The 58,180-nt window shown below is 36.4% G+C and overlaps 2 protein-coding genes across 2 annotated transcripts; both read right to left on the bottom strand.

Moving 5' to 3' along the window:
* Positions 1 to 27,466: 27,466 nt before the first annotated feature.
* On the bottom strand, positions 27,467 to 29,513 carry LOC110704538. The gene is made up of 2 exons (XM_021882338.1): positions 28,184 to 29,513; positions 27,467 to 27,600 (listed from the first exon to the last, which is right to left on the bottom strand). The coding sequence occupies exons 1-2, from the start codon at positions 29,511 to 29,513 to the stop codon at positions 27,467 to 27,469; spliced, it is 1,464 nt and encodes a 487-aa protein (XP_021738030.1).
* A 1,843-nt stretch (positions 29,514 to 31,356) lies between these two features.
* On the bottom strand, positions 31,357 to 40,292 carry LOC110704564 (phytochromobilin:ferredoxin oxidoreductase, chloroplastic-like). Its single transcript, XM_021882374.1, has 8 exons — positions 39,292 to 40,292; positions 37,646 to 37,765; positions 33,791 to 33,885; positions 33,540 to 33,633; positions 33,308 to 33,439; positions 32,508 to 32,612; positions 32,104 to 32,154; positions 31,357 to 32,001 (listed from the first exon to the last, which is right to left on the bottom strand). Exons 1-8 carry the CDS (start codon positions 39,487 to 39,489, stop codon positions 31,822 to 31,824), a joined length of 975 nt encoding a protein of 324 aa, XP_021738066.1. The 5' UTR covers positions 39,490 to 40,292; the 3' UTR covers positions 31,357 to 31,821.
* Between the last annotated feature and the right edge of the window lie 17,888 nt (positions 40,293 to 58,180).

Here is a 58,180-nt window from a genome sequence, read left to right on the forward strand (position 1 = left end):
TGGATCTAAAATCCAAAAATAACTCCCGTGGTAAGTCTTTCGTGAAAATGTCCGTAAACTGATATCTAGAAGGAACATGTAGAACCCGAACTTCACCCAAAGCAACCTTCTCTCGAACAAAATGAATATCCAACTCCACATGTTTGGTGCGTTGGTGTTGAACCGGGTTGCCAGAAAGATAGATAGCACTGACATTATCACAATAGACAATAGTAGCCTGTCGAAAAGGGCAATGTAACTCAAGTAAGAGATTACGGAGCCAACATGCCTTAGAGACAACATTAGCGACGCCTCGATATTCTGCTTCTACACTCAATTTAGACATGGTATACTGACGCTTAGATGACCAAGAGACGAGGTTGTCCCCAAGAAAGCAACAATAACCCGATGTGGAACGACGGGTATCGGGACAACCTCCCTAGTCAGCGTCAGTGTAAGTAATCAAACGATGAGAAGCAGTCTAAATGTAAGCCATGATCAATGGTACCCTGAACATAACGCAAAATGCATTTCAATGCATCATAATGATCGAGATTCCCGGGGATCATGCATAAAAAGACACATCTGTTGTACCACGTAGGCTATATCTGGCATAGTGAAGCTGAGATATTGAAGAGTACCTGCTAAACTGCGATACAAAGTAGGATCATGAAAAGGTGGTCCTACATCTGCAGTAAGTTTGGACTTAGTGTCAACTGGAGTAGCTGCAGGGTTTACAAGAGCCCATACCTGCATGCTCCAAAATCTCTTGTGCATACTTTTCCTGTGAAAGTAGCAAATAAGTGAGAGTACAGGTGACTGTAATTCCTAAAAAATAGCTCAATGGACCCAAATCGGTCATTAGGAACTCAGTTTGCAACTAAGATATAATCCCTACACGCAACCTATCAGATGAGGTAGCTAAAATAATATCATCAACATATAGAAGTAAATATGTCATGTCATCACCCTTACGGAAGCTAAAGAGAGAGGTGTCACTTTTGGTAATGACAAAACCCAATTTGATCAGAAAGTTCGCAAACCGTTGGTACCAAGCTTTAGGAGCTTGTTTCAAACCATATAGAGCTTTCCGGAGCCGACAAACATAAGTAGGGGCACGACGATCCACGAACCCTGGGGGTTGATGCATATAAACAGTTTCCTATAAGTCACCATGTAAGAAGGCATTTTTGACATCTAATTGATGAATCGACCACTTTTTAGCCATGCTAAACTGAGTACTGTACGAATAGTGGCCGGTTTAACCATCGGACTGAATGTCTCATCACAATCCACACCAATTTCCTGCGACCTGCCATCACATACAAGACGAGCTTTGTGCCTTTCAAGGTCACCGTTAGACTTGTATTTATGCTTAAAGAGCCACATACAATTAACAATATTCACCCCCGCAGGCTTAGGAACCAGCTCCCATGTCCCTGTTTTAATTAAAGCAATATACTCATCATTCATCGCCGCATTCCAATTATGGTCATTCAAAGCTTGTTTGTAAGATTTTAGAAGAGGTGGTTTTAGGTGAGTTGGACCCGAAAGTTGAATGGTGAGGTTACAGTATTTTGGGTTTGGCTTAAAAATACCTCGTTAACTACGAGTGATGCGGGGAGAAGGGGGAGGCGGCCTAGTTGGCTGAATGGGAGGAATGCCCCAAAATGGTGGCGGGGTGTATGTGGGTTGTGGTGAGAGTGGACTGTCCGACCGCAGGGAGAGGGGCAGTGTAGGCCGCGGGGGGGTCGCGATTGGGGAGGTGCTGCCGCAAGCAGGCTGCGGTGTGGACTGTGCGTGAGGTGGAGTGGAACGTGAATTGTGTGGACTTGAGGGAGGAGAAGGTGAGTGGGCTTGAGTGTGAATGGGCCTGGTGTAACGCATGAGAGCATGTGTTAGGAGGGGGGAAGCATCATCACTAACCAAGAATTTATAATCCTCCAACTTATACTTATGCAAATTCAAGTATGGGAAAGTATTTTCGTCAAAGGTCACATGACGTGAAATAAAGATTTTGTTTGACGAAATATCAAGACACCTACAACCTCTATGGTTTGGGGGGTACCCTAAAAACACACAAGGAGTGGTACGAGGAGCTAGTTTATGAGGAGCGGTGGACGAGAGATTAGGGAAGCAAAGACAACCGAACACCCTTAGATGATCATAAGTAGGTTAATTGTTTTCAAAACAACGCATGGGTAGGGGTTATGTTGTTGAGAGCTTTTGTCGGTAAAATTTAAAAGATAAGTAGGAGTCTTAAGAGCATAGACCCAAAAGTTAGGTGGAAGTGAGGCATGAAAGAGAAGTGTGCGTTTGACATTATTAATAGTGCGGATCATGCAAGGTGTGAGGACATGAAAACCTGAAAACCATACCATTCTCTAAGCATTGCTTTTTAAATGGGTCATTATCAAATTCACGGTCGTGATCACTTTAAAAAGCTTTGATTGGTCTGTCGAATTGTGTTTGTACATAATTTCAAAAGTTTACAAACATCGAAAAGGCTTGAGACTTATAAGAAATGGCAATAGTCCAAACAAAATGAGTAAACTCATCAATTAGAACTAAATAGTATTTATGACCATTGACACTCTGAATAGGAGAAGTAAACAAATCGGCATGAATAATATCAAAAGCACATAGAGTATGACTAGTAGAGTCAGAAAAAGGTTTTTTAGCATGTTTCCCTAATTGACAAGAAGTGCAAAAATCGGAGGCATGCTCCTTATTAGTATCAATGTAATTTTTGCTCTTTAGAAAATTCAAAGAACTAGCACCGGGGTGTCCCAAACGATTATGCCAAGTTGTTGGAGAAGTGACCATGAGTGTTGATGCAAGACATGAGGATGGTGAAGTGTTGGTGGTGACTGGGTAAAGGTCTCCCGAACTATTACATCTCGTGATTATCCTTCCCGTTTGAAGGTCCTACACAGAAAAACCATAAGGGTCAAATTCAATGGAAACTAAATTATCAGAGGTAAATTTACGAGCTGAAATTAAGTTTTTAATGATTTGGGGGACTAATAAGACATCACGAAGGGCTAATTTTTTGTTAGGGAGAGTAGTGTGACCATAACCCGTGACCGGAATGCGGCGACCACTACCTACTAAAATGTTATTATTAGTGCTCAAATTAAACAGAGGCATGAGAGTACCTGAGTTTTGAGTCAAGTGCGATGTGGCACCCGAGTCCATATACCATCCGTTGTCCGAGTTTGAAAGTGTCATGGACGAGTAAGCAAAGCCTAATTCAGTAGGAGTATATAGTTGCCCGTATTGAGGTGGCTGAGCCATGAGGGCTTGCCGAGATGGGCTACGAGTGGGCTGGTTTGGAGTTGAAACCGACCTGGGCTGCCCAATCGGTCCCTGGGCCGTAGGGTATGGGCAGGGGGGTACGGCCCAATATCTAGGCCACTATTGAGGTGGTTGATTTGGGCACATAGGTGGGCTGGCCCACTGAGAATTATGAGGCTGTTGGGACGAGGCTTGTTGTTGCTGCTGGGATGTGTTTGCGGGCTTGGTGGAGTTGTTGACTCGTCCTTGGCCACGCCCCTTTCCACCGCCGACCTTGCCACCTGGACGTCCTCCACGGCTGCCACCTAAGCCACGACCACCTGAGCCGCGACCACCAGTCAAAGGGAGTTGTTGTGTTTGACCGTTGGAGGCCAAATCTTGATGGGCAATGAAAGAAGATTGCTGCGATTGGCCATGATCATTGGCTCGACGAGATTCTTCGAGAAGAAGTCGAGACCTAGTAGTGTTAAAGGTGGGCAAGGGATCGAAGTCTGTGTTGGTGAGACCGGACACAAGACGAATCACCATCTTTTGCTCCGAAACGGGTTGGTCAATATTGTCTAATTGATCGGATATGCTCTTGAACTATTGACAATATGCAGTAACATTAGGAAAATTGCTAAGATAAAGCTTTTCAAGATAAACGGCCCTAGTGTTTTTGTTATCTTAAAAAATCTCTTTAATACGATCCCAAATTTCTTGAGCAGTCGATGATCGAGACAAAATCGTTTCAAGGAGGTTAGTGGAGATAGTGCCATATATCCACTACTTGACAATTGCATCAAGACGCTGCCATAGGGAGTCCGAGACATCCGAAGGACGGGAAACGGTGGAGTCAATGTGATCTAACACATTGTAGGCGCAAGCATGGTTCTCAAAAAGCTCAACCCAATTAGATTATTTGACCTTCTCATAATCAAGAACAAGAGGAATTGCATTTTTTATATTGTTCACTGCCAAGGCGCGGTGAAACTCCGACGTGGGTGGGGGAGGAGTGGTGTCATCATCCTTGGCCATGACATGGTAATAAGATGGTAGGGAACGAAAAAATAAAAGAAAGGAAAGGAACTAAAATCAGCTTGAAAGGATAAACAGAGGACAAGATGATGTACGGAAGCTCGATGAAGGCAAGGTCCCAAAAAAAAAAAAAAAAAAAAAAATAAATAAATAAATTGGAAAAAAAAAATTGAGATCTAAAACCTAAGCTGTGATACCATGTTAGTTTTCGGGAAAACTCCTCAATCTGGAGTGTGTACCATTGATCAATACATATAGAGTTTTACAAATATCGTAATCCTAATACGATAAGGATACAAAATATATACAATAATTATCCTAATCTGCAACAAATATTATCATAACTATAATATCTATCATTTACATTATATTGAATTCTTCAATTTAATTTGAAATAGGTTCTTTGCAAGTCATATCCATCAGAGTTCACATCATACTTCCATTATTGTCTATCTTTGCGATTTGAGGATAAGCCTGATAATTCATACTTAAAAAGACTATTTCGAGACTTGTTTATTCGAGAAGGTGCCCTTGCATACTTGTTTATATGTAAATTTTTCCTTAAGGATATCTTATAGTATTTGATAATTGTCGTTGGCATGGCTTACATGTAGGCTATCAGTTTGACTATGTTTTTTATTGGACCATATTGAAGTACCCTCAGTTCGAGATCAAAGGTTAGATGAGGTGTATGTCTGTTAATAATTATGTAGTCAATACCTTTACCATTTTCTTATTTCTGGGACTACTGAAATAGACACGGACATTTGTAGGTACCTGCTGGAAAGACGGGTGGACATAGTGGAGTTGGGCCATCTGCTGAAAGAGCCAATAAACATTCAGGTATAACAATGTTTTTAGAAACCTTTGTTAAATTCTTAACATGTCCTCCTTTTACTTTATATATATTCCTTTGCATTTCTTTTTATCTCTAGTAACCTACAAGGCTAAAACATTGCTCTAGGTTGCATTACGCTATACTTTAATTATTTAATTAAATTAATGAAAATGTTGTTTTTTTTTTCTTTTGCAGCCTAATTCTGTTAGAGGCAAACCATACATCAACTCGGCCCAGCAGCACATCAAGGAGGATTGTTGCATCTACCAATAAGGCTTGTTCTTCTAATGGAACTAGCGAGCGATCCAGGCGCTTAGTCTCAAGAAGTGGGCGCCTATCCACCAGTCAAAGATTGAAATTTGGGTCTAAACCTAGTATATTAAGAACCCCAACTTCTAATAAAGGAGAGAAAATGACAAGTTGTCATTTTTTGACAGGCTAAGAGCTGATTCTAAAGAGTTTAGTTTCCTTACTAAATTCTTGGATTAAAATCTCATCATTCCCTATGGAATTTGAATTTAATATCATGTTGTGAGTTTAGTTTTCAACAAAGATTCAACGAGTTATAGATTAATTCAAAAGTTGGAGGGGCGATACAATGGGGGCTCCATGTTGTGGCATGTAGTAATTTGTGCTCTTTTAAGCTTTGACTGCAACCTTGGCTTCATTTTCCCCATATCCTTACTAAGGCTCTTATCACTTTTTTGTATCATTTTATGTAAATGTAAATTCTATCAAATGGTTGTATTTTTATTAATTACTAATTCGTATAAAAAATCAAAAGAAAAAAAATGTAGGTAGTAACACTTCTTCCAGATTTTATTTGACGAGTTTCTATTGTAAAGTCTTCTTTTGTAGCAAATGTCAATTGCTGGTATGGTGTTGGCACTTTTGTTTAAATCTCTTTGTATCAGGTCCTTTCCACTTTATCTTAATCCCACACGTCCCTCTTACTTTTAAAATATACTTACTTTTTTCCATGATTAAATTTTGTACACGTTTGTCTAATTCATACATTAATCTAGAATATCGAATAATCCATATTTTATTAAAATTATGAAAGTCTAACTGGCTAATACAAGAGGGGGGGTGAATTGTATTTGAGGTGAAATCTAAAAACTTTTTGCGGAATTTAACTAAATGAAATAGTGACGAGAGAAGATATAGGCTTTTCTAAATTTCCACTAAGTAATCAAACTCTTTACAAGTGAAGATTCAAACCCGTTAACAAGTTCCACAAATTAGGAACTTGTTCCCAACTCTCACAGAAGACTTCAGCAACGAAGCTTCCTTGACCTCACTTTACAAACTCACAATCCCAACCCCTAAGTACTTGAATACAATCTGTGATTACAAATACCTATTGCACTCAAGAATATATGAAGAAAAATAACTCTCTTTATGTTATTAGATGGCTACTGGAATTTTTATGCTCAAGAGTTATGTTTTTTTGAGATAGTTTGCATGAGTATTTATAGAGAAGGCTTAGTCATTAACCTCCACCATAATCACGTCCACATGTCAACAACCCACTAACAACTTGTGGAGTTATCTTGACAGATTGTGATCATGAAGAGGTTTCCTAGCCTTATCTAATTAAACCACTATCCTAACAACTTGATAACCATTAGCCGTATAAAAGATTTTCTCACAGAAAAACCACTTGCTAACTTTATCAAATATTTATTTAAAAGATTATCAAAAGTTTGTTTAAAAAGATTTTATTTGAAAAGATAAATTTATTATTTATTAAAACAACTAGATAATTATCTTCGATAATTATCTTTATTAAAACTTTTACAAATTATCTTTTCTTTAAGAAATTATCTTTTAAAACTAACTTTTATTCCAGTAGTCTTTAACATAAGTCATTGAGTTCCTTTCCGACTTTATATTATTGAGTGCTCACAATTAAAACTAGAACGTGAGATTTGCACGAGGCTTTTTAAAGAATGCTACTCCGCATCCAAGTTCCTACTCCGGAACGAACTTTGCTTGAACCCTTTATTCACCAAAGACTCAAAACATTCATTAGTCGAGTTTGTCAATTTGTCCATCAAAATCAAAAGGCTCAACAAATTCCCCCTTTTTGATGATGACAAACATTGACAAACTTAAGTAAATAAAATCATCCAGGCATGCAACAGAAATTTAAAGTAAGACATGAAAACAAAAAAAAACAGAGTAATTAAAGAACTTAAAAAAAAACTAAAAAGTATTTATTTTAAAAAGACTGAGCAAAAGAGAAAAAATTAACAAAGACTTTAAAATCTTAGAAAAAGGTTAAAAACTTAGATTACTAGGACTTTATTAACTTAGAAAAGTTTGTACCTTCGATGTGTGAGTTCCTTGGTAAACACTTTAGCCGCCATGAAGTTTGTCTTTTCCCCCTTTTGGCATTATCAAAAGATTGAAAAAAAACATTTTGCTATACTCCCACTAGACTACGTAGGGAATAGTGAGCTCAAATAATGCAAGGCAAAAATAAGTTAGGTACTAAATCATCAGCAACCTCACACAATCATATGAAAAATACGAGCCAAGTTCCGATTTAGGAAATAGAAGAGGAACATAGAGAATGTAGCAAAGGATAAAGGCGTACAAACCAAAGTTCAGAGAGATTAAACAAGACCAAAATAAAATTGTTCAACAAAATAAAAGGCTGCATTGGTAGGATCAAGGGTTGGATTTGTGGGATCAATAGAGTCTTCCTCGACTTCCTCAAAGGCTACTCTGTTGATAGTTTCCAAGATCTCCTTGTTGCCTTCACTAAACTTGCCTTCAGCCTGTGCAAGCTTTGCCTCTACGCCTGCAAATCCGGTTGCTTGAGAATCTGCCAGAGCCTGCACCTGGCCTTTAAGAGAAAGCAGTTCCGAGGCCATTTCCTCCAGTTTCTTGCTCACCAGAGTAGTCAACTTCTCCATATCTGCTTGAACCTGTTGAAAATCATAAACAGACACACGAGTTCCAGAGAAAGCAGCAAAGCCAGTAGGCTGAAATGGAGGAGGAGAAGGTGAATGAGAAGGCTGCCTAGTAGGTGAGACAGGAATAGAAGAGGGTTCAGTGGAAGAGGGAACTTGGGTAGGTTTGAAGGTGGAATCAGATTTGTCTGAGGAGCTGATGGTTTCTACAGTCACAGGGTGTGTAGTAGAAAGGGCAGGCTTGACCACATTCCTCTTACTCCTTCTAAGGCCCCCTGTAAACACAGGAATGACAGGTGGTCCAGCTGTGCTCTCAGAGTCTGTGGTATGTTCCCTCTCACTTTGATCAGTTCCCTGCCCCTCATGTAAGTCAGATTGTCGAGCTTCCCCCTCAGAAACTTCCATATGTTCCCCCTCAGAATCTTCCTGTTTTTCTCCTTGCACATCTCCCTCAAGTATTTTTTCTTTGTTTTTCTCTCCGTTAGAACTTTTTTCTTCTTCCTTATCTCCCTCAGAATCACTGGAGGTGGTAGCACCCTCACTAGCCTCCTCACTACCCTGGTCACTGCTTGCATCACATTCTTCCTTAGCTTCTTTCCCTTTCCCTTTCTTTTTCTCCCCTCCTTTCCGAGGCACAAAACATACTTTGCCATTTGTAAGCCTAAGACTCAGTCTAAGTAATGATTGTTCAGAGAGGATATTATCGGGTTTGAGATATGTTGGGGATTCACATTCAACATCAATACCAAAAGATTTGAACAACACAGTAAGGAAAGAGCCATATGGAATTGTGGTCTTTTGAGCATAAAAATTCAAGTGTTCAATCATTAGAGCAGGGAAATTAATCTGTATTTTGCATGCAAGACAGAATATGAGGGAGGCATCCAAGAGTGATACGGTACTCCGTTTTTGTAAACGGGGTACTATACCCTTCCAGGTGAAGGTAAACAGTAGCTTATGAAGGGGTGTTAGGGCATGATGGTGAGTAGTTTTCACTTTCGGATTTCCTCCAATAAATTGAAGGATTTTGCATTCATCATTATGGCCAATGTTTACAGATTGTTTGTGCTTTAAATAAGAACAATAGCCTTTAACAGGAACTTGAAATAGATTTCCAAGATAATTGGCATCAAACGAAATTGGAATATCATTAACTACGGCCGAGCACACACCATTATCACATTGAAAGGTATTTTTGAACTCATAAATAAATTTAGGAAAAACAGGGTAATGAGAACAATTCTGGAACAAGTGAGTCCATTTTTGATAATCAATTAAAGAAGTAAATTCAGTGAACTTACTCGCCACACACCAATCATAGTTGATGTGATATCCGAGAGTGTAATTCCATGATGGGAATTTGGTGGTTGCGCGCCGTTTCCTGTCGCCGCCCTTCACAGCCTTAGCCTTCCTCTTTGGCTGAGCAGATGGATGCACCACCGCAATTGGCACCGGTTGTGGAGACCCCGTGTTTGAGGAGGGTTTGAATGGTGGTGATCGGGTTTTTGGGGTGGTGTTTCGGTTGGTTTTCATGGTGTTGAAGATAAAATGAAGGGAAGGAGAAGATGAATAGTGTGAATAGGAAGGAGAGAGAGTGAGGCCGGTTATGGGAGTGTATGGGGAATTTAATTGATTTGATAGGTGAAGGTGGAGTGAAAAGAAGAAAAAGAGTTTAATGGGGAGGAGTGAGAAAGAAAAGTGACGGTTTAAACTGTGAGGTAGTGGGGTAGTTTTAGAGGTAGTAGGATTTAATTTGGTGAAATAATTGCACTCATCTAATTCAATGTTGATAAAATAAAATCGTAAGTTAAGAAGTTGATATACATGCTTCTTATCTTACGTAGCAAATAAGATCTTTTTGTATTTTTGAATTCTATGAGGAATAGAAAAATTCATCATGAAAAAATAAGGAAGGAAAAAGATAAGAATAAAAAATAAGATAGAAATAAAAGATAAGAAAGAAAATAACAAGAAGAAAAATAAAAAAAACGAAAAAGATAAATGAGAGCAGATTGATTGTAAATTATGATGATAATTTACGTGATCATGATACAGAGAGTAAAGAATGATGAAAAAGGAACTTGAAACAACATGGCTCAATACTTTTAACATATTAAAAGTATGTATAAGTGACTTTTCAATACTTCACAAATCTTTCCCCTGGGTAATTTCAGCTGTGTTATTCACACAAGATTGAGCGTAGCATTGTTAGTTACATCCGATTTTACCTTAGGGGTTCCAAACAAAAATCACTTGAGCCGTAGCATCCCCAATTCCACACGCATCTTTTCAAACTTGTCTCTGCTTAAAGGCTTAGTTAAAATGTCAGCAATTTGAAATTCAGTAGAAATAAAATCTAGCTTAATTAAGCCCTTTTCAACATTATCTTTCAAAAAGTGATGCCTTATATGTATATGCTTAACTTTAGAGTGTTGTACTGGATCTTTAGAAATGCAAATGGCACTTGTGTTATCACAATGAATAGGAACGCACTCTAAAATAATGCCATAGTCACGCAACTGTTGTTTTATCCATAGCAATTGAGAGCAACATGCAGCAGCAGCCACATATTCTGCTTCGGCAGTGGATAGAGCAACAGTGTTTTGTTTCTTGGAACTCCAAGAAACCATGCAAGAGCCTAAGAATTGGACTATACCTGATGTGCTTTTACGATTGACCAAATCTCCTGCATAGTCAGCATCAGCATATCCTTTTAGGTCAAACGAGTCACTTTTTGGATAAAACAGACACAAGTCTTCCGTCCCTTTCAAGTATCGTAGAATTCTTTTGACGGCTGTTAGATGCGATTCCTTTGGATCCGATTGAAATCTAGCACAAAGACCTACACTAAACGAAATGTCAGGTCTGCTGGCAGTTAAATATAACAAGGAACCAATCATACCTCTGTATTTTGTTTGATCCACACGAGTTCCCTTGGGGTCTTGGTCCAACCTTGTGGTTGTTCCCATGGGAGTGTGGTTTATCTTTGTGCTTTCCATACCGTATTTTTTTTAATAACTCCTTCACATATTTCTGCTGATGGATCATTATTCCTTCGTTAGTTTGCTTAATTTGGAGCCCAAGGAAGAAGTTGAGTTCCCCCATCATGCTCATCTCAAACTCACTGCTCATTAAATCAGCAAAGTACTTGCACAAGGATTCATTAGTTGCACCAAAAATAATATCATCAACATAAATTTGTACAATTAATAAATGAGTTCCTTTTGATTTTAAGAACAAAGTTTTGTCAACTTTTCCTCTTTTAAAATCATTTTGTAAAAGGAATTTTGAAAGTCTTTCATACCATGCTCTTGGAGCTTGTTTTAATCCATACAGTGCTTTATCAAGTTTAAAAATATGGTTAGGAAAGTTTGGATCCTCAAATCCAGGTGGTTGTTCAACATAGACGTCTTCCTTTAAAAAACCATTTAAAAAAGCACATTTGACGTCCATTTGATAAAGTTTAAAACCCATAAATGCAGCAAATGCAATTAAAATACGAATTGCTTCTAATCTAGCTACAGGAGCAAAAGTCTCCTCAAAATCGATACCTTCCTGCTGATTGTAGCCTTTAACAACTAATCTTGCCTTGTTCCTTACAATTGTGCCATGTTCATCTAGCTTATTCCTGTATACCCATTTGAGACCAATAACCTTTTGATTTGTTGGTTTGGGTTCAAGGTGCCACACTTTGTTTCTTTCGAATTCATTTAATTCCTCTTGCATGGCAACAATCCAATCAGCATCTTCCAAGGCTTCTTTGTGATTTCGAGGTTCCAGTGTTGATAAGAAGGCGTTGAATGCACAGAAGTTTCTCAGTTGGGATCTCGTCTGAGTTCCCTTGCTTAGGTCACTTATAATTTTATCCAGGGGGTGTGACCTTTGATGTTTCCATGGCTTTGGTTGGAATGATTGAGCTGGTATAAAAGTGTTATTTTGAGTTGCTCTTTCTTCCATTTCTTCATGGTGTTCTGCTTCTGCATTTGCTTCGCCTTCTGTATTTTCTGTTTCTTCTGTATTTTGATCAGAGGCTTCAGTATTATTTGGAACTTCAGTAGGTTCCTTATTAGTATTTTCAGTAATTCGAACATGCTGCTTTCTGGGAATTAATTCTTCATCTTGGTCTGTTGAACGAGTGAGACCAATTTCAAAATCTCCATCTTCATATTCCTGTATACAACCATAATTATTAGTTTCATCAAAAATCACATGTATACTTTCTTCTACACACATAGTCCTCTTATTGTAAACTCTATAAGCTTTACTATTAGATGCATATCCTAAAAAGACTGCTTCATCACTCCTTTCATCAAATTTTCCAAGATTTCTTTTATCATTATTGTGAACAAAACATTTGCATCCAAAAGCTCTTAAATGAGCAATATTAGGTTTTCTCCCTTTTAACAGTTCATAAGGTGTCTTGTCCAACATTGGTCTGAGCATGGCTCGGTTGACGATATAGCATGCTGTGTTGACGGCTTCTGCCCAAAAATTTCTTGGAAGCCCACTTGCTATTAGCATTGTTCTTGCCATGTCTTCCAATGTTCGGTTCTTCCTCTCAACCACACCATTTTGTTGTGGTGTTCTTGGCGCTGAGAAATTGTGACTTATTCCCTGTTCTCTGCAAAATTCATCAAACTTGGAATTTTCGAATTCCGTACCATGGTCAGTTCTCATATGAATAAGTTGATTACCTATTGATTTTTGTGTCTTTTTCAAGAAAGTCATAAACATATCAAAAGTTTCATCTTTACTATGTAAGAATATGACCCATGTAAATCTAGAATAATCATCCACAAGAACTAAGACATATCTTTTTCCACTTCTACTTTGAATTCTAACGGGGCCACACAAATCCATATGAATGAGTTCCAATGGTTTTGTGGTGCTTACCATTTTCTTTGATTTAAATGATGATCGAACATGCTTTCCTTTGATGCAGGCTTCACAAATTTTGTCATTTAGGAATTTGATAGAAGGTAATCCGATTACCAAGTCCTTTGACCTTAATTTGTCAAGCAATGAAAGACTAGCATGTCCAAAACGTTTATGCCATAGAAGTGGATCATCCTCAATAACACTTAAACAAGATAGATTGTATTTTGGAACTTTGTTAAGGTCCACGGTATATGTGTTCCCTTTACGAGTTCCTTCCAAAACGATTTTACCAGTGTTATTGTTGATGATTTTGCATTTTTCAGAAGAAAAGCTTACAAAGTTTCCTTTATCACAAAACTGAGAAATACTGAGTAGATTATGCTTCAAACCCTCGACTAAAAATACATTGTCAATTGCATGGGAACTTGACCTTCCTACTTTGCCAACAGCAACAATGTTGCCTTTCTTATTGTCTCCAAAGGTCACTGTTCCCCCTGTATAGGCCGTCAGTGAGAGAAATCTGGATTCATCTCCTGTCATGTGCTTAGAACAACCGCTATCGAGGTACCACTGGTTGTTCCCCCTCACTTCGACCTGCAAAAGAAATTAAGAGTTAGTAGTAGGAACCCTTTCATTCATGGGTTCCTGTGTTGACACATTTAAATCAGATTTCTTCTGCCAAACATAATTCACATTCTTATTGTACAGATTTGCTTTCTTAGTACATTCTTCACTGCGATGTTCCTTTTTACCACAGAAAGAACAAACGGTCTCACTAGGTAAGTTCACATATTTCTTTTTCTTTCCAGTGGACTTCTTCTTATGAACATAGCCTAGACCTTCTGTTCTTTTTGTCTGAGCTTCCTTTACCCACTTGGGAACACCCGTGCTTGCTGTATTTTTACTTTTTCTTGCAATTTCTAGGTCCTTTTCTAGTTTCTCATTTTTATCATTGGTTTCCTTTATCTCTTTCTTAACATGCTCTAGTTCATTATTAAACATGATTAAAGGAACTTCAGTAGACCTGCAAGAATCAATGTTAGTACACAACATTTTATATTGAGTCAATTCAATATTCAGCATGATATTCTCACTCTTGACTCTTTCAAGGGATTCTTTTAGCATAATATTTTTATCTAACAATTCAAAGAATCTGCCTTGAACATCATTTCTTAAGCTATTCAGATACTTAACATGATCTCTACAAATTCCAGTTGCCTTTTCGGCTTGCCTTAGTTTTGCACATAATTCTTTATATTCATCTAAGGTTTCTAACAATAAAGAGATTAATTTATCCTTTGAGAGAGATTTCAAATAATTAGGTTGAATGACTACCTCATCATCATGCTTTGCCATTAGACAGAGATTGGCTACTTCATCGTCTGTGTGTTCCTGTTCCTCTTCTTCGGAACTTGATTCTCCCCACGTGGAAATCATTGCTTTCCTGAAATTTGTTTTAGAAAAGTTAGGCTTGGAATTTCTGCTTTGATCAGCTTCTTTTCCCTTGCCTTTCTCAGATTCCCATAATGGACACTCTTTGATGAAGTGGTTGGTGCTTCCACATTTGTGACAAGAAGACTTGGCTTTGGGTTCCTGATTTCTTTTACTGTATCCTTTCTTCTTGTCTAAAAACTTGTTGTTACGGTAGAATTTTTTCAGCCTTCTCACCAACATTGCAGCTTCTTCTTCATCGATGTCAGACTTCTCTTCGGATTCTTCATTAGCTCTTAATGCTAGCCCTTGACTTTTGACAGTCTCCTGAGTCCGATTGTTCGACTGGATCTCGTGAGTAATGAGGGAACCCGCAAGATGTTCCAGATTGAACTTGGTGAAGTCTTTTGATTCCTGCACCGCTGCAACCTTTGCTCTCCATCTGTCATTGTCTGGAAGACTTCTTAAGACTTTTCTGACCTGCTCATCTATAGGAATTATCTTGCCAAGACACGTTAGTTCGTTAGTAATACCTTTAAATCGAGTAAACATGTCTTTAATGGATTCTTTGTTTCCCATTTCAAAGCGCTCATACTGAGACAAAAGAATGTCTATTTTGGAACGTTTAACATCTGACGTTCCTTCATGTGTAACTTCCAGAAGATCCCAAATTTCCTTTGCGGACTTGCACCCTTTGACACGAGTATGTTCATCGGGTCCAAGTCCCCAAATTAAAAACTTTTTGGCAGTAGCATTCATTTCAAGTTTTTCAAAATCAGTTTTTTCATACTCATCCATAGGTTTAGGGATTACCTCATTATTAGCATTCGTTTTCGTAATTTCGTAATCTCCTACTTGTATAATTCGCCATACCTGATAATTCTCTGCTTGGATAAAGATTTCCATCTTATCCTTCCAATAAGGATAAAATTTGCCGTTGAAGTATGGAGGCCTTTGAATGGATGTACTCCCGAATTCCTTTTCCTCTGTGTAAGCCATTTTCCAGGAACTTACTCAACAGGGTTGCCTGCGTGTTCTGAGTTCCTGCTCTGATACCAACTGAAAGTCTAACTGGCTAATACAAGAGGGGGGGTGAATTGTATTTGAGGTGAAATCTAAAAACTTTTTGCGGAATTTAACTAAATGAAATAGTGACGAGAGAAGATATAGGCTTTTCTAAATTTCCACTAAGTAATCAAACTCTTTACAAGTGAAGATTCAAACCCGTTAACAAGTTCCACAAATTAGGAACTTGTTCCCAACTCTCACAGAAGACTTCAGCAACGAAGCTTCCTTGACCTCACTTTACAAACTCACAATCCCAACCCCTAAGTACTTGAATACAATCTGTGATTACAAATACCTATTGCACTCAAGAATATATGAAGAAAAATAACTCTCTTTATGTTATTAGATGGCTACTGGAATTTTTATGCTCAAGAGTTATGTTTTTTTGAGATAGTTTGCATGAGTATTTATAGAGAAGGCTTAGTCATTAACCTCCACCATAATCACGTCCACATGTCAACAACCCACTAACAACTTGTGGAGTTATCTTGACAGATTGTGATCATGAAGAGGTTTCCTAGCCTTATCTAATTAAACCACTATCCTAACAACTTGATAACCATTAGCCGTATAAAAGATTTTCTCACAGAAAAACCACTTGCTAACTTTATCAAATATTTATTTAAAAGATTATCAAAAGTTTGTTTAAAAAGATTTTATTTGAAAAGATAAATTTATTATTTATTAAAACAACTAGATAATTATCTTCGATAATTATCTTTATTAAAACTTTTACAAATTATCTTTTCTTTAAGAAATTATCTTTTAAAACTAACTTTTATTCCAGTAGTCTTTAACATAAGTCATTGAGTTCCTTTCCGACTTTATATTATTGAGTGCTCACAATTAAAACTAGAACGTGAGATTTGCACGAGGCTTTTTAAAGAATGCTACTCCGCATCCAAGTTCCTACTCCGGAACGAACTTTGCTTGAACCCTTTATTCACCAAAGACTCAAAACATTCATTAGTCGAGTTTGTCAATTTGTCCATCAAAATCAAAAGGCTCAACAAATTACAATTATAGTGTTATCATTATAATTAGGTTTATAATTGAATAGATTAATTTTGAGTTTGAGTCATTTTAAGATAATGTTAATTTTTGGAGGATGCTTCCTAAATTCAACTTATTATATGTTGAATTGGTGAAAGATACTACGTGACTTCTTATACTAGAGCTCTAAGATGAAAATTTCTATGATCAAGATTCAAAACTCTAATGAATGGTCGTCAAAAGTGGTGACATACAAGATAAAGTTGACAAGCTTATAGATGCCATGTTTATATTTTAGAATAATGTTGAGGTTAAGATTTACAAATGATTTGTTTGTCCCCTCGATCTAGTCCTTTACTCATGGAACAAATGCATCAAGAATAAGGATTAAAGGAATGAAAAGAAAAGCACACAATGAAATTAGTGAAGTAAAAGTTGGGATTAGTATATGAGTTCTTAAAAGAGTTAGAATTATAATGCTAGACGCTATACTGGTCTTTGGCAGTCAATAGTTTAATTACAAAGCACATAAGAAACTCTTAAGATGGTGTTTAAGTTTTGAACTCACTAAAATACTCTTGATTTGTACACTTGGTCAACTATTAACTTTCAAATGATATTACAGCCACATTATCAATGTTGCACCGGTGCATTCAAATGGTTTGTAATTTAAGTAACAAATTTTTTATTTTTGAAATGTAGAATTTGCGAACATATTGGATCCATTCACTTTACTTAAGCAGTGTTAGCTATATTCATTAGTATTTCAGATGGTTTGTAAAGAAATTGATTGAGATACATAAGCTTGATTAAAACTCTCCATACTACTACAATTGATGTGGGATAACATTGAAGTATTGAAAAATAAAAAACAGAGTACTACATATCTTGTTAGTGTGACTCGTAATCGAGTAAATCTGTGCGTGCAATAGGCTAACACAACCATGAGTAACATCTATTCGTGCGCGTAGAACTTTTTCATGATTTTAAAGGTTACTGTAATACCCCGCATTTTCAACATATTTATGTATATAATTTATATATTCATATTATAAATTGAAATGATACAATTTATATTTTATGAAATTAATTATTACATCATTAAATATGTGTGTATTTTTTTCTTTTTTTTGAGGAATTTAAATATGTGTGTATAAATTAATATAAGCAAATAACTGAGGCAAATAAATAATGAATTGGTTTTAAATATTGAATTAGTTTTAATCATTGGACTAGTTGCTTTTAAGAAGGAGGAACTTTAAAGGCCCCCAAAGGGATGTTTGGAAGGGAGAAGGATTTTAGTAATGACATGATTGTAAATACTTATTTTCTTATTTTAAAAAGGGGTATGTGTACTCTAAAATCCCTAAGTTTTTCATTCAAGTTTTATTTGCTCAGATTTTATAATACCTAAATTTATTTTCTTCTCCCTATTTTCCTTTTTATTTTCCTCTCTCTCCCACACCTCTTTATCTTTCCGCACCATCGCCCAACCGCTGGCGACCAGCAGCAGCCATCGACGCCACCCTCTCTCTCTCCTTTCTTTTTGCCAAAAAAACTCTTCTATTCTCTTTTAATTTTTAATGTTTGTTTGATTAATTCTAAGAATGATTTTAATTATAAATTGATGTTGTTTTTGAATAAATATTGTTGGTATTAATTATTGGAATTTCATATTTAATTAGGATAAAAATTGCAAATTTACAAATCCTAAAATTTGGGAATTTGATGGTTTTGATTAAGGTTTGATCTTAGATTATTGTGGTTGTTAAATTGTTGATTAGAATATATTTTTTTTTATTAAATGCAATTAAAAGATTCACAATATTAAACTTAATCTTAATGTTATGAAGGACCACGGTCAAAAGAAGGGAGATGATCTTCTTGCTGTTGATGATTTAGAGTGTTGTATGGTGCGCGCTCACGCCCATGTTATGCCCGCCCCCGAAGGTCTAGTGGCGCGTCCGCGCTGCAAACCGCGATAAAAACCGCGCCCCTCACTGGAATCGAAGCAGCATTCAGGCAGCCTAGGGTGGCGCGCCCGCGCTGTTTTGTGTCGCGCCCGCACTGCTTCCCTTTCTGCGATTTTTTGCTGACGGTTATTTCTCTTATTAAAAGAGATTTTCGTGAGATTAGAAGGTACATAATTTTATTATCTTTCTCTCCCGGAGGATTCTCCATAATTTCCTTTAAGAAATCTTGCAAACTTGTCATTGGAAAACACTAGAAATTTAGTCAAATTTGTGAATTGTTCATCGTATTTCGATTATAGTGCTAAGAACGAAATTTGCTGTCAATTGTATCTCAAAGAGGATTTCTGGTTTAACCTAAGCACTGTGTGGGGAAACCTCTTTAGGAAAGTGTATACACGCCTTTGACAGTGTATATATCAAGGTTTGAGTCTTACGGGATATTATTATTCTCATGGTCATGCTATTGTTGTCGGCTTCGAGGAAAGGCAAGTTTGGTCATTTTCACACTAATGTTATCTTTGTGATTTTCTGTAATCTCTTAGATTTTTCTAATACTTGTTTGAAATACATTGTTGAAATCACTGTAATCCTAACATTCTAAAGAGGTTTAATAGAATTTAATCAAGTGTCTAGTGTGAAGGAATTGACCACTAATTTTGTCAAACTGAAGAAGTTTGATGGTGTTGAATTTCGAAGATGGAAGAAGAAAATGTACTTTCTTCTTACTTCTTTGAATGTTGCCTACATGATAAGTACTCCAAGGCCTGGTGAACATGAGAATGAAACCTTGGAAACCGTTCGGGAAAGATCGAAGTGGGACAACGACGATTTTATATGTCGTGGTCACATCTTGAACGGGATGGAAAATGATCTATTTGACGTCTACCAAAATGTTGAGTCGGCTAAGGAGCTTTGGGAGTCCTTAGAGAGCAAATACATGGCGGAAGGCGCTTCGAGTAAGAAATTTTTAGTTAGTAATTTCAATAACTTTAAATTTGTTGATGGTCGGTCCATTATGGACAAATTTCATGAATTGCAACGTATTTATGGTAGCTTGGAACAACATGGAAGAGCCATGAATGAGTTATTTGTTGTTTCAAGTATTATATACAAGTTACCCCCTAGTTGGAAGAATGTTAAGCATGATATTAAACATAAGAAGGAGGACATGACATTGTCCGGTTTGGCCACCCATCTTCAAATTGAAGAAGGGATTCGTGCCATGGAAAGTGCTAAGGATGGAAATCCTAGCACATCTACCGTGAATATGGTAGATGAAGGAAAATCTAGTGCACCTACTAGTGGTAAAAGGAATAATAACAATTCTTCCAAAGGAAAGTCCAAAAAGAAAATGACAAGTAACAAGTTTACTTGTTGGGAATGCGGTAAAGTTGGTCATTGCAAGAAGGACTGTTTTTATTTTAAGAAAAGAATGCAGAAAGCCAAGGAGGGCCGTGTTACCGAAAGCAAGGACCCATCTAGTAAAGATAATCCTTTACATGAGGTTGAATTTAATTCCGGTTTGGATTTAAATGCAACGGATCCTAACATCTTTATGGTGTAGGATGAAGACTCATGGTGGATTGATTCGGGGGCATCAAGGAACGTGTGCAAGAGTAGACATTGGTTCAAAACCTTTCAAAAGGTTGTTGAAGACCTCTACATGGGGAACAACTCCACCATCAAGGTCCTTGGAAGAGGACAAGTTGAGCTTGTGTTTAGTTCTGGGACTGCAATTATTCTTAGGAATGTTTTGTATACTCTAGAAATTAGTAGGAATCTTGTATCCGAGCCTACCCTGAATAGTCTTGGCTATAAACTAGTATTTGAAGCTAATAGATGCATAATTACTAGGGGTGTAACATTCATAGGTCGTTGTTATTTGGATAATGGTTTGTTTAAGCTCTCATTGAAAGAGAGCGGTGTATTAGATAATTTGTGTTTGAATGTTGATGTCAATGATAATCATGTTGATTTGAATATGTTTGATTTATGGCATTCTAGGTTAGGACATGTGAATTATAATAAAATGCTTTTTATGTCAAAGCAAGAATTGATACCTTCTCGTGATATTTATCCTAATAAATGTTCTACTTGCAAGTTGAACAAGATCACTAGAACTCCTTTTAAGAGAGTTGAGAGAAGTTCTAATATTTTAGAACTGATCCATAGTGACTTGTGTGATTTTCATGGTACTCCTTTTTTGGGGAATATAAGATACATGATTATGTTTATAGATTATTATTCTAGGTTTTGCTATGTGTATCTTTTACACTCCAAAGATGAAACTTTAATAAAGTTTGATATTTATAAAAGGGAAGTAGAACTGCAAGTAGAATCATTAATTAAGAGAATAAGAACTGATAAGGGAGATGAATATTATGATCCAACTTATTTCCAATCTTTGGGTATAATTCATGAGACTACAGCAGGTTCTGCACCACAATCAAATGGTGTAGCTGAAAGGAAAAATAGAACTCTTGAAGAAATGGTTAATTCCATGTTATCTTACTCTAGTTTGAGTGAAGGGTTCTGGGGTGAAGCAATGTTGACAGCTTGTCACATTCTTAACTAGGTTCCTACTAAAGGAAAAAAAATATAATCCTTATGAACTTTGGTACAAAAGGAAACCAAACTTGAAATACTTGAAAGTTTGGGGTTGTAGGGCAGTTGTGAGAGTGCCCGGTAACAAAAAGAGAAAGCTCGGTGAAAGGGGCTTGGATTGCATTTTTATAGGTTATGCTAAACGTAGCAAAACCTATAGGTTCTACGTAATAGAACAAAATGACTATATATCGATACATTCGGTTATTGAGTCAAGAGATGCAATTTTTAATGAAAATCGTTTTTCATCAATGAGTAGACCAAAAGATCTACAAATAAGTGCCAATGATAGGGAGATAGTAGAGTTGAATGATCAACTTGAAACTCATGAAGAAACATTCGATGATGAGAATGTTGAAACTCCTCAAGTTAGGAGAAGTATTAGGGAAAGGAGACCTAAGAACCTTGGTGATGACTTTATAATTTATTTAGTTGAAGGCTCTAGGGATGTCCTTAGTTCTACTATTCCATATTGTTTCAATGTGGATAGTAACCCAAAGACTTATAGCGATGCCATGACTTCTAAAGATAGTGCATTTTGGAAGGAAGCTATAAATGATGAGATGGATTCCATCATGGGAAATAATACTTGGGTCTTAGAAAATTTACCTCCTGGTTGCAAACCTCTTGGTTGCAAGTGGATTTTCACTAGGAAAAGGAGACCGAATGGCTTTATAGTGAAATTTAAAGCTAGATTGGTTATCCAAGGCTTTAGGCAAAAGCATGGTGTTGATTGTTTCGATACCTATGCACTGGTTGCAAGAATTACCTCCATAAGGTTATTGATTGCAATGGCTTCGGTATATAATCTAGTGATTCATCAAATGGATGTCAAGACGGCATTCCTTTATGGAGATCTAGAGGAAGAAGTGTACATGAAACAACCCGAAGGGTTTGTTTTGGAAGGACAGGAAAACAAGGTGTGTAAATTGGTTAAGTCTTTGTATAGACTTAAACAAGCACCAAAGCAATGGCATCGGAAATTTGATGACACGATATTGTCCTTTGGATTCAAAGTAAATCAAGCAGATAAGTGTATATATAGCAAATTTGATGACAAAGGTCATGGTGTTATCATTTGTCTATATGTTGATGATATGCTTATCTTTGGTACAAGTCTACAACAAGTAGAATTGACCAATGAATTCTTATCCTCATCTTTTCAGATGAAGGATTTGGGGGAGGTGGATGTCATTTTGGGCATCAAGATCATTAGGGACAATGGAAGACTTATTTTAAGTCAATCTCATTATATTGAGAAGATGATCAAACGGTTTAATATGTTTGATAAGTGTCCTGTAAATACCCCCATGGAACCTAATATTAAATTAGTTAAGAATTCGAGGAAAACGGTTTCCCAATTGGAATATTCAAGGATAATTGGATCATTGATGTATGCCATGACGAATACAAGACCGGATATTGCATTGGCTGTAGGGAAACTAAGTAGATTTATTAGTAATACGGGTGTACAGCATTGGTTTGCAATTCGGAGGGTCTTGAGGTACCTTAAGGGTACGTTGGAGTATGGTTTGACTTATAGTGGATTTCCTTCGGTTTTAGAAGGATATTCTGATGCAAGTTGGATCACTTACAAAGAGGATGGTTGGGTGTTCATGTTTGGGGGAGGTGCCATTTAATGGTCTTCCAAGAAACAAACTTGTATTGTTCTAGCTTCAGTTAGTAAGGAAGCTGAATGGTTGAGAAATCTCATGTTTGAGTTGCTTTTATTGCCAAAGCATATGTCACCAATGGCGATTCATTGTGATTCGAATTTGGCTTTGATAAAGGCATATAGTCAAGTGTATAATGGTAAGTCTTGACATATTTCTCTTAGGCATAGCCTAGTGAAAGAGCTTATCAATGATGGGGTCATAAGTCTTGACTATGTTCCTACAAAATTGAATTCGGCGGATTGCCTTACTAAAGCAATGCCAAGGCATTCCATCATATTTGCTTTGAATGGAATGGGTTTATGTCCAAAAACACAAATTTGTGAAACCCAATCTAACACTTGAAGAAATATCATGTCTTAGATCCAATGTGGTTGAATTACATTTTTGTTGTTTGTTAGCAATGTTTGATGATCCACATTGCTATGGTACTTGTGATGTGAAATGTAGCGTTTATTTAAAGTTCTCAAAGATTTAGAGTTGAGAAGCTCTAGATGAAGGTGTCTTATCACAAGGGCATTATTATGTATATGAGAACCTACCTATATAAGTTCAAAGTTTAGCCGCTTTAAGAAGTCTAGATGGACATATAGACGTTGATGAACTTATGAAAGATACGGACACATGGCTGTTTAAAAGTGTCAAGTGATAATTAATTCGATTTGTCTTGTGTGCACTTCACCTTCGAACGGTTAGATATATCTGTGTGATTCAATCCATATGGAAATCATGGGATATGGTCATAGTTAAGTGTGTTGTACTAGGTGTCAATTCAATCCATAGGGACATTGGCATTGATGCATGAGATGTGGCTAAATTGATAGTAGTGGAGAATGTTTTAAAGGAACACTCTAAATGGGGGAGGATTGTTGATGATTTAGAGTGTTGTATGGTGTGCGCTCGCGCCCATGTTATTAACGCCCGCGTAGGTCTGGTGGCGTGTCCGCGCTGTAAACCGCGATAAAACCGTGCCCCTCACTGGAATCGCAGCAGCATTCAGGCAGCCTAGGGTGGCGCGCCCGCGCTGTTTTGTGTCGCGCCCGCACTGCTTCCCTTTCTGCGATTTTTTGCTGACGGTTATTTCTCTTATTAAAAGAGATTTTCGTGAGATTAGAAAGTACAAAATTTTATTATCTTTCTCTCCCGGAGGATTCTCCATAATTTCCTTTAAGAAATCTTGCAAACTTGTCATTGGAAAACACTAGAAATTTAGTCAAATTCGTGAATTGTTCATCGTATTTCGATTATAGTGCTAAGAACAAAATTTGTTGTCAATTGTATCTCAAAGAGGATTTCCGGTTTAACCCAAGCACCGTGTGGGGAAATAAACCTCTTTAGGAAAGTGTATACACGCCTTTGACAGTGTATCAAGGTTTGAGTCTTACGGGATATTATTATTCTCATGTTCATGCTTGTTGTTGTCGGCTTCAAGGAAAGGCAAGTTTGGTCATTTTAACACTAACGTTATCTTTGTGATTTTCTATAATCTCTTAAATTTTTCTAATACTTGTTTGAAATAAATTGTGTTGTGTTACCCTTTTTGGATGTTAGATTCTCATATTGCCTTTGAAAAATCTGTATATCTAAAAACACCTAAAGTTTGCTCTTTCCATACATTTGACGAACTTGCATAACAAAGGCAAAGGATATTAAGCTTAATCTAGTAATATTTGTTCTGCATCTTAATGTTTTGTCCTCTGCACACGACAATTTCTTTTTACCTTTCCCACCCTCCCCTACATTCACAAGAATCCAGTTTAACATTGACCTGACCTGAACCTCATCCTGACCCAACATTATTCTGACCTGTGTCTAAGTTGACTGGAACCAGCACACGTACACACACACAGACAAAAATAGACTTAATTAGACCTGTATACCTGATTTAAGTCAAACTTGAACTTTATATAAAATAATCTTACTTTAACAAGTGTTTGAAGCCCAATCCATATCAGTGATATGACCCCACAAAGTGAGGTATGGTGACCTCAAAATGACAAGTTACTGGGGGAAGGGCTGTTTGAATTGGCGTTATTAATATGTTAATGCCAGAGATGAACACTCCAGGAACCAATAATACCCAAAAATTGTTGTCCACTACTTTTAATTTTTCTATCTTTCAATTGTCTTATACTCTTATTGGAGAGTGGGGTATTTTACTGACCGGATCTGGTGCCTCTGGACCCATCAATATGAAAGATAAAATAGATACAAGTCATACAAAATTATTCTGGTTGAAATTGTTAGATGCAGTGTATATTTAACACGAATCAGCTCTTCCCACCATATTTTATTAAGCCATGTGTTTTCTTATACAAGGCTATTGTTTCTGTAATGGCCAGAGGGAACAAGTGACTCAACTTACATCATGATGGCGTCAAGCATATGTTCACTTATTTTTGACAACACATCAGAGAAGGCCCTGCTGACATATCCAGGGATTGATATAAGCATTTTACGTAAGTTATCTCAGCTCATTGCAAGAAGCTTGGTTGTATTTGCACAGGTAAAAGTTGTATTTTGTTCAATCACATGCATTTTATGTTGAGACATGCAACATTTAAGAATCTACATTGTTGTTCTTGCTTGGTAGAATCCAACAAGAGAAATTTCTGAATTACTTCAAAAATCAGTGTTTTCTATTTGGGTTTGTATTATATTGGATTAGTTGTGACTGACTCGTTATGCTGTCAGTGTGCTTCTATATACTATATAGTAAATGGTGTTAGCATTTCGTTTTAAATGTCTGATCTAGACAGCTTTGCTGCTACTATAGGAGTAAGGCAGTAGATAGCTAGATATTCAACCCATCCAGAGTGAAAGCCTCTTTAGATAAATTGGGATAAAAGTTTAAGAGAAGTATAATACCAAGCTTCCTCCGCGTATGTATTTTACACTGACGTTGAGAAATGCACTTTTGCAGTCAACATAGTGAAACTGTTTTGGTTGGGAAGAGGAAAGAAATGGCATCTTACTTGGAGAGTTCCTTAAAAAATTTTAAGGTCTCCTTTCAGATATACTGTAATTCATCAGATATTATGTAGCTCCCATAGCAAACCCATAATGTCTCTATGCTTTTGTCTGAATAACAATCTCATAAATCCTTGCATGGAATATTGCGTATAAGATTCTGCTTGTTTCCTGGTGGGATTAGTCTTTGTTGCTGCAAATTAATAGGGGATGAGTTAACTAGTAGATATGAAATCATTTGTTTGTATTTGAATTAGTGAAACATTACTCATAATTTCCTTATGGACCTACTTTTCTCTGCTTAATATTTTCTTGGCTTTTCATGAGAGTTTGAGATCCTTCTAAAAAATTGATCGTTCTAAAAAATTTGTCACAGGAAAACTGTAACAATGCAAATTCGGATGTGGATCTTCATCAGATAATAGCTGCAGGTTTGTTCAACTTCTCTGAATCTCTGATATCCAAGTTGAGATTGTGTGGGATAAAGTCGGTGTAATTAAATTTCAGTTCACTCACTGTATTTTTATCTTTTTATTATTATTTTTTTTCTGTACTTCCTTGGAATTCTAATTGATGATGAAGGCATTAAGCATATCTTTTAATCTTTGGTAGACCAGTAGACAATATTCTGTGGACACTTTCAGCAAGTACTAGTACTACTTTTAGATCTTCTGCACTGTATTGAGCATATCATTTACAGCACTTCTTAACACGATCACAGGTTATTCCCGGTGGGCTGATCGATTTCCCCTTGTCAGAGAAGCGGTAGGGAGATGAATTACATGAATAGGTGTCACAATTTTTTGGAGTTTCTGCTGTTGCTGTTGCATAATATCATTCAGCTATATAGCTGCTGTACATTAATACCTGAGAAAGTACTGTAAATCATCGTTTCGTGTTCGGCTGGAAAGTTGATGTAGCTTGCAGGAGCGAAAATTTTGCAGGGGAAAGTTTAATTAGTGGTTCATATGGTTTTGTAAGAAACATCTATTCTAGAATCACATTTCAAAGAAAGTTAAAGTTGGGTGTTTTATAAATTATAACCTGTAAAAGCAATGTAAATCATGAGTTTACACAAACTGTAATGTTCACATAAATAGGTATATCTGCAAAGATTATTTTCGAGTGATTGATTTTTTTAATTTTATTTTAATATTACAATGAATTAATGACAAACAATCGTAAAAGTACATCAAGAGAACAAGGTGTATGTCTCCAACAAATAACTTTAGGAAAGCCTAGGGTATCATATGAAGCTTATATGTTTATGCCACAGTAATTTATGCAGTACAACAATTTTGCCCTAATCAGACACTACAAAACAGCCTTCTCCCTTCCCCGCAAAGGGAAATTTAGTTACACCAAAATTATTTTATATTTTAGTAGCAAAAATATAGCCAAAGTAAGATTTGTGGAGTACAATTAAATAAACAAATTGTATTTAAAAAATAAAAAAATAATTTAAAAAAAAAGAAAAAAAAATTGTCAATGTTACATAATACGAAGTAGTGAACGTTTTACCAAATTGAGCTTTAAACGGAAACTATTGACAAAAATGGTAGCGTGGTAAAACTATTTACCAAACTAAGCTTCCAGGGTAAATCGCTGTCTCGGACAGCGTTTTACCTTCTGTATTTTTTTAAATTCAGTAGGGCATAAAACGCTGTCTCGGACAGCGTTTTATCCTTGGGTTTTTTTTAAAAAAAAATTCAACTACAACTATTTTATATGTTCAACATAAAGCGCTGTCTCAGACAGCGCTTTATGCTTGAACATAAAACGCTGTCTCAGACAGCGCGTTATGCTTGAACATAAAGCGCTGTCTCAGACAGCGCTTTTCTGCTGGAAACAGCAACCAGCATCCAGACAGAAAACAAGCTTCAGCAAACAGCTTGCATGCTGCAGTCCTCCAACAGCCACCACAACAGCCAGCTCCACAGCCCTACCGTCCATCGTATCTATTCACATGCAATTTAACAAATCCCAACAGAGTTAACGCATTAGCAATTAACCAAAATGTTAACGATCAAATGTTCCAAATGTTATTAAATCAAAATGTTCCAAATGTTATTAAATCAAAATTTTCTATTACAAAATAATTCCTCCATCTACGATTACAACGAATTTCAGTTAACAGTCATGGGTCCTCTGAGGGTCTCGATGGACACGTTGCCCGGTTATGGCCCTGAACGTGACAACGACTACATTTGCTCGCGGGCCGGTTAGTCTCATCCATTTCATTACGTATGCGCTTTGACCTTGGTCGCCCTATTCCACGCAACATGCTCCCGTCGGGAATGATTCTGGGACCGTTATAGGGCGTCCAGGTTGTCTCGCAAGGGATTGGCCAGAATTGCGGCGCGTATGTGCTCGTGTATGCCTCCGATTGCAGCACCGGGTCAACCCACGGCCGCTCTGATAGTGAGTACGTTGCACATACGGCTAGAACGTGAGAACATGGGAGGTGAAATATCGTAGGTTTGTTGCAGGTACACGTTCTTAACTGAAAGTTAACAGTATGTTTATGGCCTCCTTTACTACCAAGTCGGTCTCCCCTTTCTGTTGTAACTTGGTAAATATGCAATCGACGGTTATACGCATCCACTCTGTGATATCTGGCTTTTGCGGTGTTCTTCTCTAGAATGGCAGTGACCTTGGGGGGGTATGCAAGTCCCTGTTCAAATCTTGCCTCAGAAGACTCCCTTCTCAAAGTGAAATATTTGTTAACTCTATGAAAAGTTAACTCGACTAGGGACATGATCGGTAGAAACCGTGCTCCCTTCAACACGTTGTTGAATGTCTCAGAGAAGTTAGTAGTGCAAATCCCGTATCTACGTCCAGCGTCGTGAAAGAGGGACCACATGGTGAACGGAATTTGAACAATGTACTCCATTGCCTTGTTACACGCCTCACTAATGAAACACAGATCGCCGTGTAGTTTTCTTTCCTGCCTTTGGTACGCCGTAGCCTTGAACATATCTCTCATGTCGTTTCGTCGCACGTGAGTCTTCAAGTTAGAAGCTATGTGGCGAACACAAAATCTGTGATAGGCTCGCGGCTCGGTAAATCCAACGTTCGGATCAGTCATTGCTGCAATGATCCCAGGATGTCGGTCAGATATAACACAAAGGCCATCTCGTTGAGTGACATGAACCCGAATGCAACCCAGGAACCAAGACCAGCTGGAGGTGTTTTCCCCCTCAACCAACGCAAATGCTAGAGGAAATACTTGGAAGTTTGCATCAACACTTGTAGCAACCAACAGTGTTCCTTTGTACTTCCCGTACAAGTGCGTCCCATCGATACAGATAACTGACATACAATGTTTAAAACCGTCGATACAAGGGCCAAACGCCCAAAACACTCTTTCAAACACTTCCATGTTGCTGTAGTAAACACCGTCAACCAACGCTTTGTACTTCCACACAACACACGTTCCCGGATTTGACTGTTGGAGGGCTTGCATGAAGTGCGGAAGTCTGCCATAAGAACTCTCCCAATCACCGTAAATATCAGCTATTGCTTTCCCCTTTGCATACCATGCCCTCCGGTACGGGACATCGAAATGAAATTGCTTGGAGATGAGTTCTTGTATGAATTCAACTTTCAAAGACGGATCTTTCCGAACAAAGGACTTCACAAAATCTGATATTAACGACGAATCCAAATGCGGGTGATCAGTGGACAATACTTCCGTGACACAGTTCTCCCGGTGCGGGCCTTTGTATGTGACTAGGGCGAAGCCACGCGAGTGCTTACTAGATTTGGTACCCCGTAGCATCCAACCACATTTTTTCTTGCACCGCAAATGAAGCACACTCTCATTCGATGTAATTGTGGTGTAGAACTGATTCCTCTGTATGGAATACATCTTCACCATTTCTTGGAGCACTTTCTTACTTTCGAACCACATCCCCTTCTCAAATTCCCCCCCGGAACAAACGACGTATGACTACCCGATTCGGCCCAATCCTGATCAACTTCGTAGTTCTCGTTCACCTGACTGAACCAAGGAATGGGAGTTCTAACCAGGGGCTCGCCCACTTCCATCCGAGCAGGTTCTACATCCATGTTCTGAAGTCCATCTTCCTCCTCTCCGCTATCGGCCTCATCATTTGTGTACACATCATACACAGAAAGTTCGTTATTCACAATATCTTCAAGATGATTCGGCGCATGCTGAGACGGTGAAGCCTGACCATCATCTTGCGTAGGCGAATAACTATGCAATTGTTCTGGCCGAGTACTTTGTTGGGTACATATAGGCACCGTTTCCACATATATTTCAGTGGGAACACCCTTCATTGCAACAACGTTCCTTAGAGCTGTCACATGCTTATTCGTAGAAACCGGTAACACTTGAACCCCATTTCCGGTCTCAAACCTCATTTTAATGTGTACGTCAACGGTCATCGGGTCTGAACCAATACTACTATGAACCTCATTCATCAAATCATTCATAGTCATGTTCGGTTCTAGTGTTAGTGGTTCCATATTTCCCCCACTATACTCGACCCGGGGTCCATCAAACAGAATTTCTCCTCCCCACCGGCATAACAAAACTACATTTTGTGACGCCATATTCTACATAACCAAAACACATTTTAGGATTATCGAAATCTAGAGCGAGGTAAATTATCAACACTGAAATAAGATTCTTCTCACCTATAACAACTTCACTTTCAACAACTTCACCAATTTCAACAATTTCATGAACAATTTGAATTATTTCAACAATTTCAACCTAAACTATTTCAATAATTTCAACAATTTCATCTCTTCTCACCAATTTCAACCATTAACAACTTCAACATTTTCACCATCATCAACTTCACCAATGTCATGAACAATTTCAATAACAATGTACCACATCACCATCAATAATTATCAACAATGTACCACATTTTCATTAATAATTAGCAACAATTACATGCAATTGACATGAATTAACAACAAGTAAGAGCAATTACATAGAATTCACAATAATTAACCACAATAACTATGCAATTACACTAAATTCAGTTTAGGGCTAACCACGAAATTGAGTGAGTGAGTGTGAGAGGGAGGAGGGCAGCAGCAAGGTGGCGGCAGCAGCGGTGGCGCAAGGGTGGGCGGCAATGCGGGTGTTTGAGTACGGTCGTGGTTTAGTGTGAGAGGGAGGAGGGAAAGCGTTGAGGTTGAGGTTGAGTTCTTGCGCATTCTGCTGAAGTGAACATGCTGATATATGGCCATGAAACGCTGTCCCGGACAGCGTTTCATTTAAAAAAAAAAACAGGGAATAAAACGCTGTCTCGGACAGCGTTTTACCCATTGAATTTTTTTTAAAAAAAAACCCAAGGATAAAACGCTGTCCGAGACAGCGTTTTATGCCCTACTGAATTTAAAAAAATACAGAAGGTAAAACGCTGTCTGGGACAGCGTTTACCAGTTGAATTTTTTTAAAAAAAAAAACCAGGGGTAAAACGCTGTCCGAGACAGCGATTTACCCTGGAAGCTTAGTTTGGTAAATAGTTTTGCCACGCAACCATTTTTGTCAATAGTTTCCGTTTAAAGCTCAATTTGGTAAAACGTCCCGAAGTAGTAGCTAATACTCGCTGCACTTAGTTGTAAATAGCAAACTAATGAATATAAGTAATTGTACAATTTTTTGCTCTCTTCAAAAACATCTTACAATATGTTGTAGTATTTTCCGTATAATAGAGTACACAAAAATGCAATCAAGATTCAATCAAACTATAACCAAAAGATTCAAAACACATTGTATCAAGCAAAGAGATGAAAAGCTTTTTCATAATTCAGCTCTTTTGTAATTGAAAAATGAAATTTCTTTAAACATCCTTCCGCTCTATCACTAACATAATGTCCTAAGACACCTAACAGACAAATTAACACTTAATCTACCTGTATTACAAGAACAAAAAGTATCTTAAGAGAGGCTTTGATCTAAAGAGAAACCAACAGGGAAAAAAATCATGAGCATTAAGCGAATATATTGATTTCACATTATATACGTAGTATAAGACTTCAATGCTAAGAACATGGATCAGCAGATCACGTTCAGAACCAGGTTGCCAATAGTAAACTCAAATTCAGCTTCTCACTTGCAATTGTTGCAACACCGCGAGACTGCTCATAAACTTCGACGAACCAACCTTTTGAGCCCAAATATTAAATTAAGCTTAACAGTTATCAATGAGTTCCCCTCTACTATCCCATGGCCGATTCTCAAAAGACTTCCCCATGATACTGCGCTTCTCATTTAAGGTTCCATCGTCAAGCTTGTATTCTGGGAAGTAGTCCAGAAATGTTTTACTGCCTAGTTCATCAACTCCATTAAATAAAAAGCTCCTCAGCAAATTCTGTGATATAGAAGTTCATTAAAAAAAAAGTCTTAGTTTAGATTACACCCATATTACAAATGAATATAGCTAGAAGATAGCTCATCAGTTCAAGAAAAGTACTCTTGCTCTTTTTTCCCCAAGCAATCTCCTCAGCATTGGATGCCCCGGATCCTATTGCAAATGTTACGATAGTGTCAGGCTTATTATGTTATAAACTGAGGATGGTGGGAATCGTGGAATCAGATATTATGGAAAACATTATCACAATAAAACATAGATGTTCAGCCATAGAAAGTGTGGCATTCATTCCTCAGATGAGAACAAAAACTCTCCACCTTGGCAAAAACTTTTCTTAGCCCACTAGAAGTATTTCTCTCTGTAAACCATCCCCAACCAAACGTATTTCAGTGTATACTATTTACGAAGTATAATTCACAAACAACATATTGAGGAACAATCAAGTCATTTTGCAAAAGCTTAATAAATGATACTGGTGGAAAAAGAAAAGGGGAAGATGTTTTTACCTTCTCTGCTCTCCAGGTAAGGTATTTATGTTGTGCTTCACTGTTGAGCATAATTTGGTCAGCAGCAGTCTCCTCCACTGCATGTTCCATCAAGTCAAGCCATGTCTACACAGATAACAACATATTTTAGGGATTTGTTAATGGTGTCCTGTGTCCTACTGAGTAGAATCATTAATTTAGGATACAAAAACCAATCTACACCTTCTACTTCTTCCTCGAAACAATTTTTTACTATTATTTCCGCAATATGACAAGATCTCCATAATCCAGTCAATAGATTGCCCCATAACTTATTTAGTATTATTTTTCCTTTTGCAACCTCACTTGCTCTCTCTCTCTCTCTCTCTCTCTGTCTTTCTCTCATCAACAATTGCGCCCACCCATGTGCATAAATTTGTTTTGAATCTTAAAAAAGTAATATTTGGGTTTAGGGCAATCTTCTCGGGACAACTAAGTTTGAAGGTTGAATGAAAAAAGACTACACAAAGACATGAACTGATAGTCACCAGCAAGACACCAAGACCAAAGAAAGCAATGACAGTCCCAAGAATCTGCTAAATATACGATCATGGTTCCAACTTGTGGTCTTGTGGATTGTTAATTTCACTAAAAGCCACGCATTATATAATGTGAAGTTGTAAACTATTGATTATGAAGTTATGGTCTATGATTTCACTTTCCAACATCAAAACATCACCAGCTAACAAATCAACAAATATGATTAATTGCCTCTGCTGTTATTTCATGCAAGATATCAGAGCATTTGAGTCAATGAGTCAAGTCTAGAAGTTGATATTCACCTTGTAATAGTCACTGAATGCGTCAAATAGAATATCATGCTTCTCTTGGCTTGAAGTAAATCTTGTCCATATAACTATTGGTGAGAAAAACCTCAAAGATTCACCTGTAAGTTTTCCTCCCCATGGCAAAAGCTGCATATAATCTGAATTAAAATCAGTGAAATTTTAATATGGGTTAGGAGATGATAGCATCAAGACTTGATCCAGGAATGTAGAAGAAGTACAAACTTACTTCAGCATACTTAACGCTGAGAGGCATTAAACTTTTGTAATACTTCTCTTTGTATTCTCTATTAGTAATGACATCATGCAATGGATTGAGATCCCTGATGCAACCGTATAAAAGGAAAGGGATAAACATAAAAGTGTGATATAAAGGTGTTAAAAAGAAAACAAAGAAGCAAGAGAACATACATCAGCAGAGCACCACAAATACACGAACACACACACAAGTGAAGCAACATTGGAATGGGTACAACTTACAATACAATAATGTTCATCGATGAGCTGCTGAAAAAGTTGGCACAAAATATAGGCAAGTCAAAAGCAGCTTTTGGGAAGATGCCAAAGTCCAACACCTGCATATAACATTGTGATGGTAAAACAGAAAAGAAAGGCGGAAATTGCAAAAATTTGCTGAGATAGATAATACATGGACAGTGGATGTGCATTGTAGAAAGTTGTTAAGAAATAAAGTCAATTATTTAGTGTAAATTTTTTTTCCTTTTTTTGTTGCTAAGAGCAAGAATACTATTGAAATTCAAAAGGGATATAAACTAAGATCTAAAATCAATAAGAAAATAAACTAGGTTGGATCCATCAGAAGACAGACCAAACATTAATGATCAAGCTATTATCGACAAATATCATTTACGAAGACAAAAATGAAAAATCCACCGTTTATCACTATTATCACTCTAAGTGTGTCTTTAACTCTTTGTGCAGAGTGATTAATTGTCAAACTTTTATGATTCCATAAGGAATCATTTCTGATCTTCCATACTATGTAAACCACAACGTCAGTTGCTGCTGTATTTACGTCCTTTTAGAACTTTGATCCCTTGATCTTCTATTGATCCAATTGAGCATCCCTGTAATATATCCCTTGTTCTGCATCTGATCCCCAACCAATTCTTATCTCTTCCATGCAATAGTTGCCATATTTACATGATAATAACAAGTGTTTATGAGATTCCACAGCTTTCCAACATATGGTATCTTCACTAATCACTCCCTGGTTGCAATCTCTTAAGCATGGCCAGCCAATTTATGAACTTGTGTTAAGGAACAAACAATCCATTCCATACTTTCCTTGTCCAAGGTATATTGAGACCATTCACTTCCAAATTCTGGTACATTTTCTTCTCTGAATATTATTCTTTAAGCATGGCTAGACAATTCTGGTACATTTTTTTTTTCAACTCACTACCACAGCATAGTACTTCCAATATTTTTCACTTCACAAATTTTATTCCAATTCCAACAACTATCCATAGTAGGTTGGTAATTCCACCAATTATGATCCATAATATACACAGGTTATCCTGCTTATTTGTGATTGCACATGTATACCTATTGATGGAGCATTCCATAAGTCAAGGTTCTCGATACCCAAGGCTTCCATATAATTTAGGACAACAAACGTTATTTCAAGCTACATGCCCTGCCTTCCTGCTATAATACTCCCCACTCCATAAGGAAGCTCTGCAAAATTTACACACCATTTTAAAATTCTTTCAGCTGATTATCTTGCTATGTCCCTTTTTCTATATCGGAAGGTTCCTTATAACGATTCATATTAGCCGACCCCAAATCATTTTGGGACTAAGGCTTTGCTGCTGCTGTTGTTGTCAAGCACTCCTAGGCAGAACATACACATGAACCCAGTATATAAGCAACACATAATTTATCAGCTGTGCCCTAGCCTGAAAAGATAAGTTCCCGCAGCTGCCTACCACAGCATAACATTAACTTCATAAATTAGTATCAGGGTGTAACAGCAATAAAGATGGTTATTACTGGCTAGCCACAATAGTTATTGACCACTATGTGATTTAGGTAATTGTTTACCTTTTACTTAGCTTTTAGTGTCTTTTCACTCCTTTCTTGCTAATATGTGTCGAATGTTGTAAACGCTCGTTTCAACTCCTTTTTTGGCTTTTAATGTGTCATTTAATCATATTTGCTCCTAGTCTATGCTTTCACAATATGTGCTATATAGATATAACTATGTTGCTTATAAGCGAACAGAAAAAGATCAAAAGAGTTTGACGGAAATAAATAAAAAAACACCTGCGCTCTACACCTGTACCCTGCCCGCAGGTGTGAAATAGAAAAGTCAGATGTTGGATAACATCTACGTGGCACCTGCAGGATTCACACGGACATGCCAATGGCTTGTTGAGAGTGTGCTGGTGGTATCTTGAGAGCATGCCTACAATGCCCTTTGTTCCCAGATCATTATACCAAGAGATAAGCTCGGTGTAACCACAAATGCGACCGTGGCAAGTCCGGAGATCAACATCTTGATGTCATATTTTAACTTATTAATATGTAATTAAAATGATTAATTCATTCTTAGATTATGAATCAGATTTTTTGAGTGAAAAAAATTAGAGAGAGATTAGTTGGCGATCCTTAGATTTTAAAGAGAAATAACTTCATTGGTAGCGAGAGAAAGTTCATCATGAGTTCAAATTCTTCAATATTCAAGCTCAATTCAGCGAACTTTTTCTTTCCTCAAGGCCATCCTTGATTTAGATTTTAGCCATTAAATTGATTTTCCCAATTTGATAGCAATAATACAGCGCAATTGTTCATTTGTCTTAGAAATTTATGTTTAAATTACTAGCTTGATTGGTAAATTTAAAGTTTTGATCATGCTTATGATGCAATCACGAGTACAATTGTCCCATGATTTCTATGATGATTATGAGTAGTTTCATAACTAGGGCAGGGTAATGAGTTAGCAACTAAACTATCATTTGGTGAATCTATCTATGTTTTGAGGCAATAAGAGTAGCTAACCATATTACACCCCAATGTAGCTTACAATCTTATGTATCTGGCTCAGCTGTTTAACAATATACCCCTATGTAGCATAAAATCTCAAGTATCTACTGTTTGGAGACATTCCTTTCTTGGCATCAAAAGATGAGCATGCTTCTTTACAAATTAAAAATGAAAATGTACCAAAATCAAAACACTCATGCCCTGCCATTACAAGTCCATCACAATGTAGAGAACATCTTTAACCACAGATTCCTCCATTCCAATCTAATTCCTCTATGGCTAATCCACACAACTAATTCTTCAATACAAAGTTTTTTGACCCCATTATAATGCATGAGATTATGAACCCTTGTAGCTAAAAACTGCAATATGCATGAAATAATAAAATTACAGGCTAATACCTAAAAACTTTTACACAGAACACATTAACACCTGCATTGAACCTTCTGGACTGCTAGAGAACTTAATATTTTCAGAATATCTGTCAAAATTTCAGGACAAGGTGCTCAATAAACAGTAAACCATGATGTAAACCTACTGTCCGCAGCCTTGCTTGCTCCTATCCAGAATATCTAAGTAAGACTTCAATCACATGGATTTTGCACCTATATATGGCCCAGAGGCCCCAGACTAACAAAATAGAGCCTACTTCCTACTGTACCGTTATCTTGTTTAAGAAACAATATCCTTCCAGATGAATTTTTCTTCTCAAACAAAAGATAGATGATGTTAACTTGATAGCTCCTTGGCCAGGATCTTGTTGGAGAAACATTTGCCTTCCAAAGATACTTTGTTCACAAACAAATGATACATGATCTGACTTTTCTACAATACAGCCAAAGAGCTATATGAAAGTCAAACTTAGTCAATTTGTCATCTTATTTTGAGATGATTAATGTAGAGTCATCATCATTAAACAAATCCAAGATCGACATACAGAGTGCTCTTTTAAGGGCATTAGATATTGGTGATTCAATTGACATCAACGTCTTCTTAAAAAGGCTTACCTATTAAATTGGTATCTGGTAAAATCTGCATACAATGCGTTCGTTTTAACTTCTAAGGCAATGAATGCTGGTGAAATCAAAAGACAATGACATCTTCGAAGCAACAGGTGCACCTACTAAACTGGTATGTGTGTCATATACATTTCAATGTATGTAGAATTAGCATATTCACACGTTTTTATAAAGATTTTCAGAAGAGCTACACAACAGACTAACTCTTGCGTATGGCCAATTATTTATCTATGAGCATTTATTAGTTTTTCCTTACACCCATAAAAATGTATGTATTAGGGGGGCAAAAAAAGAAAGAAAGAAATACCTGCAGCGAATCACCCCCGTCAATGTGCATACTGCGAAGTAATCTAATTTTAGAATCTTCAAAAAATTGAAACTTGAGGTTGGCCTTTCCATCTATAGCTTCAATATGGCTAAAAATTTTCTGTTGACGCTCAAACAATAGTTTGGATAATTTAAAAAAAAAAAAAAAAAAAAAAAAAAGGAATTAACAAACAAATAATTGAGATGCAGAAAGTCTATTACAACAAGATGATGATGAAATCTATAAAAGACAAAAATAATCCTACACAATCAGCACATGCATGACAAAAGATGCACACTGGACAAACTAGTTTGGATTTCGCTCCCTAATGAACCATGATGTAGAGTTATATGGTTTAATGCTTGGCCTAGAAGCATAAGAGGTAGATATAACTACCTTAACGTGATATAGACTAATCATCAACAAAACAACCATCAACAAGACTACAGTGAGATATTACCCAAAAAAAAAAAAAATCCAATTTATTTAATAGCAACTGACCAATAAACAAGTATCACAAAGACACAAACCACCTCCCATTAAAAACACAAACTATATCAGACTTAAATATCCAACAACCAAACTCCCATTTCCAAAATGGCATGATAGTCAAGCCCTTCTCCCCCGCCCCCTCATCCATATAGCCTCTAAACAAAAGAGATAATGAATATTGCAGTCACTCCACAAAAGATGGTACAATTAGAAACAAAACATCAAAACCTTCCAAAAAAAGGTTTTGCTGATAAGTTTCATTGATTGCCTTCCTAAAGCCATCTATCAATTTCGCATACCTAATAGCAACTCCAATGGCAAGCTAATTGTCAAATTAGCTTGTCATGCCACATAAGCTTTTAAGCTAATTATCATTTGAGCTCCAATGGCTAGCTATTAGATTACTATTTAAATGAACCACACCTCCTTAATTAACGTTTTAAAATTTTATTTCATTTATTCTAATTTGTTTTATTTTAGCAAAAATTTGCCAAGCTAATTTGCTTGACGAATCTAATTGCATTTTCTAACTCCAATGGTCAGGCTAGTAGTTAGAGATTATTTAATATTGCAAGCAAGTCCCTAGCTACAACCATTGGAGTTGCTCTAAGACTTAGTTTTCTCTACATCATTGTTCCCAAATCCTACCTTTAGTAATCTTAATAAAGGAATGCCATATTTTACTCCCTATGACCCTATTCCTCAACTTCCTCTTCTTCTCCATTACCACCCAATCCCCTCCATAACCCCTTATTCTTCATAACTATTCCATCATGGAACCAAACAAAGGAACACGATATTTATTATATGCTTTCCATCAAAAACAATATCCAACTCAAAATGTTTTCCTCCAAACCACAAACAACCAACCAATTTCTCTGCAATCCAAAACACCAACTTCAAATGAATCATATAAAAAAAAAAAACAAAAGATGAATCACAGGCAATAACTTCACAACATATAAAATCTTCTTTAATGATTAAATCTTCAGTAACTCCTAATAATTTTTTAATACATGGGAAATTCAAAAACATAAAAGATTAGTTTATGATCAACATACTGTACAATTGACATACCATTAAAATTGTTAAATATCAACTAAAACCCAGAAAATAAATTATTAAAAAAAATCAAAGAGGAAGCAAGAAATAACCTGTAAAGGAGAAGACTTGAGATGGGTACGACGCTTAGTTTCTTCAACAGCAAAGTCTACAAATTTTTGATAAGATAAAGCAGAAATTACTTGGGTTCCCGTTTTAATCTTCGTCTTATCTTTATCTAAGTAAATTCGATTGTTGAACTGGGAATTGGGGTTTGGCTTCAGCCAGTAATTAATACTGAGGGATTCCATTGAAGAACTCTGTTAAATGTCGATTTACACTTTACAGTGTGTTTGGATTGTGTGTGTGGGGTTTGTTTTTTTTTTTTTTTTTTTTTTTGGGATTGTGTTTAGATTGAAGGAGATGGAGGGAAAGGAAGGGAAGGAAAACGGAGGGTGGAGTATCTTACTGGACTTACTCCGTATATTAACTCTGCGTGTATTTTGTATAAATTCTTTCTCCCGGAGTTTTTAAGTTTTTAAATTTTGGTGGATCTTTGATTTGATTAATTGAACCTTTCGTTCCATAATTTAAAATCCGTTTCTTTTTAAAACAAACAAATGAGGTTTTTTTTAAAAAAAATGGGATTTTTTATTTGGTATTAATGTATCATTGTAGTTTTGGTTTTTTCATTTATTACCCAATTTTTATTTTTATTCCATATGGTACCATTGTAATTTTGACTTATTCTTTATTATAGCATCTGTTAAATAAAACATTAGTTTTGTGCGACTGTGATCCTTATTTTTCTAATTTCGACTGCAAAATTTTATCCTTTAAGATCATAATGAGCCCAACACTTTAACCGGACTTTTTTTTTTGCTAAACAAATCGAAATATACAAGACGAGACTTTTTTTTTTGCACATAAATCGTGACATTTTTAAGCTTTTTTTGCTGTTTTCGACCTTAAACACCCAAATCAAAGATTACATAATTTATTTGACGGAATGCTATGATAGAGAATAAATTGAAAGTATAGTGGTACCATTTAGAATACAAATAAAAAATTGGGTATTAAATGGAAAAGCCTAAACTACAATGATACCAAATGGAAAATCCAAAAAAAAAAAAAAAAAAAAAGAGGAAGGAAAAAAAATCAAGTCGATTTGTCTGAATTACATAAATTTGTAAATCAAGGGGTAGTATAGTCATTGCATTTATCAAATTGTAGTGATAATTCTACTTAAATTTGCTACATTAATTCTTATATGTGGTTTAGTTTATTTAATACTAGATTTAAGCCCGTGTGATACACGAGTCTTTATTAATAGTTAAATTTAACATTTAATATGCAATCGTAATAAAAAAAATTTAATACATAATATTACTATTTTTTTTTTAATTTTATACAACTAAAGTTCACACATATATATATACAATGTATATTTTGTAAATTTTTTGTTTAAACAACAATACAAACCAACTCTTGAACGAAAATCTAATATATATATATAAAGGGGAGTTTTTTTCCAAATTTTTAGAGAGCTTTAAACTTTTAATTTTAATCCTACGCGGCTCTTTAAAATAATAATCCTACGTGGCATAATCCTACACGTCACACTCTAAAAATACTAATCCTACATGGTGCTCTAATAATTTTTATAAAATTAAAATCTTACGTGGCTCTCTAAAAACTTGGGAAAAAACTCCCCTTTATATATATATACTAGTTTTTTGCCCGGCCGATGCCCAAATGGTTGATAAAATTTTATGATAAAACTTTTTGGCTTGAATGTTAAATACGGTCATATAATCCCTTTTGATAATGCAGGAAATTTAGACATACGATATCATATCGCTTATTTATATAATAACGTACTTTTGTAGTTTTGTTTGTAAATAGATATTAATGTTATTATTGACTTGAAATTATTTTTATTGAACTTAAATTATTTAACTGAACTGAAAGTATTTTTTTCTGATTAAAACTTATTTTTACATAATAAAACTTATTTTTACTTAATAAAACTTATTTTTACTTATTCTATATTAATTATATAAATGAATTAAGTATATTATAAATGGGTCTTATTTTAAAGAACTTTTTAAAACGAATTTTATAATAAAAATAGAATTAAGTTACAGGTATTTATAAAAAGTTATGATTAATGTTGTATATATGAAATATTAGAAGTATATCGATAATAAAACTCTATACAACAATTTATCTTAAAAAATCTATCCAAAATTCTCTTACTTTACATCATGTGTTACAATAATACCTCTTTGCCGCCTACGTGGCGCGACACTTGGCGAAAAACAAGAATGTCAAGTGTCGCTGTCTCGTGGCGTAGCTGCGACACCGGCTTTGTTTATTAGTGACTAGTTTTGTGCCCGGGCGATGCCCAAATGGTTGATAAAATTTTAAGATAACATTTTTACTTGAAATGTTAAATACGGTCAAATAATTCATTCTGATAATGTAGGATATTTAGACATACGATATCATATGGAGTGTACTTTGTATAGTTTTGTTTGTAAATAGATATCTATGTTATTATTGACTTGAAATTATTTTTATTGAACGTAAACTAATTTCACTGAACTGAAAGTATTTTTACCAAACTAAAATTATTTTTACTGATTAAAACTTATTTTACTTATTATCTATTTTTTAAAAAAATAAATTAAATAACAATGCATTTTGTATGCGGCTAATTACACCATCTGGCCGGACAAAGTAATCCTTATAAAACTGATGGAGTGGCCCCTATAATACTAACTGATCGAGTAACCTCTAACACTGACTAAGTAACCCCTATCTATAACACTGATTGAGTAACCACTATAACACTAACCAAGTAACCCCTATAGCACTAACGAAATAACTCTGATCTTGTAATAGTTGGTGACAGGGTTTGGCTAGCTACGTATAAAAGTTTGTGATTAAATATATTATAAATGAATCTTATTTTAAAGAACTTTTTAAAACGAATTTGATGATGGAAATAGAATTGAGTTATAGGAAATATACCAAAAGTTATGATTAATTTTGTATATATCAAATATTAGAATTTTATCGATAATAAAACTCTATGCAACAATTTTATCTTATAAAATTTATCCAAAAATAACTTACTTAGCATCATATGTGTCACAATAATACCTATTTATCTCCTACGTCGCTAGACACTTGGCGAAAAACTGAAATGTCAGGTGTCGCTGTCTCGTGGCCTAACTGCAAGACCGACTTTATTTATTAGTGATATGATATGATATTAGATGGTAGTTTATTTATTTATTTATTTTTATATAGTATGTGATAATATTTTATTTCATTTACTAGTTTAATTCTGATAATTTAACTTTAACTATTTTGAACAAAAATACAACCCTAATCTCTCTCCCTTCTCCTCTCTCTAAAACCCTAGCCTCTATTGTTGAATTTTGGAGGGACTTATATCGGATTTTACCGATGTAAAGCCCTAATTTTTGTTTCTTGTGTGCTTTTTCTCGTTGTTTTTGTTTGCTTTAAGTTTATAATAATTGTTCCTCTTTTAGGAGGAATGATTCTCCCTCGAAAGAAGGGGTTTTTCTTCTTCTTCAGGAGGAATTTTCTCCTTCAAAATACGGAGTTTTTCTTCTCTCTTTTGAAGTAGAGGATTTGTGTTTTTTTTTTGTTTGGTAAAGATTTGTGCGGGATTGAAAAATAGTTTAGTCTTTCAAATACAATTAGATGAATCGGACGGAAATTTTCTTTACGGCTACAACAGATTGCTAAACCCCCTCGTCGAAGAAGGATGTAAATCATAACAATGTGAAAGAGGATATGAAGAATGTATGATTTGCAACAATGATTGTAGCTTTGCTGAAAGGATTTTATTTAATTCAATTGTCATGTATTTGTTAGATATAAATCGCTTCCTAGATGTCGTATGACTTTTTATTTATGAATCAATTTTTAACTAAAAAAAGTTTAATTCTAACAACTTTTTACAAATTCAAAATTAGATTTTGTGCTTTGAATCAAAAAATCTCAAAGGAAATCAGTGAGTAGTTCATTCCATTTGCAAAACAACCAAACAAGTAGGCAAAATCAAGGTCATTCCTTTTCTTTCTCTTTGTTTCCCTTTCTAATTTTCATTGTGTTAACCCCGCAAGAACCAAAAACCCCTCTAGCAGTGTGTTTGGATAAAGAAAGGGGGAGGAAAAGAAGGGGAGGGTAGGGTAGGGGAATTGGAAAAGGAAGGAACGGAAAGATAGAGAAGGGGAGGGAAGAATGATGAGTTTTCCTTCCAAATCTCTACATTGTTTGAGATATCAAAAATCTTAAAATTTAATCCCTCCAATTCTCTTCCCTCAAGAGACATCTAGTGATTTACAAAAAATGTAAAGCAACTACCTTTTTCAAATTAAAAAGTTAATAAAATAGGGAGAAAAAAGTAGATAAAAAGACAAAGGTACCCCCAATTTGATAATGTAATGACTATACTACCCCTTGATTACAAATTTATGTAAATCAAACTTATTGACTTGATTTTCTCTTAAATTTAACCTTATGCTATTATTATCATAATCTAATGTTATTTTGCTTAAAACTTGTGTTATTTATTATATTAGTCCCCTTTTTTTTTCTTTTTTTTTTTTTGAACTCAATCCTTTTGTTATCTTTTTGAAGAATAATCCCTTTGTTATCTTGTTTAAACATTATTGTGTTATTTTAAATTAAACCTTATACTCCATTATTTTGCTAAACTATAATGTTATGGAGTATTTTGCTTATCATTTGTGTTCATTTTTTTATATTAGTCATTTTGTTATTTTGTTCAAACATTATGTTATTTTGGATTGAACCTTATGTTATTTTTCTAAACTATTTTGTTATTTTGCTTAAAATCTTGTGTTATTATTTAATATAAATCCTTTTAAAATATTGATTAAACATTGTGTTATTTTGCTAAAAACTTTCATTATTTTGTTTAAAACTTACTTTACAGTAAATACCTCAATAAAAACAGAGAACAAAAGTGAAATAAATGGAGGTAGGAGAAAACAAAAGAGATAGAACCAAAATAGTAGTAGAGGTGACATAATATATAATTTATGTAACAAAAAGTCTCTTACAGAATAACATAGAGTTTTATCATATTGAATAATATAATGCAATAATTAAAGTAACATCTGTATATGAAATACGATGATGAAAATGATGTAATAATAACATTATTGTATAGTAAAATAACATGAAATACATTTTTAAATAATATAATACACACCTTAAAATAACATAAAACAATAAGAACCTGGAGTACAAAAAGCATCGTACTCTAGGAGACTAGGAGTACAAAAGAAATTGCGCTTTTAAAGTAACGAGAAAATACAAGTTGATTTTCATGCTAAACAACAATTGTTTACCTAGTGACAACATCGTAAATAAGTGCACATGGTTTAACTATTTATCGTATATAAATAGCGATTTTAGTGCAAATTTTGCCTATAATATACGATGGTACCCTTAGATAAACATAAATCCTTTATCAAAATAATTAATGGGATTCCCCCATGCTTGGATTGGGGGTATAATATTAAGGGAAGTTGCGGAACCATTAATTTTACATAAAGGGGGTCAATATCATCTATATATATTTTTAACATCAATATAATTTTTTTTTTTTTTTGATGGGAACATCAACATAATTTCTAATTTCTCATTGGATAACACATAAAATTTTGACCTTCTTCCAAAAAAAATAAGCTACTAAAGCATTAGCTAAAAAGTATTTTTTTTTTTTTTTAAAAAAATATACAAGTTCAAAAACCAGGCTAAAAAAATATTAACTAGATGCCTGTAGCATATACAATAAGAATGAGGGAGTTAAAACTTAAAAATGAGTACTACAAGCCATACAACAAAAAATGAAGGAGTTAAAAAAATCTACTAGTATATGAGTCCAACCAAATTCGAACCCTTGTCACAAACTCATAATTCTTTGCTTATATCTTTTGATCTACAAACAATTCTGAGTGATTCCAATTGGAGGTGAAATCTTATCTCAAGAGCTTTCCAACGACAGGTCATATGCTCAATTCCGATGTAAAACGAGGGAGTTATGTTCGTTTGAAGCTGAGTAGTTTTGACAGTGCGAAGGAGCAGGTGCGCAGTCTAAGAGGAGCGCCCGCTCCAAACTTTCTAGAACGATTTCGCTTCTCACAGTTGCAGCTAGGAGCGCCCGTGCACTGACGTTGGAGCGCCCGCTCCTATACGTGCTGCTCGACTTTTTGCGGAGCTTCCTAGGCAATTTAGTAAGGGGTATAAATAGATTTTTTGCTCATTTTAGAGGGAGAATATTCATTTTTTCAGTAGTTTTTTTAGGTTATTTTTAGGTTTTTAGAGAGAGAAACTCTCAAATTTTTGAGAGAGAAAGTGAGAAACACAATGGTTTTCATGGATTTTGGATAATCAAAGGAGGAATTTGATGATTTGAAGATCTCCATTTTATATCAATGAGCATTTCTTACTCTCTCTTCTCTTTATGCTTTATTTAATTGCTTTCATCATGTTTGAGTAGTTTCCCTTCTACTAGGTGTTGAGTGAAGCTTTTTAATGATTAATTGAGTTATTTTAGATAAATTTGATGATAATTATGTGATTAAATTGATTGAATTGATGATGACATGTTGTTTGTTTTTGATTGGATTGATCTCCCATGATAGAAAACTTAATTGCATATTGGTTCTAGTTTGACAAGGGATTGTGAATTAGAATTGATATATTTGATTGCATTTTGGGTAAATTTCTTCTATGCACCTAGTCAATTAGGGATCTAGGCTAGGGATTTGAGAGATTACTTTTGAGTGTAGTTAATTCCCATTTTAATTCTTTCTTTGCATGATTGATTATCAAATGGATTCTCATTTGCTTATTAATTGTTCAAAGTGGATCTTTTCCCCTAGTAGACTTTATCATACCTTGTTCTTTATATGTGTTTTAGTGTAGTTGTAATGTCCTCTATCCATAAACCAACTTTGGCATAGCTTAAGCATTAGATCAAGAACAATCTAGCATTACCGTTCTTTTTGGTTCGACTCCGAACTTACCACTAGACTTGTTTAGGGGTTAGTTTTAGGATTTATAAATTTATTTTACCGTTAGGAGTTTAGTCAACAACCTACTTTCCCCGCGTTCAAAATGGCGCCGTTGCCGGGGAACGGTGTCAATGCTTGATTGTTTTTTTTATTGCTTGAGTCTAGGTCTTAGTGTATACTTTTGTTTTTATTTTATTTTTTTTAATTTATTTTTTGTTTGTTTGATTGTTTTTGTTAATTTTTTTTTTTTTTTAAAAATGGCATGTTTCTCATTCCTCAATATGATAATGATTCTTTTTGTGGCTATTTCAATAGAATTGAGGGATTTGTAGATCATAATTGTAGTAGTCTTTAGGAGGCTTGTGAGATTTGTTATTTTGGTTTGAATGAGAAATCTAGGGATATTGTTCACTACTAGAAATCACCTCATTTACGACGGAAAAAATTCGTCGGAAAACCCTCTAAATCCGTCGAAAAAGACAGTTTCCGACGGAACTCCGTCGGAAAACGTTGTCGGAATTCACTTCGTAGGAATTTTGGCCAATACCGAGGGATTTTCCGTCGGAAATGCCCATACCGACGGATTTTTATTTGTCGTAGCCTTTGTTTGACCTGGATGGGAAGTATGTCGCAAGCTTCCGACGGAATGTATTCCGTCGAAATGTTTCTCAGATTCCGACGGAATATTCCGTCGGAACTGTTTATAAGTCCGACGGAATATTCCGTCGGAAGCTAAGCTTGTTCCAACGGATATTTCCGTAGGAAGCAGGTGACCTTCCCACGGAATTTTCCGTCGCAAACTTCCTACGGATATATTTCCGTCGCAACGTACCGACGGAAAAGTCCGTCGGAAACTTATACTTAGTGCGACGGATTTTAAATCCCTAGGAACTTTGCGACATAAATAACGACGGAACTTTGTCGAGTTTGACTATTTTCCTACGGCACATTGCTACCCTTTGATACCTGCACTTCCTGCTTCTTATATTAACGACAAAATAAAATTAATGGTTTTTGTGCAAAAATAATTATATATATATATATATATATATATACACACACACACACATACACACACACACACACACATATACACACACACACACACATACACACACACACACACACACCCACCCACACACACACACACACACACACATGTATATACTAATTCTAATCTGTACAGCCAAGTAATTCAGCTAAAATTAGTACTTATAAACACTACGTTAATTACAGCTAAGCAACTGCGGGAGTGCCCTGGCCTGCTCCACCACTACCCGGGTCGTCGTCCTTGGGATCTCAAAATGGAGGTCGCACGGTGGAACAAGGGTCATTGTGGTAACGACTCATCATTCTCTCTTCCAACCTCTTCTCCATTTCTTCCATTTAGGCTCTTAATGAGGCTTGAACTCGGGCTTGCATCTCGAGTTCCATTTCTTCCCGAAGAGCCTGCACCCTGGTTTCCACCTGATCCTGCATCTGAGAAACAAGGGAGGGCGTGTACTGCATGGAAGATGTGGAAAGTCAACCCATCTGGCTGCCACAGTAAAGGTCAGCACTTCCGCCAAGTCCCTTCACACGTCCTTTTTTGTTCCGACCACCCATTGTCTCCCAGTACAGCTCATTCGGACTCTTCTGAGTCCTTTGAGTGCTAGCCTCCTCAACCCTCTTTCGGTAGGCCTCCTACAAGATAAACATATGAAAAGGAACAAACGAGTTAGTAAGTTATATAAATAAGCTTTGGGTACCATATTCATGAAAAAATAAACCAAGTAACATGACATAGGTGACTTCTACTTAGCCCAATTACTTCATTTCTTAGGAAATGAGCTCTTTTTTTTCTCATTCAATATCAAATACACATAGTTTTAGGTCTAAAGTTCTTGAATTGACAAAACAAAAACAAAGTAACAAAGTTTTACGTACAATATTCACGAAAAACGCACCGAGTATGGCCTAAGTGACTTCTATGTTGCCCATTTTCTCTATTTCTTAGCTAATGTTATCATTTCTCATCCAAACATGTCAAAATGTACATAGTTTTAGGAGTACATGCCTTGAAATGCCAAAAAAAAAAAACAACAACACATTAAGTTTTGGGACGCATTTGGAGCGAAAATGAACCAACTATGGCCTATATGACCTATTCTTTGCCCATTTTATTCATTTTCGACCAAATGAACTATTTCTTTCTCTAAACATGTCAATTATGGTTATTCTAAGGAGTACATGCCTTGAAATGCCAAAAAAAACCAACACATTAAGTTTTGGGACGCATTTGGAGCGAAAATGAACCAACTATGGCCTATATGACCTATTCTTTGCCAATTTTCTTCATTTTCAACCAAATGAACTATTTCTTTCTCTAAACATGTCAATTATGGTTATTCTAAGGAGTACATGCCTTGAAATCACAAAAAAAAAACAAATCCCTAAGGTTTCAGTACCATATTCATGAAAAATTAACCAATGAACTAAGTTTAGGGAATTTGTTACCGCAATTTCCTGAGCTGTGGGGTTTATTGGCCCTGTGCCTTTCCCAGGAAGCTCCTTGAAGTGTGTCTTCAGAAACAGAAGCTGTTGGCAGCTGGCCCTTGTTCTTCGCGCCTTTGATACAAAAAAATAGGAATAAACGTTAAACAAGCCACACCCTTGTTACATTGAAATACACAAAAATGCGTTGTAATATAAGATCTTTTTAAATAAACTTACCATCTTTTTGCATGTTGGGTCGTTGACAACGAACCCTGAAAGTGGGTCCCTCGGACGGGATTTTCCATAGAACCGCCCCTTCTGTTCTTCTTGTTTTGCGCCGACCTCTCCTTGTAAGTTGGATCCGATGCAACAATGTTCATCATCTCCTTGTGGATCTCCTCACTCAGCCAACTTGGCTTGGCGCCATTCATCTTGTGCGTGATGGTGTGGAACATGTCACGCAGGCGTGTTGCTACCCTCCTCCGAAATGTGACCTTCACTAGCTCGTTCTGGGGTGCCCATCTGAATTGTGCATGCAAATGATAAAATACATAAGTTATACACAAAACTAAATCAATACAATATCTAAAACATGTATTAACCAAGACCCAAAAATACCATACGCTGAACAAGTTCCACCAGTGTTCCTTCGTAGCTGCAGGAACTTCTCCAAAGTTCCTCCAAGGGCCTCGGTAGTATCTAGTAATCGTACTGGATACTGCACTCCGAACCTTAGGATCATCAAACCTATAACAAACGGGAAACAACAATGTTAAACAAGTTCGAAAAAAGTAATATAAGGCTTGTATCTCATCATCCATATCATGATATGTACGTACCACAGCGTAGTAGGGTCTAAACACGGGAGCTGTGACTCATCCCGTGGCCCATATTCTGGAGGAGTGGATGGGGACGTCTGATCCTCACCCAAATCGGCTGCCTCCGCATCGAACATCTCCTCATCCTGGTCGTCGGTGAAAAGGGCGCGGGCGGTCATTTTCTCTTTCCCCTTTACTTTCTTCGACGATTGCCCACTTTTTCCACCCGCCATGACTACCTGAATCAGATGTTAGTAAAATGACAAGATATTATAAATAACAAGTGTAGTGCAACGTAATATGGCTTTTATACAAACACTGAAAAGTTTTACATAAGCCTAATTAATATTTTGATTTTACAATAAGAAGCATACTTTTAAAGGAGATTAACATATTCTCCTACTCAGTACTCTCATCACTACTTTCACTACTAGAGTCATCACTACTTTCATCTAATACTACATCGATGTCATCATCATCGTCACTATCACTATAGCCGATACTAGATTCATCGTCTTCATCGCTTGAGATCACAAAGCCATCGTCATCGTCTTCATCATCATCACTGGCGTAGTCCGGAATGTCATTCGGTGGGCAAAGCGTTGCATGTACTGTTGGGGATGGTGATTGCAGAAACTCTGAGTCCACCGGAGCATCAACCACTGACCGTGCTTGTGTTTTAAACATAGACCATCATTGAACACGGTCCCATTTCAGGCTAGGGTATGATGCGTAGTACACTTGCGCCACTTGGTAAGATAAGACATATGGACCATATTTGGGGTATTTCTTAGTATGATTTACTTCGATTAGCCTGTATTGTTCGTGTATGTTCATTCCCCTACCACAATCCATCCAATTGCACTTAAAAAAAATTGTCTTGTACAGTCTCTTGGGTCCCGTGTAGACAAGTTCAATTATGTCGTCTAAAATGCCGAAGTACTCTCCGCCTTCCTCACTTGATATACACACACCATAATTCATGGTGGATTTGTGCTTGCCATGGGCATGTGTATGGAAATTAAATCCACCTACAAAAATCTGGCCCCAAGTACGAACTCGCCTGAAGGGACGCATGCACAACGCTCGCAGGACATCCGAATTTGGCTTTTCTTCGACCACCTATAAAGTGGTTAAATATCAATATCACGGTTCCTGAATTCAATGAATTGAAATGCAAGATGTAAAATACAGAATTATTTCACGGTTACACCGCGTATATCACCTTATGATGAAACCAATTAGAAAATTCAGCTTCGAAGTTCTCCATGACTTCTTCGCTACGCAGGAAATGTCGAGTACTAAGAGGCCAAACACACAATGTAAATCTACAAAGTCATCATTGTAAATGATCGTAAATACGAATACACTGAATACCTGCGCCTAATATACCTTTCGTATTCGCCAAGAATGCCGGTGTTTCGTAACACGAACAAATGTGCACACTCGAGTTCTTTGTCATCTAAGAACCGAGTTCTACCCTCATTTGACACACGACCACTGTCCTCTTTGAACAACTCTGGTATTTCAGCGTCGTCCAATGTGGACTCAACGTCGGCATTCACATTTCGACCAAGATCTCGAGTTTTAGTGTCAACTGTCGACTGAAAGTAATTGGAGCAGAAGTCTGCTATCTCTTCAGTGAGATAAGCATTGCATATGGACCCTTCAACTCGAGCCTTGTTCCCAATTTTTTTTCCGTTTCAAATGATTGAGGAACCTACAATTATATTTGTTATGTAACTGTATGAACAAGTCATTAGGATGTAAAACAAAGGATGTGAAATAAGGGTATTTGATTTACCTTTCGAAGGGATACATCCATCTGTATTGTATAAGACCACATAACTTCCCCTCGTACGACAAATTTATTGGCAAATGCTCCATGGAGTTAAAGAATGCGGGAGGGAAGATCTTCTCAAGCTTGCAGAGGATCTCAGGTATGTTTTTCTCCAATCGCTCCATGTCACTAACTGATGTTGTATAGCAACACAAGTCGCGGAAGAATTGGCTGATCTTTGTAATTGCATTCCAAATATGGCCAGGGAGCAATTCCCTCAAAGCTGTGGGCAACATCCCTCCATGAACACATGACAGTCATGACTTTTCATTCCATGGAGCTTACACGATTGCAAATCTACGCATCTGCTCAAATTGGAGGCGTAACCATCAAGGAACCGCAGCTGCTTAACCCACTCACACAAAAATTTTCTCTGAGCCTTGTCAAGAGCGAATGGAGCCTTTGGCATGACCTCTTTTCCTCTATCATCCTCTTGAATATGAAGCTGGGGACGTTTATAATATCTGGCAATGTCATTCCGAGCAAATAACGTGTCACACGTATGCTTTTTCACATCCATTACAGTGTGAATTAACTGATCAAAGAAGTTCTTCTCAATGTGCATGACATCTAAGTTGTGACGAATGAGGAGATGCTTCCAATATGGGAGCTCCCACAAGGTTCTTTGCTTGAACCACCCCTTCTTTTCATTTTTCAGCCTTTTAATTGAATCGGGTCCATCTGTAGCCTTCGGGAGGTCCTTCACACATTCCCACAGCTCCTCTCCTGACATGATGTGTGGAGGGGCACCTTTCTCGACTTTGTTTTTACAGAATGCAGTTTTACCGTTCCAAAAAGGGTGATTTGTCGGAAGGAATTGCCGGTGCCAATCAAACCAAGTAACTTTACCACCATGTTCGAGCCAAAATGCTTTGCTCTTCTCCATGCAATGTGGACAAGCTTTCTTACCGGCTGTGGCCCAACCAGACAACATGCCATAAGCCGGGAAGTCACTAATGGTCCATAGGATGGCTGCTCGAAGATTAAAATTTTGTTTCTTCGAAATATCATAAGTTGCCGCGCCAACTTCCCACAACAGTTTCAACTCCTCTATCAACGGTTGCATGTAAACATCCAAGTTTCCCTTAGGGTTTTTAGGACCGGGAACGAGTAACGAAAGGAACATGAATTGTCTTTTCATGCACATTTGAGGGAGGCAAGTTATAAGGGGTCAAAATGATAGGCCAACAAGAATATTGTCACCCAAACTTACCATGAGGAGCAAAACCATCTGTATACAAGCCAAATCTCACATTACGAGGCTCGGAAGCAAACTCAGGAAACCGACAATCGAGGTGTTTCCAAGCTGCACTGTCACTAGGGTGTGCCATTGTGCCTTGAACTTGGGGATTTTTCGAATGCCATGTCATTTCCTCCGAAATGTTCTTTGTTGCAAACAATCTTTGCAACCTGGGTGTGATCGGGAAAGAAAAAAAACATTCAAAGGCACTAGGCTACCTTTGGAAGTCTGCTTGTATCGGCCACTGCCACACACCCTGCATGCAGACAACTGAGCATCATCCTTCTAAAACAACATACACCCTTTCGAGCATGCATGAATCTTTTGATGGGACAGTTCTAACCCCTTCACAATCTTCTTCACCACGTAGAAAGTGTCGGCCATATGGCTGTTGTTTGGAATCGCCTCACTTAGCAAAGAAGCAAACCCATCGACACATCTGTGAGGCAAATTATACTCACATTTTAGACTAGTGATTCTAGCGGCCATCTCTAACACAGACAAAGAACTCCCTTCGTATAATGACCTTTCAGAAGCCTTCAACAAATCCAGAAAATGCTTAGCAGTTGCATTAGGCTCCTCCTCTGATGAAACACTAGCCTCCTCGGAGTGCCCCTGGTCTTGACTATGACCAAAAGCATAAAAAACCATGTCACGATATTCATTGGACCGCCGTTCGGGAACTCCCGGATACCCTTCCCCGTGACACATCCACTCATAGTAGTTAGGTGTGAAACCCTTGCGATACAGATGAATTTTAACCGTATCCACATCCCAAAGGCGTTTGTTCTCACATTTAACACATGGATACCTAACTTCATTCGGGTTACTACTCTCGGGATTATGTGCGACGTACTGAATGAATTCATCAACCCCTTTCACGAACTCAGGATTAATACTTTGCCCAACCATCCTTTCATACATCCACCTACGTTCTCTTCGTTTCATGATACAGCTTCTACACAACTCACACATATGTACAATCACATTAGTCATAAACCGTATTTTACAGTCATTATCCACTAAAGCGTTATGGAAATGCAAATGAGATTTGAAATGCTTCCAAAGGGTCCTTATCACTCCAACCTAACCCATCCTTGTACGTTTATTCTCACTAGCGAATGTAACCCAGGTTTTCAATTCTATGGAAAATCCGCCACCATTTCCCTACAGTTCTCCAAGTACACGATGTAGGCGATTAAACACACCTACATATGTACCCAGAGAACACGGTAGAGAAATGCATGAAAAGGCAGGATTTTCCCTAGAATAAAAAATAAGGCTTACATTCACCACCTAAGTGAGAATAAGCGTACAAAGACAGTCCCAACCGGGGACTATTCAAGACATACTCTTAATGTGTATGCCTTGAACGGGTATCTAGGCATATGGTTATGCAAATGATTCATTTATTATATATATATAAAAAGTGAAGGACACATGCATTTTACTAAACAGAGATATATCATAATTAAACTAACCTAAGCAAATAAATAAGAAGGCTTATTAAATATTATAGTATACATTATATCAAACAAAAATATTAAACAAAATACACTAGCATACACTTTATTAAACAAAACTAAACCAAGTTTAACTAAACTAAACTAAATTAAAATAAACTAAACAAAACTAAACTAAACTAAGATAGACTACACTAACATATTAAATTATCCTAAACTAAACCAAACTAAACTAACATGTTATAATACAATAATTAAAAACTGAACTTAAATAAACTAAACTAATCTAGCATATCATAACATCCACACATTCAATTCAAATATTTCAACAAATTAAAATATAAATACAACAAATTGTAAATATAAAAACTAAAAACAATAATAAACTAACATATATCTACACACCATTAGGATCTAACATGCCAAGTATAAACTAAATTCATACATTTAGCTTTAAAATACTCTCTAACCTGTAGATCTGAAGATGTTATTGCCAAAGAACCAATTCAATCTACAAATCCTACAAATATTCAAATTACAAACAAAAAATAAACAAAAAATAAAAGTATAAACTATATTTATAATTTTAGCTTTTAAATTTATTCTTGCATTTTGTATAAAAAAAATGAATATTGATAGATGTAAACTTTTATTAAAAATTAAACAAAAAAAAAAAAAAAAAAAAACAGAAAAACCGACACTACCTGCTGGCGGCGGCGGCTGGTGGCCGTTGTGGTTGCAGACCGGCCGGCGAGTGAGGCTTTGGGGTTGGTGGTTGTTAGTAACAACTCCGATAAGCCCTAGGACATGGTGGTGGTTAGGGTTTTCCGGAAAAAAGAAAAAATAAAAAAATATAAAATTAAACCACTTACCGGCGGTGGTGCAGCAGCGGAGGGGCGGTAGGCGGTGGTGTGCGTGGCCCTCTCTCTCTTCCTCTTTCTCCTTCTCCCTTTCTCTCTCTTCCTCTTCCTCTTTCTCCTTCTCCCTTTCTGTGTCTGTGTTTTTTTTTGTCGTTGTTGTTCTGTAAAAATCGGGTTTTTTTTAATTGTTCTAAGCTTCCGACGAAAATTTTTCCCTCGGAAAATTCAGGTTCCGACGAAATTTTCCGTCGGAAGTGTTTCCGAGGGAATATTCCGTCGGAACCAGAATATTCCGAGGGAAATACAATCCGTCGGAACCAGAATATTCCGAGGGAAATACAATCCTTCGGAACGTTTCCGAGGGAATATTGTTCATGATGATGAGGTGCATGAATTCCGAGGGAAATACAATCCGTCGGAACTTTAGTGACTTCTCGGCTTATGACAAATCATGTAATGTGTCGATTCTTCTACTGTTAGCATGAATTTCCATGATTTGTCACATGATCTCATTAGTGAACCTAGAACAAATGATTTCAACTCTATTTCCCCTATTGTTCATGATGATGAGGTGCATTCCAATGTTCATGAGCATGGTGTGTTTCAATATTCTTCATTATTTAGCATGCCTTCTTGTGATGTACCTTTTTCTCCCAAATACCAATAATAAAAATTATATGCTTGATTGTGCCCCCTTTCCCCATGATGATGATTATACTCATCCTTCTAATATTTATGCTTACAATATTGGTTGTGATCCTTCTCTCCTTGTTAACCCTCAAATTTCTTCATCTTGCGAGTCTCTGATTGATTATTTTGAATCCCTTATTAGGTGTGTTGAGCTTGATTCTACTTTTGGGCCAAGTAAGGAGTTGTTTTTAAATTCTATGAGAAGTCAATTGGAGATGATGTATCAGAGTGAAGAGCGTATTGAGAAGGTAATAAGGAGAAAGGAAGAGCTAGAAAGCCAATTGTCATCTTTGTTGCATGATCTTGAAATTTTCAAATCCCATGTGTGTATTGAAGATGATGATGATGATGTTTTTGTGCAATCAAAAGTTTGTGAGGAAGACAATAGTGAGCTTTTGAGTGAAGGAAAGAGAGTTGAGAAGGAATTAAATGATGATTTTGTGAATCCAAACCCCCTTTCTTATTTTGATGAAGTGCATGTTTGTGATTCTTTTATTCATGAGTATTTGGACTCATTTGAAGTTGGTCCCATATATTTTGTGAGGTTCAAATGAAAAACCATAGCTTTTTTAGTGAGTTCATTGAGAATGCTTCATGGGAAAGAGATGAGTTTGAGATGAATTTGCATCCATTCATGCATGGTTTTGAGATCTTGGGCTTTGAGTTTTTTAAGGGAAATGTTGTTTATCGTCGTGATAGGGAAGATGAGGTTGTTTCTCTTGGAGATTGGTTGTTTGAGGGAAATGTAGATCATGAGTGTTCTCCTTTTGAAAGTTCAATGAATAATTTTCATTCCCTTATTAGTGATGTGAGGCAAGGTGGTGAAAAAGAGATCATTTGTGAGACCATTTCCCCTATCCCCCCACCTCATCATATTCCATTTTCAAGAAAATTTGATCATATTCCCTCCTATCCCATGTCATTCCCTTCTTTTCTCAAAGAGCCTATTGGGGAGCCTTCTTCTATTTGTGATATTCAAGCTCCCCACTCATCGATTATTGAGGAAAAGGGTGATTTTGCCACCAAAACACATTTTGAGGAGAGTTTGCCTTACTTTTCTTCTTCTTCTTCTTCTTCTTCTTCTTCTTCTTCTTCTTCTTCTTCTTCTTATTTTGTTGAATTTTCTTTTGATTCTTCTTCTTTTTCTTGGTATCTCTCTCCTCATTTGCATGCACTATCCTTGTTGCACGTCATCTTCCCGTCATTTTCCTACCTTCTTTCTTATGAAATGTGTAGTAGTGCATTTGATAAGCTCTTGCGATCGTTGCAATATTATTTACAAGAGCGGTCAAGCTTGGACCTTAAGCAAGCCTTTCTTGAGAAGTAACCCGTGTTTTATTGCTTTCATTCTCTTTTCTTTTTAGAATAGGTTTTGACTCATGGAAATTTTTTTGTGTTTTGTTTTAGGTACATAACTTGATATATTCTTATGCATTGGTTTAGATCAAGAATCAAGGAAATTTGACTCCACTTTTGCTAGCACATGGAGAACAAGATTCAATTTTAGAGGTAGTCAGCTTCAAGAAGGTTTAATTGGGTCATTTGCAGGTACTTACACCTATCTAATATCCAGTAATATCCTTCCTTTCTCTTCCTCTAATGATTTGTGGGTTGTTGGACATATGTCGGTTGGTTGGATGACTTTCTTTCTTTTCTCCTCCCATAGATTCTTTGGTTTAAAGTTTGAGAATGTTGCCTCATTCAAGCTTGGGGGAGGGTATTTTATCATGTTTTTGATTCATATATATTCCATGCACATTTGTATATGCATTTCCATTTTCTATATTTTGAAAATTCCAAAAAGATTTTGTTTCTATCAAGGCAAATTTGCAATGTGTTTTGTTTTGTTCTTACTTTGGACATAATACGCTTGGACTTGTATTCTTGAATGTCTTAATTCCTAAATTTTAAAGGTGTGCACGGTTTGAGAATGTGTTAGGTTGACTCTAGGATATGATATGCTAAGGTAGTTGGTTAAGAACTTTGGGACCATGAAGCCCTAGTTCACTTGCTTGTGGTAAGATGGAGTTTCTCTCTATAGTGGATATGAAGCCAAGAGTGAGTTATTGCTATCCCTAGTGAGGTATAATTATTCAAGCCTTCATCATACTTTGTTGAGCGGCATATTTGGATCCTTGGCTATTGATTCTCATATCTAGAACTTGACTTTTAGCTCCCAAGATCGCGACTGAGCCACTTTAGGGGATGACAAAGGCATTTCTTCGGGGTTCTTATATTTCATTATATAAGATAGATTTTCCATTTTTGGATTTGGTTTGCATTTGCCCCTCTTGCTAGCCCTTTTGAGCCATATACCTTAGTTTCTCTAGCCACAATACAAGCCTTGAAGCCTTGGTTTCACTTTCTACCTTTAGTTTTGTGAATCAATTTAATTTTTGAGCTTGTTTTATTGTTTATGGTGCAAGTTTAGAATGATGAGTTTATTTGCAAAGCAAGTATGTGTTGTATATAAGTTTGTGCATAAAAGCAAATGCATTTTGAGAAAAAGTCGTCCAAAGTTAAAAGAG

Source organism: Chenopodium quinoa, unplaced genomic scaffold (genome assembly GCF_001683475.1).
Source record: "Chenopodium quinoa cultivar QQ74 unplaced genomic scaffold, ASM168347v1, whole genome shotgun sequence".
NCBI classification, from domain to species: domain Eukaryota; kingdom Viridiplantae; phylum Streptophyta; class Magnoliopsida; order Caryophyllales; family Amaranthaceae; genus Chenopodium; species Chenopodium quinoa.

Coding starts and splice junctions, on each gene's coding strand:
- LOC110704538 (XM_021882338.1), bottom strand. CDS start 29,513: ATGTATTCCATACAGAGGAATCAGTTCTACACCACAATTACATCGAAT. Junction 27,601..28,183: donor AGAAAGGGGAGACCGACTTG/GTAGTAAAGGAG, acceptor GCATGTGAATAG/ATACGATGGACGGTAGGGCT.
- LOC110704564 (XM_021882374.1), bottom strand. CDS start 39,489: ATGGAATCCCTCAGTATTAATTACTGGCTGAAGCCAAACCCCAATTCC. Junction 33,886..37,645: donor ACGGGGGTGATTCGCTGCAG/GTATTTCTTTCT, acceptor TGTTATATGCAG/GTGTTGGACTTTGGCATCTT. Junction 32,002..32,103: donor TTGGGGAAAAAAGAGCAAGA/GTACTTTTCTTG, acceptor TCTATATCACAG/AATTTGCTGAGGAGCTTTTT.